A 60,402-nucleotide genomic window follows, 5' to 3' on the forward strand; every position below is an offset into this window, starting at 1 on the left:
TAATATTTATGTTGGTTTCAAAGAATTTTATATGGCTATAAATCATATAAAGAGACTAAAGACGATTCAACACCTAAAATCCATAACTTGAACTTTGTATGCAGGAATAAGAAATAAATTTGCTTTGACTAAGCTGGATTATGTTTGATTAAGTGAAATTATTTTAATACATATTTCATTGCATTTACTCAAACTGTGTTGAAATGTATAAAGAACAAACTAATAAACTTTCTCTTTAAATATTAGTTTTTACTTTATTTTCTTATTTAGCTTTATAAATATGCTTTTTGTGTTGTCTGCATTAAAGAAATTTTAATCATTTTTAAGTCAGTTACATTTTTGTTTCTTTTGTATATGTAATCCATATTGCATTCTAATGACATTAAAATAATGAAAAATATTTTATTTAATATTTTCCTTTACATTAATTTCATTCAGTATTATTTTACTCCTAAAGTTTATAAAAAATTATATATTATTAAGAACAGATAAAAAATGCATTCATGTAAAATGATGAAAAATGTAAAAATAATCTCTCAACAAACCTTTAACTGTTGGGAAAAAATGAGTAATACTACATGCAAACATTTTCGGATCACTCCCTGGGTTCTTTCTCAAGCAAAGATTAGTTACAGGGAGGGATCAGAAAACATTTGCGTGTAGTATTACTCATTTTTTCCCCACCGGTTAAAGGTTTGTTGAGAGATTATTTTACATTGATCCGGTGTGTGAAGATTCTTTATATAAATGTAAAAATGTATTTGGTATTAAAAGGTATTGCACTTGTAACATTTTAACTGCTAACTTTTTTCTTTTTGAACATATTCAGATTCTAAAATTGAAATCTTAAAACCAAAGTATTTAAATCTTATTTTCTTAAATTTTTAATATTTTTTTTTTATTTAATAAAGAAAATGTAAGAATATACTTACTCAAAATTTTTTACCAATTGATATAAACAGAGTAATGCACCCATCCATCCGGACATCTCTGGTGACTGTAAATATATCGATACCTTATCTACAATTCCAGTCCACCGTGCTGGAAAATCATGCTTCACAATAGTATTGACACAAACTGCTAATTGAACCCTATAATAATAAAAGTTTAATATAATATTTTGCATTGAATTACCACATCAAAATCATTTATCTTCAGTATTTTTATGCACAATTTAACTTTGCTGGCAGAAAATAATTCCATTTTTTAATTATATATTATCAAATTCAATTTAAATTAAAAAACTTAATAAATTTTAAATTTATCTTAGCAAAACATCTCATTTAGCTGAATCAACTATCCCATATACCATTAAAATAATAGAGTTAGAGATTTTCAGTTAGTTAATGATTCTAAGAAAGCAACCCTGCTCATTATAAATGCAATGATTTCTTATTTAATTGTAAAAAATACTTTTGTATTTTTTACAATTATTGTTTTTTACAATTATTGTATATTGTTCTGTATTTTATTTATTTATCTATTTCTATACTTAACAGTAACATTTAACAAAATATTTTTTAATTTAAAAACTCAATAATTTTAAAATAAGAATCCCTATAATATAAAATTAAGTTTTTTTCAATAAAAACAAGCAATTGTTTATTGTGACATCACAATGCTGGGCTGCAATTTTTAATCATGTTTTTAATTTACTTAATATAAAATATATGTGTGAGGGTCGTAAAAGCGCGTAGAAATTTCGACTAATTACAAACTTTAACGGAAGAAAGTTTAGAGGATAGAATCAGGTCAAGGGGATGTGTTAGTGACAAAGCCCAGATGAGACGAAAACTTTCTCGAATTGTAAAACAAACGCGACGCGACGATAAATAACAGGGGGGAATGTCGACAGAGAGAGAGGGAGAGCTTTGTCGGGATGCGCGCGAACAAATATCGGGTCGAAGCAAGCGGGAGAAAGGGGGGTCTAAGAACAAAAGGGATATCTGTTAAGTAAGAACGCGGTAGGGGATAGATGGCCACAAGAACATCTGGTGAACCGTTTGGGTTCCAAGATGACAGAGAAAAGGGACATAACGGAGTAAAATACGAGCGCGAACGTTAAAGGACCGTCATCACCTCTCCGACCTTTTCCCGACCCGAATCGGTCTCGGGTTTCGCCTAGAAACAAAGGAATGACCAATCGGAGTAAGGGAGAGGGTGAAAGGGACCAATCAAAAGGGTGAGATTCGGGGAAAATCTTATAAAACCCCCGAGTCTCAAGGACACGATGGCGATTCTCCCCAAAGACGAGTGCCAAGAAGACGCCAGGTCATCCGTACACGACCGTCCAAGCTTCTCCGCATACTCAGAGGAAGGAAGAGTGTATACGAACACCGGACATCGCCCGTTCTCCGTCGGACTCTTCTTCAAGGAAGCCCCGGGGCACTCAACAGCACCTGCCGGCCAACATTCCCAATTTTTGTTATTCATAATATGTAAGTTAACTTCATGTCAAAATAAATGGTTTTCGTGTAAGACACTTGTCATCTCTGTCTCCTACCGCCACCACCCACATACGGTTTGACCCTAGGTTTTCCTGACGAGCAATTAACTTACTGCCCCCAAAATCGGCGAACTTACATATGCTCTCCACCTCATCAGTAGTGTCTTGCCCTTAAAAACATCATACTTTTCCTTTAACAATAGAGTCATGCTGTCATCTAACACATCAAGTGTTAAATTTCATAACTGTTAAAATTAAGTCACATATCTATGTTAACTAAAGTCAGCTGTTAAAAATATGCTAAACTTTTCTGTTGAGCATGGGAGAATACCGAATCTTCCGATGTACAGCTTGATTTTACTTTTCATTTCCATGTTAGACAAGTTCCACTATATATAGGTTAATTTACATTGAATTTTGCAGAAAATTCAAGAAATTGAAGAAATCTTCTGTTAATGACAGGTTTTTGCTATATACAGGTTCCATAATAGACAGGTTTGACTGTAACTAATTATCAAAAGTAGTAATTTTTAATTTAACACTGTGTATGGTAGTTCTGTTGGATCCCTTTCTTACTGTCCCATATGTCTTAGTAGATCCTTGTTTAACCAGTTTTTCCGGTTTTACTTTAGCCTATACTTAATTGTAATGATAACAGAAGAGTTTATTTATGGTTTGGATAAGGGTGTGTTTATGGTTTGGAAACACATTAAATGTATGTAAAAATTTATGAATAAAATACAGGTTGTCCAAGAAAAATCTACATTATTATAAATTTTTATTTAAAAAATACAAAGTAATCTATCAAAATGCAGTTTGTGGTAAAAGAAAGATTAACTCAAAGTTTTTTCAGTACAAAAATTAATACAAAAACTGAATTTGTTTTATGTACTGTATATAGGTATACCTCGTCTTATGTCGGCAATTGGCTCCAAGAGAGGCAACATAAGTCAAATTTACTTGTCACTAGGCTAAACCATAAATTACCATTCCTGGTTCTGTATTTTATTTATTAATGCATTTTTAATAATATATGGTTAATAAGGATCTATTTTAAGCTTACAAACAAACAAATTTTAGTTTTTAATATAGTACAGAAAAAAGTAATCTAAATTTACGAATGCATGTACAGTAAATACAGTACATACTTGTAAATGTATATATTTTAATATAATTTTATGTGCTTTAAACGCTTTTCTAGTGATATTACGACTTCAATATTTGCGGCGGACAGACGTAGTCGAATAAAATGACTTAAACTTGATTTTTATTTTTCTATATACTTTTTTGACAAACGACGTATAATCAGGAAAGACGTAACTTGAAACAGTGTAATTCGAGGTATACCTCCATTGAACAATATTCATATTTTTTTGTGAACTTTATGTTTAGTATATTTTTGGTCACAATATTGAAATCATTAGTTATTTAGATTTGGTACAAGCCTTTATCATTTATTTTTAGACATTTTTCACATACATACAAGCCCATTTAGAAATATTTCATATTTAAATAATATATTATCATCTAAAATATCTTCAGTATTTATGGTTATTGTTCATGATATTGCAGAAATATATAACATTAGTATTTGCAATCTTGCTTCTGAAGAACTAGTAGCACATAAATCAGAATATTCTTTGGAAACAGAATATATTACAGGTAATAAGAAAACATTCTACTTTCCTTATTTTTGTTATCATATACAAGGTCTCAATCATTGTTATCAAGAAGACTAATGTTATCATCATTAACACAATCATCAATATCATATACCAGATGCTGCATCTTATAATCCTCAAACACTTTTCTTCTATATATTCTGTAAATATGTACACAGAAATAATAATTCAGATCCAGATAAGGATGATATCAGCACTTAACAATGGAATACATTAATACATCTCTGTTGATGTTATGCTTAAAACACACAAATGTGCAAAGCTGTAGTTTTGAACTTATTTCAAATTACATTCTTTTCCATTGCTGTTCCAAAGATTCTGGAACACTAGATTTTAAAACAATCTTCTAAAGTTATTTAATAAGGCTATCAATATGAAAAAGAGACGTAAGTAGTCTCAAAAACATTTTATTGGGGTTCAAACAGACTTCTTAATAGTATACATAGACTTCTGGACTTCTTTCTATATAAGTATACACTCATTGACAAAAAAGTTACCACCAAGGGTAAAGCATTGAAATCAAAATTTTATTACTGCAAACATAAGACCTTGGTAATAAGTGATCGTAATATCATAAAGCAACAATTTTCCTATAGAAAAATTAACAATTTAAACAAATCTTTAATATCTCATAAAACCTACTCTTGCATGGATACCTGTGACAATATGATCAGGCATGGAGAACACAGACGCCATATACTATTCTGCAACAGATTTACCCAGATATTGCAATTCCTAGTTCAGATCTCTCATACTCATAGTTCATCAAAATTGGTATCCACAAATGCTTGATAGCCAATAGTCCTCGAGACAAGACAGGACAAGAGAGTATGGCAACCCAGAGGAGACATTCCTGGAAATCTTAGCTGTGTACAGCCAAGCATTTTCTTGCTGGAAAATGGCTGTTTGCAGCTGTCATACAAGGCAATATGAGTATTTCCTGAATGTATTGTTGTGTCATCAAGATTCCTCATATGACTACTATTATAGAAGTGATTGACTGTCATATGGCATGACTTTCCAAGACCAGCAGGTCAGCAGTATAGGCAACATGCTATTCAACAGTAAAGGCAAAATTGAAGTACTCATAAGAGGTCACTTATTAGCTAACAAAAGCAGGATTTATTGATAAAGATGATACACTTCCAGTCTATAGCAGGGCTTCTTAAACTTTTTATTCACGACCCTATTTATGATTGTGATTTTTTTCGCGAACCAAAAAAAAAATATAAAATAAAGAATGATATATACAAATATATACAGAAACACACATACAAATTTGCAAAAACAATAATGGTGTACTGCCACAGTTCACTCTTGTGTTACAATGGAACAGAGACAACTGAATACGCTGAAAAGCGACAACACTACACTAGTTCACGCTATGGTGTTGCTGAATCGTTGTCTCGCTGCACCGGAAGTGACACAAAGCGTGCCATTTTCAATTTAACCTCGAAGTAGCCGAGTCGGGACAAAAACAATTTATGCCAATTCAATAATATTTCCATCCTAAAAGTAGAAGACGACACGCAACATAAATAAAAAAATGAATTTTAATTAGAAAATTTTTTTAAAATGTTTTATTTTTTCCCCATTATCTGTGGAGGGTTCCAGGATGCGCCACCGACCCACAATAGTTATTAATCGTATCTAAAAATTTTATTGTCTACAAAATTTAAAAAACGTTTCGTAACAGAGACGAGACCTCGTGGTTTGCCGTTAACTTAAACAGATCGATTCCAAAAGTGTCATTAGTTTTTCCCGCAACGCGTAGGGGTTCCAAGTTACTATACAGGTAGTTCATNTAATTAGATATTTTATTCGTTATATCGTACAATAATTAAACAAACAACATTATACTAGTCACTAGTCTATTCAATGCAGTACGAATTTGGCGTTAGCGTTGTCCCTTGGCATCGGAATTTTGTAATGAAGAGGGCGATACTAGTGAAGGGTTTTATTGAAGGGGACGATACTACGTTGAAGGGGGTGACGATTCGTTAGAAGTTGAGAAACACTGGTTTAAGCAATTCACGCTTGTCATGGTAACAATGTCATGGTACTACTGCAAATGAAGCTGACAATGTTTAGTGCTAATATCAGGATGTACACTTTAGCAAAATTATTAGCTAAGTGCTTATATATTTGGAAGAAAAATATATCTAAATGAGCAATATAATGGGGTACAATATAACAAGGGCTAATGTATTATTTTGATTTGTTTAATAAACCAGCTTTTGATTACATAAGATCATAGAATATAACTTAAATGATTTACAATTAAATAATTCATCATCAAAATTATAACAATAAGCTCTTACAGTATAAAAACATTTAAGTATTACTTCATTATTATTTGCTTAAAATTGTATCTCTAAATGTACAATTAAATAAAATTTAATTTAAACAACACACACTACAGCTGAAGAAAATTTCAAACAACAAACTCGAGTTTCCACATCATTTGGAAAAAGTATACTAATAGATTAAAATAACAACTATTCTAAATTATAGAGATACTAATTAAAAATAAAACTGGTTGTATTCAAAATTTTCAACCTGAAATTTAATTATTTTGAATACATTACATTTTAATATGCCTTACTTCAATTCTATGATGTACATTTTCCTAAAATTTAATATTTATGAATCAGGATGTAACTTACAATAATAACATTGTACTATCTAAAGATTCACAAACTGTTGACAACATTTATATCAAAAAATTCATAACTGTCAGGTAAACTAATATATTTATCATTATCTGTATAATGAGCAACTTTCATATCTGTTTATCCTGTTATAATTTCAATTATATGCAAAATTTTTTAACAAATTCAATTTGAAAATTTCTTTGAAGGATATCCATTTTATCTAAAGATGAATGATGATGATGATGTTTACTTTGTTCTTAAAAGTCTAATTACTGCATGTATTAAACATTTAAATGTCTTCAAAAAAGTATTTTATAATTAAAGCTAGGATAATTAGGCACTAAAAATCATATAAATACTTATAATTTTCCTTTTAACAAAACATAATGCACTTAAGCTATATCATGGCAATGCACTATTTTTAAAATTAAACTTAAAAAATTTTATAAAATAAATAATGAATAACCTGATAAGTTCAGGAGCAAGAACAACTGCATCCACAATGGCATCACGAATCATAGCACGATCTTGTTCGTGAATACTGAATGGAATTGGTTTTCCCATTTCACTTTCTTTTTCTTGCCAAAACTGTGAAAGCATATTCTTCAAATAAATAACACCTGCTTGTCTGATTGGAAACTCGACATTGTTCATCATAACTACTTGAAGTAAACATGGTGCAAATCCAATTATTTTGTGAACCTGAAATAAATTTTTGATAAATATTTACATTATTTTTTATGTATTAATATTTATTCTTTAGTTAAATAAATTTTTCAATAGTATCATTAGTGTAATGCCAAGAACATTTTAATAAATTAAATCATTATCAAATCTTTACCAGGCATTAGTAGTTATACAAGTTTATCAATATCTCATTCACTTCAAAACATTAAACATAATTACTTTTATGTTTAACGTTGATGGTGATTTGATTTTATCATAATATTAAGAAAAAATATATTTATATATCCTATTTTGTTAAGTTCTTTAAAATCTCTGGTAAGTTCTCTGTTACAAGTCAATTAGTTACTTTATGACTGTATCATGCGACATCACAACACGCAAGATCTCGTTAATTCTTTTCTATCATATCTCTTCAATGATACTTTACATAATGTTATATAAACATTATGTAAAGTATCATTGAACATGCAACAATTAATTAGCCAATGAAACAGCATTGAACATGCAACAATTAATTAGCCAATGTTAATGCTAGTTGTCAATTATAAATATTCAACTTCCAAAGTTTCACACCACCTTTCTTTTTTTTCTAGCACTTTCTTTAATTTAACTAATATTTTCAACCATTTTAAATGGCCACCTTCAAGTTAAAGAAAATAGAACATCAGTTATAAAATAAATCACAACATAAATTTAAAACATTGAGATCTTGTGACATCATAGTTTTGAATAAAATAAATAAATACAGAAATAAACAGAAATAAAATTATATGTTAAAATTAACAAGCATAGTACAAAATAAAAAATAAACATCACACAAAAAATTTATAAAGAGACATTTATAAATTCGTAAAGTCATATGATCTTATTGGAATAAGTAAATTAATGCACTTTCTTTAAGGGATTGTCTAGGAGCGATTGCCAGGCTGTGAATAATAACTTGGCATCCTTGCTATTAATGCACTTCTCTTTAATGGATTTTGTGAAGATTTCTAATGTTTCTAGTGTTCTTAGTTTGCCATTGTCATATATTGGTGTTAAAATCTTAGCTTCTTTCCATTTGACTGTTATACCCAGCTCACTTGCATATTGGGCTAAAATGGTATTAAACTTATTGTTATAAGTATGATACTTGTGCTCCACTATTCTTTTTGTTAACGATCTGTTTGTTGAGCTTATGTATGTTAACTTTCTGTTGGTATTAAACCTATTGTCATCTAGTGATACTGAGTATATTCCAGGTTTTCTGGCTTTGTTGCCTTTATCTTTGGCATTAGTAAGAAGTTTATATTTTGATGGGTATGCTAAATCTGCCTTGACCTTATTGGCTATGATTTTATAAGTTTGGCTCAATCTAGGGTCAAAGTCAACCCACTATGCATTTTCTTTGTTGTTTTAGAGATTTTGTATTTACTGCACCTGTTTCTATGTTGTCCTGTATCTTGTGAGCTAGCCTTTCTATTAACTTAATGCTGTAACTGTGGGCTATGCCAATGTATTTAATGCATTCTATTTCTTGTAGTGCTTCCTTGATGTTAGAGCAGTGAGTAAAAGCTCTTTGAAGCAGAGTCCTGTATGCTGTTATTTTATAAGTATACGGATTGTTAGATGTTGAAGGGATAAACAAAGATTGTAGGTTAGATTCATGATACACCTTTGTAGTTAGAAATGATTGTATAACTACCGTTTCTATTAACTATTTATTTCTGTTTATTTCTGTATTTATTTATTTCAAAATCATGACATCACAAGATCTCAATGTTTTAAAAGTTATATTCTGATTTATTTTATAACTGACGTTCTATTTTGTTTAACTTGAAGGCAGCCATTTAAAATGGCTGAAAACGTTAGTTAAATTAAAGAAAATGCTAGAAAAAAGAAATAAAGGTGTTGTGAAGCTTTGTATAATAAGTTCTAGTTTATTACACATAGAATTCAACTTTCCATAAAATGCTGAATTTCAATAAAGATCACTTTATCACCAACCTAAGCAAAATTTTGAAAAGAGTAATATCTACCTAATTACTTTGATCATGAAAACAGCAACATTTCATAATATTAATTTATCTATCTGTTAATTAAATTTCTATTATAAACAACATCACTAGACCTGATATATTATAAAACTACACACCAACCAAATTTTTCTCCCTGCAGTTCTAAACTATTTAAATTAATTAATTAATTTATAATTATTAATGTTAATACGAGATGGCACCTAACACTTACCTCTAGAGCCAAATTGGTACATAATTCATTTAGTAATTAGCCTAAACTAGCCCGATAGAATTTCAGCATTTGGTTGGTGTCTAAATTTCTATTAACCAATCCAATCTTATTTTAAAAGTAGATTTAATAAATTTGAAAAATATGTAAAATTGTACAAAAAACTACATTTTTAAATACAGTCTTACATCAAAATAAAAAAATTAGAATGTAACAAACACTAAGAAAAATTGACAAGTGAAGATTGGTAATTACCAAGCCACTTTTTAAAGAAATCTATCTCATTTTAAAGAGATTCTCTCTCCAATTAACATACTGAAGGTTGTTTTCTGCAAAATTTAGCTTCTATACAAAACCTGAAAAAAGATTTCATATTACAGTAGAGCATCGATTATCCAAATCAATTGGGGACTGGGGTTGTTCGGAAGATCGATGTTTCGGATAACCGATTATGTACAAAAAAAATATATTAATTTATCCCATCTTGACATTTTTCTCCATTGCGTGTCACTTCGCGTTAAATTTTCGCCAATCTTAAGCCTAACGAAGACTATTGTATCATTAAAAATTATTTTTTTATTTTGTACGAACAAAATAAATATATTGAAAAATATAAAAACAATAAAAAATTATACTTCAGAAGTTAATTTAGTATCAAAAATGTAAAATATTTGAGTAGCCCAAGACATAGCCAAAGATTGCAGCGCCACAGCACTGGCGAAAATCTAAATTTGCCGACTGGAATTCTTTCGGACGATTGACGTTTCAGATGATTGACTTTCGGATAATCGACGCTCTACTGTAATAGAACAATATAATATAAATCTTGATAAGTTTAAGTATGTAAATATCAGTTATATCTAATTTATCTACAGTATTTGAATCTTATCTGAGCAAAAAATTTGTATAACAGTATTTCTCTTAAATATTATATCTATTAATAAGACCTCAATTGANATCTGGAAACAGGGGACCTAATTCTTGCATTCTGTGAAAACGGGTAAGATTGGCTATACATAAGTTTTTATTTCTATTTTTGCATTTTGAAATGTATAATAAAGTTTGTGATTGTTGCAAGGAACATTTTCTACCTAATAATTTTTTAATACTATTAGTTTGTGATACATAATATATTATTTTTTCTGTCATAATGACTAACTTTTTTCTGTACCCCTAAACAACCTATCGCGTACCCCTAGGGGTACGCGTACCACAGGTTGGGAATCGCTGGTGTAAATAATTAAAATTAACCTATCTAGTAAGTTTTAAACTGTACATAACAGCTGTTTTCCATCATTTTTAATTAATTATAATCCATACATCCATATAATATTAAAAAATTTGATTGCAGAAGCAATTTAAGATCAGTAGATGATAATGGTCTTTTTTATTACCTTGTTTACAAAAGGATGACTCCTACCTGTTACAGTATACTGTAATTTGAAAAAGTGTTTGCAGAAAGCTGTTAGTGGTCAGTCATTGACATTGAAGTCAAAAAGGAATGACTATTTTGACATTGGAAAGGTAAAGTTGCCAGATAAAGCATGTACTGGAAATTCATAATAATTCCAGAAAACAAGTCTGTTGTTAAAATAAGATCAAGATGTAAAAAATATGTAGATTTATAGAATTCTTTTTATTCATTTTAATTTGCAGAATTAAAACAAAGTACTTATGTACATTTCTTATCTTGACATTTTTAACTTCAAAATCCACATAGGGTGTTATTTTTGCTGGATGTCAATTCATCAATTTTCTGTAATAAAATTAAGCAGACTAAAAACAGTTATGTGCAGTTTAAAACACCAAATGAACTAAGAATCTGGACAACTTATCCATCACCACTTCTTATTAATATTTGCAATACCTACACATTTAAATAAGGTAAAATCTTTCAGTATTTTTACAGAAATAAGGAATTCTGCAGAAGAAAAAGACCTTCAGTATGTTTATCAGAGAAGTGAGATCTACAAAATGATACACATTTCATTAAAAAGTGTCATTGATAATTCCCGACCTTCTTTTGTAGATACAACATAATTATTTAAATCAATGATTTACTACTGTTTTTGCTTAACAATTTTCCAAAACTGATTTAATCTACCAAATCCTTTACATACTAATACAAAATATGAATAAATTACAGGTATGATAAAAATTAAAAAAGGAAACAATTATATCTTTTTTAGTTAAACACAGAATTATGTTCAAAATTGTGTTTTACTGTAATAAAATTTTAAAATATATCAATTATTATTGTATATTACTATTTTTCTTGGTCGGCATCACAAATTAATCAAACTGAAATTATACTACACCAGGTTAAAGTAAACAATAAACAATAAAAGTAAACAATAAACAAACGTACCAGCAACAGGTTCCCCCCTGGTATGTTTGTTTATTATCTATTTTTATTGTTTTTAAATATAAAAGTAAATTTGTTCACTGACACTTAAATGACCCCCTAGTAATTTAGTGATTCCAAGATGAACTAAATTTTAATCTTAGGATGTTGTTTGTGACCAGGTGGTAAACCTGAACCAAACTATGAATTAAAAAGTTAATACAATATAGTTTGATAAACACAAAATCTAACAACTTTGTGCATAATGAAATATTCTGATTCATCTATAAAATATATTCTCAATAAATGTCAACCATCATGTATCACTGAAAAATAAGAGACTACAAACATTAGATACATTAATAATGTTTCCATTCAAGCATAGTTATTTGACAAAGGAGCAGGACCATCCAAAATTCATCAATGAATAATTGCAGTATATGAGAATGTACTATCACTGACAATAGAGTATGTATCAGAGCAGATATTTTTGATACACACACTTTGTTGGTAGACAATGCTCACATAGACTAAAAAATAGTAACCTGCAATGACATCATCTAAAGAGTGTGTCACAGAGAACAAACTTGACTGTTTAATAAGTATTAGTCAGAATTCTGTTCACAAAATCATTATGAACCAACTTCACTTCATTATAAAAAAGATCTATATGCAATGTCTCAACACCTGAAAATATGGATCAGAAGGCAGACCAATGCCTGTGTTATTGGCACAGTTCATGCACTACAAGTTGGAAAAAGACAAAATTTTTGTTACAATTGTGGTCAGGGTTAAAACACACCGGATAAATTCCTGGATAAAGGAAAGACAGTCAATACAACTGTCTTCCCTTTATCTACAAGTACCAGGAAATGCTATGCTCTCTACAACCATGGTTCTCAATCCGTGGTCTGCAGAACATGGGTGCTCCATGAAGCCACTTCAAGTGTTCCACAAAAAAATCAAATATACAATTAAAAATTGTTACAAAAGAAAAATCAATACAATGTAAAATAATTTTTGTATGGGAATGTAATCAGCAAACGCCAATGTTGTCATCTATTAAACCAAGTGAGCTTGATTTCAAAAAGATTTGCCACCCCTGCTTTAAAGCTGATATATTGTAAGTGTTCCGCAGAAAAAATATCAGAGTTTAGTATTCCTAAACTTCAAAAAGATTAAGAACCACTGCTCTACAACAAAGTCATTTGGACCCAACTGCTTGGAGACTTTCTAAAGACATTCTTTGTGACAATGACCATACCTTAAAATGCCAATATGACTAAAGACACATTCACTAAATTCCATACAGAAACACTCAACCATGCCACTCAGTCCCAACTTCTCAATTTTAAGCTGGTAAGCTTTACAAGGCAGCAGATTTCCATCAAACAACAAATCGAAAGCAGTAGTTAAAAATAATTCTAGAAGAAGCTATTTTGCCTCGTATCAAAATGGAAAAAATGCTTAAATAAAGTGGGCAATTACTTTTGAGATAATTAAGATAACTTAATTCATTATAAAATGGAGACTTTTTAAATTGATCTCCATGTAAGTCATTATGATAGATTGCAAATTTGACCTCAGGTAAATATTTTTAAATATTGTTGTTTCACTTATAAACTTTATATTTTCTATGAAACTAACCATACTTAATAGTTGCCATATAAATATTTAAGTTATATCAATAATTATTTTACTATTAATGTACAGGTCTATATAATTACAAAATCATATTTTCTCAAATAAAATATAGTCTTTCAAATGAATTTTATCATCATCATAGTTAAAATTCATTGATACTGATCATTAAACTCATTAATTAATTAATGTAAAATTAAAATTTACATTAGCTTGAAAAACATATAGTAGTACTAAAAATCTTAATTTTAAATATTGCTATAGACTTATATTAAACTTGCACATATTCAAATTAATAAATTATTATTGTTGAATGTTTTCATATAAAAATGTTTGTATAAAGTTCATTGATAATTAAGCTGGTATATATAAACAGATAATCAGGCATATGTATATGTTCTATTTATAGTCAAATGTTATTTCTATTTATATATTCAAAGCACTACATTAGTAATTATTTACAAATTACAATTAATGAATTATTAACCTTTTTGCAGACAAGTTTAATTCCTGTTGATAAAGCTTGATAGCAGGTTATGTCAAGGTTATCAAAATAGTTATGTAATTTCCAATGTGTATATTTGTGAAAATTATTGTGTTGTTTTATTTTGTTTTATAAATCAAAATACAGCTTGTATAATTAGATAAACTTATAAACACCAAAAAAACCAAAATCTAGCACCAAAAGAATACTTTAATACTTAAAAGTTTCCGACCATCTTAATCGTTCATCTTCAGATTTTAAATATAATAAATTCAATAGGAAAATTTAATTATAACAATTTTAAAAAAATGGAGTTAGTCACATGCATCAAGGACGTATATACATCATTTCAAATAAACCAATGTCTGTTTTTAGGAGTTGGTACAGTTTCCATTAATATATTCTGAAACAAAGGGCTTCATGCAAGTGAGATTATTTTAATAATAATCCATTTTAAAAAAATATATTCTAATTACATTCTCCTATCAAATTTATTGTATTTAAAACTTGAAAATGACCAATTAGGATCTTGATTGCTTGTTGTTCTCTATTATATGTACAGGTATAACTCGACTTATGTCGTTTCGAGTTATGTCATTCCCGATTATACATCGTTTGTCAAAAAAGTATACGGGAAAATAAAAATCAAGTTTAAGTCATTTTATTTGACTTTACGTCTGTCCGCCATAAATATTGAAGTCGTAATATCACTAGAAAAGCGTTTAAGGCACATAAAATCATATTAAAATATATACATTTACAAGTATGTACTGTATTTACAGTACATGCATTTGTAAATTTAGATTACTTTTTCTGTACTATATTAAAAAATAAAATTTATTTGTTTGTAAGCTTAAAATAGATCCTTATTAACCATATATTATTAAAAATGCATTAATAAATAAAATACAGAACCGGGAATGGTAATTTATGGTTTAGCCTAGTGACAAGTAGATTCGGAGACAAGTAAATTTGACTTACGTTTTTCGACTTATGTCGCCTCTCCTGGAACCAATTACTGACGTAAGGTGAGGTATACCTGTATTTTCTTAGCACAATGGTGCCATTGAGAACATATCACACAGGAACACTTTCAGAAAAAAAAGGCTGTTTTATTGGTGTGAACAGATATGCATTTTGGGCTTAATGCCATTCTTAAGTCCTGAGATAGTGACAGTTAAACCAACATGACTTGTAAGAAGATATACACGTAGTTGAAAAAGGAAATGGAACTAAAAGTTCTTTCGGCTCCACACACATACACATTAGGATAATATAACATGTGCTGAAGGGTGTGAAATAATTCTGATGAGATGTACAGAGAACATAGACAAGATATGAGAAGTTAAAAAGAAGTGAGTAATCCTTGTAACATACACTGAAAGTTCACACCAATAAAACAACCTTTTTCCTCTGAAAGTGTTCCTGTGTGATATGTTCTCAATGGTAACATTGTGTTAAGAAAATACAAATTAGGATAATTGAAAACATTTGTTTAAATATTACAGCATTCTTTTCCTGATAGATTTCTGATTTTTTTTGTATGTTTGTTTTATTTTAGCTTTCAGGATAGATTTGTTATCTCTATTTTCAATATATTTTTTTATAATTTTTCAGGTTTTACTTATTAAATTTTATAAATTGTCCAATTAAAATTTTTTATAGAATATTTTAAGAAACTTATTTTGTTTTCTTAAAATATTGGGTATGGTATGTACAGTACAGTACTACATTTACAATATTTTCACTTCATTATAACTTGTTATAACTTGTAATATATTAATTACTACTGTAATTAAAAATTATGCACAAAATGATATGTTAACTTAACTATCATCAGTAATATGTTACTGATTGATGAGAGCTGGACTGGGAATTGACTTTGATTGGTAGATTATGCAAAGAATAGTTTGTGATCTTTTTTATCATTCAGGAAACCTATTTTCTTCTGATTAAACTACTGATAGGTAGAAGCTTATTAACAATAAATAAGAATACTATTATACATTATTTTTCAAATTTTGTCAATTGTTTTTATTTTATTAAGTAATTAAAGGTATAGTATTTAACACACTAATAACCTCTAGGAAAGATTAATTTAGTGAATAGACACAATTTTACAACTTAACAGTGGTTTGTGAGATCATTTCGGATGAAGAATTGGATAAAGTTGCTTGAAAGACAATAAGATCTAAAACCCTTCATGATAATCACTTTAAATGACCCATCAGATGCTAAACATTAACATTCAAAACCAGCATTTTACTTAAATGTTTATTTCAAATGAAAAAAAACATTTGTTGTTTTGTTTATCAGTGTTTAGTATTTGTAGTTAATACCAGTTTTGTGTATTGATTACAGCCTATCAGTTTTTTAGTTTCCAAATGCAAAGCTATTGAAGCTGTTGAATGTACAAAAGACAAAATGAAAGAAATTTTCTTTATCTTGTAACATTCTTGTCTATGTTACCTGTCAATGACAGGAAATACTTACTTCAAGAAACCATATTCATTTACATGAATTGCTTGTTATACCCTTTCCAGGTATACTTATTGAATAATCTGATATACAATAAGTATATCAGAAGATTATTCAATAAGTTATGTTTTATGTTTTATTTTCAGGAGCACAAACAAACACAGACTTGCTGCTACTAACATTTGAGCATGTATTGTAGAATTGATCTTGTAAAAAGCAAATGGATCTGAAGTCAAGTCCTGCAACTCTCAGGCTTTGGCCTTGTGTCTTGCTAATAGTTCATGCAAAGCATAAACTCATTGGGGACTGCAGATGCTTAAATTCAAAAGAGTAATTCATCAGGATTAATGGTGTGTGTGGTATAAATACTGAATCAAAATAACAGCTTGTATCATACAAGGTCTGTTCAAAAAGTATTGGACCTTTTTTTTTCCGCGTAAACCAATGATGCGCGACAGGCCTCTTCCGGTGGAGTTGTAGAGGGGATAGTCATGCACAGCCCTAAATTTTTTCCCGCCTGCAGGAAGCGTCAGTCGTTGGCAATCAGCCTATGAGTGAGGTCATGTAGTGTGCTCTCGTCAGATTTCACTAAGCTGGAAAATGACTGAACAACGTGACCAGCAATATTACATCAAATTTTGCCAAAAACCTTGGCGATACCCAAGCGTAAACCACTCGCAAGATTCAGCAGGCTTTCGGGGACGATCCTCGAGGCCAAAAATAGCGCGGCAGGTCCGCAGCAATATCAAAGGTCATGTTGACAGTTCTTTCGACTCTCGTGGGGTGGTGTGTCGTGAGTACGCACCACAAGGCCAAACCATCGCAAAAGAGTACTTCCAGGAGGTCCTTCGTCGTCTTTCCGATGCTGTGCGACGCAAATGATCGGATCTGTGGTCGATCAAAACTTGGCAGATCCATCATGATAACGCATCCGCCCATTCTGCGCATCTGATTCGGGCTTTTGTCGCCAAACATAACACTCCTGTGGTTCATCACACTCCGTACTCTCCCCACATGGCTCCATATGACCTTTGGCTATTTTCCAAGCTGAAAATGCCGCTAAAAGGAACCTGAATTTAGTCGAGAGAACACATCGTGCAAAATCCAACGGACCGGCTGATGGCCATTCCAAAAGATGCGTTCCAGCAGTGTTTCCAGCAATGGCAGGAACGCTGGGAGAAGTGTATACATTACCAAGGAGACTACTTTGAAGGGGATTAGGGTTTTGTACCTCAAAGTCAATAAATTTATTTTTACCGACCAAAGGTCCGATACTTTTTGAACAGACCTTGTATACTTGAGGAGGGCTTTCACCTGAAGTCTGGTTCAACTGCACAATTTAGGAGGGCTCATACTGAATGATTGGCATGCCAATTTTTATCATTATTTTGTGTGCAAGAAGACCAGTAGTAGTAACCAAATTCAAAAGCACAGAAGAGTAGTAAATTATGTTGTCTTGCTTTGACTTTATTGACTGAAGTGTATACTACGAGGATAGTCCCAGAAGTACCCAACCTAACAAAGACAGAAAAAATTTGGTAAAACATATCTTTATTTTTTCAACATAGTCTCCTTTTAGTTTGATACACTTTTTCCAGCAAAGTACAATAGCTTAGATACCCTGTTCATAGTGAGAACTGTCGAGCTTCTCAAAATAGCCATCAACCGCAGACTCCACCTCTTCATTGTTGACAAATCTTTTATCACCAAGCCATTTTTTTAAGTTTGGAAAGAGAAAATTATCCGAGGGGGCTAAATCTGGTGAATAGGGTGCACGAGGAAGCAATTTGAACCTTAACTCACTGATTTTGGCCATCGCAATAACAGATGTGCAAACTGGTGCATTGTCTTGATGAAACAACACTTTCTTTTTTGCCAAATGTGGCTGTTTTTCTTGATTTTATCACTCAAGCGCTGCAATAAGTTTGCATAATACTTGCTGTTGATTGTTTTTCCTGGGCGAATTCCAAAAAACTGACGCCATGACCTTGCCAGCAGATGGAACTGTTTTCACCCGATTTTCCCCTTTCAGTCCATTGTTTCGACTGTTCTTTCGTCTCAGGTGTGAAGTGATGGACCCATGTTTCATCCATGGTTATAAATCGACGCAAAAACTTGGTTTTGTTGCTGCGAAACATTGCCAAAGACTCGATTGAAACATCCTCACGACGCTGTTTTTGTCCCATTGTGAGCAAATACGACACCCATCTTGCACACAGCTTTCTGATGTCCAAATTTTCAGTTAAAATGTGATGTACAGCACTTTTTGAAATGCCTACCATATTTGCTAGCTCTCGCACTTTGAGTTGACTGTCATCCAATACCATTTTGTGGATTTTTTTCCCACCATTTCTGGCATGGTCACCTCACTTGGTCAACAACTACAATGTTTGTCTTGGCAGCTCGTACGGCCTCATTTAAACTATGCCACGCAATATTTTATTGTTGTAAACGAGGGAGCAGACTCCCCCAGAGTAGAATCTAGCTCAGCTTTAATATTGGATGGACTGAAACCTTTCAAATGAAAGTATTGTATCACATAATTTTGATTAAAATTTGTCATCGTTATCACCTTTTTTATAAATTCCAGCAAATAATTTAATAATATAAAAACGTTTTCGATCGTCTTTAGCGATCTTCATCAGTTGAAAGAACATTAAAAATAGAACAAAAATTAAATTTACGAAAAAATAATAACTGCGCATGCGTAATGATGAGTGCTTAACGGAATAAATACAAAAAGTTAGGGATATAAGACAAAAAGTAAATAAATATGCATGCGCAGTTATTATTTTTTCGTAAATTTAATTTTTGTTCTATTTTTAATGTTCTTTCAACTGATGAAGATCGCTAAAGACGATCGAAAACGTTTTTATATTATTAAATTATTTGCTGGAATTTATAAAAAAGGTGATAATTTTGATTAATTCTTTCTAGTTCCAGTATAAGGTATTATTTTTATGACAAATTTTTTCCATGTTTACAAATTCACTGAGATTGTCACTATTTATGGCTGCCGAAAAAATACTATACAACGTAACGTCTTCAAACTTAAGCTTTATAAGGTTGATACTTTCAAACACAGTCGTTTTTTTTTTCAAACAAGTACCGCCATCTATGTCAGGTCGGGTACTTCTGGGTACCGTCGTATCTCTGGCATGAAACATACTAAGAATCATTGTATTGATGTAGGCAGCTTCTTTCACTGGAGTCAAGATAACCCTCTTTCACAACCACAAAAGTAGGTTTTCTGTTGATGTTTTCAAAATCAGGATATACACACAAAATGAGATCATAAATATTATAAAGCTAGGTACAAAGATCTTCAGAAAGATTAATAATTCTGTCATTATCCACATGAAGCTGTTACCAATTGACAGAAATAGTTTGGAAAATCAACTGCAATTTCCATTGCCTTCAAGATGTACTCTCATATTCTGTGTCAAAGAATGTTTCCTGATGTTAGGCCAAAGGGTCTCCTCAGTGACATTAATTTCATTTACTCTGATCCCTCAGAAACATGAGCAAGGTTTGCCAGAAATCATCAAAAAGAAAAAAATAAATAAATAATAATGATGATTTCTCCAAAGAAACTATTGACATTTTGAATGTCCCACAGGGTTGTGTCAACCACTCTAAATCTTGGAAAGCATAAATCCTTATACCTTGTTCGCACCGAGCATTTCGATCTAGATTGTGACCAAGGTCAGCGACTATGCCGTGGTACAACCTCTATCAATTGTTCAATCTCAACTGAAACGAGGTTCAATCATGATTGACTCGAGAGAGTTCTTGAAACTAGATCCAGTCATAAGAGAGATCCCACAATCCCACGCACGCAAGAAAATACAAGATGGCTGCAGAACATGTGTTGGGCTATCAAAGAGAAATAAAAAAAGACATCCGGAGAGATGTCTTTATTATTAAATATATGGCAAGAAAAAGTATTTATTTCTAATCAAACCATCCATTTTGTTTGTTGGTGTTCGTGACTTACCACATAGTTATGTCAGTTTTATCATCGCATATAATAGCCAGGTTCTTCTCAAGCGGACTGCCTGTGCAAACAACTCAATGTTTGTCTGGCGACAGTTACAATCCAGATTGTAGGTAAATTAAGATTGAAGTGAATCATGGATTGTGTGCGAACGTAGTATTAGTCTATTGGCATTAAGTCATTCTTTATGCTCAGAAGTACTCTCAGAAGTTGCTCTGCTGTTCTCTCTGGAAACTAAGCCTAGCCTGTTCAAAAACTGGTTCTCAGAATCCCTAGACAGTTTTAACTGTATACTTTTTCTTGAAGATCAGTCAAGGTTTCATCATTTCCAAGTAAGCATGCTAAATTCTGTTAAATCAATCTTCTATATAACTAAAACATATACCAATATATCGCCTAAGAAATCACAAACACAACACAAAACCATCCGAAAAATTCACCAAACATAAATGTAGCACCAACCAGCACAGAGAGATCACTTTTTCCAACTTCTCATACATTTTGCTAATTTCTCACTAATTACTTTTCAATATTAATTCTCCAAACATAATACTATACTTCAATACTACAACTTTCTTTCAGATAATCACTTGACAGACAGCTGCCGATTCACATATTGCCATGCCATGTAGCAAACAGAGAGACAATGAGACAGACAGACATAAATCCATTACAGCTTAATTTATATATAATATAGATTTTGAGATACGTGTATTTAACTTTCTCCCAAATTGATAGATTCAAAATATGAAGTTCGACTAAAATATGTCCAGGCATTTTCCCATGATTTGACGATAAACATCCAAACTGACAAATCGACTGTCCGTTTCATTTTTACAAATTTGCATTATTGTAAACAAGAAATCAAAACCAAACCAATCATAAATCTGTATTTAAATAAAAAATATCAACAACTATAAGGAAATAAATTTTTAAAATCTCGACTCTATTCTTTTTACTCGACTCTACTCTTTTTAATCAACTTGCATTCCAACAATGCACAAGTCAGAACAACTCAAAATATCATAGGTCTAGTGAAACCACAATTCACATAAAGATAAATGACAACAAATATTAGTTACAATAAGATATAAACCAACAGCAATTAAAACTTAATACTTTTTAATCAATTTGAATAACATAATAAATATTAAAAAACTCAAAGACAAACTAATCGCGTTATTATATCCAAAATAAAAAAATAAACCAAAAAAAAAACGTCATTCGAATAATTATCAATTTTACAAAATTAAACCTGACATTTAAAAATTAAATATCATTCATTCAATATCACGTCTGTAACCGTTTTAATTAACAAAAACCTATTCATAAAATGAATTATAATGTAGATCCTGGATGGTCTAAGCCTAACACGTTTTACCTCCTATGTGTAGCATGTGCTTCCTCCATTCTTTCACATCCACGATATTCATTACAATGTTACAATTGTATATAGCTTTATTTATATAAATTAATACAATTTCGACAATTTTGAGTATTTCTTATCGCTTTATATGGTTATTTTCTGTAGAAATATTAACTTAAGAAACTTTTTAAATCGTTTATTAAGCCTAACATAAGCCGGCAAGTCGGATGAATTTTCATTAATTACCTGATCTAATTGTTTTTCGGCAACTTCTCTTTGATTAGGATCGATTGTCGCTTTTAAAATTTCCACTAGTTTATTTGTATCCATTTTTGTTTCTAAACTGCGTCGAATGTTACTGCTTGTGGTCATAAAATTGAAGAAAGGTGGCTGTGAAGTATACAACCAGCGTGAACAAGAAAGTTAACTAAGTAGCGCCCTCTTCTTATAATTGACATTTTCTTATTTAAAAAAATTTTTATATATATATAATAAAAATAATTAACTGAATTTTGAATTTTTTTTAAAAATTAAGATTTAAATTATACAGAAATAATCTAAAAAAATAACTTATTTAATGTCAATGTAAATTTTATTGTCAAATGTTATCATTATAATACGGGAAATGATGGTGAGTAATTTTACGGCGAAGTCGATCAATAAGTTGTAGGGAGAACATGGAGAAAATATTTTCGATTAATTGTAATGAATGACGTAACCAAAATATATTCTCCTTGGCAGATTTTAAACCGAATTGATTTTTTAATCCTTCAGTAAAATACTTATATAGTGTAATAGTGTCGTAGATATTCTTTATTTGTATCTCTTTTCGCCGTGTGGGTGATAAGAGGGCCTCTTTTCTATATGCTTGTTTTACCAAGCCCACAATGGAAGGCCGGATAGCCAAGCGGTCAAGATACCAGCGTACTGCTTTGGGGTCCCGAATTCGAATCCGGTCGGGTCCCCTCACCATCTGAGATCGCCCAAGTGTTGCGTTGCCATAACTTAACAAACAGATTTAATTTTATAAATTATAAATAATTTTTTCTATTGTATAAATCCATTTCTTATATTTTTTGACAATAAAATAATTTATTTGACTTTATTTTTTTTAAATTTTCGTCCCCTAAATTCTGTTATGCGCGCTCAATTTCATTAGGGAGCATAGACATTGTTATTTTGTCTCTATTGTATCTCGAAAACGAAATCATGGATCACAATTTTTATTGCATTTTTGGAATCGTCGTTGCAATTAACGGAAAATGAGAATGTTTAATCAAAATTGGTGCATTAAATTCTGAGAATAAACTCAATTCTGTTAAGCTACANAACACGATTATTATTTAAAAAAAAAAATTTTAGGCTTAACATCGCTGAAAATTCAACATGGCATCACAGGCAACAAATAAAAATTTCAACATCAAATAGGTTAAATAATTTAGTACTGCTGGGAGAAAAAATTGGCCTGGAGCAGGACTCTAACCCACAACTCCTGCTTACCATGCAGATGTGTTGCCAGTTACGCTATCTGGACCTCCAGTCGGATCTCCTCCCAGTGGTTCTAAATTATTTAAATTAATTAATTTATTTATAATTATTAACGTTAATACAAGATGGCACCTAATGCTTAACTCTAGAGCCAAATTGGTTACATAATTCATTTAGTAATTAGCCTTAAACTAGCCCGATAGAATTTTGGCATTTGGTTGGTGTTTAGCTATATTATGTATTGGGTCTAGCGATGTTTGTATATATTTATTTTGTTTGTGCAAAATAAAGAAATAATTTCTAATGATACAATAGCCATGATTATTACTTTTAAAAAAATTTCATTAGGCAAAAATTCAATGTGAAGTGACATGCAATGGAGAAAAATTTCAACATGGGATAGGTTAATATATTTTTTAATACATGATCAGTTATCTGAACAGCCCCAGTCCTGAATTGTTTCAGATAATTGATGCTCTACTGTAATATAGTTAAGGCAGATGCACAACGGCAGCAAATTAAAGTGAAATTGAGCATCAATGACAGGTTCAACCAATCATTTATTGTAATTGTCGAGGTTGAAAGCGACAATTGATAGTAACAGTCATTATCATTCAAATTTGCCTTAATTTTGTCAGTCATGTGCATTCACCTTTAGATTTAAGTATGTTATATTTTAATAAAATATTGCCGCATCAATGAACTAATCAGTCAATATCAGAACACATCTTAATATATTGCAGTTCACTGATGCTCTGTTAGATGCATGCTGCCTCATCTATTACAATATCCAACTTATGGTCTCTTTGAATCATATCTTATGTTTTTTCAATGTTGTTAATAATTGATGTTCATAGATGATATGAGTGATTATTATCTTTACACTTTTGTTATGTTTTTAAAATCAATTGTGAATTGTTGAAAATCAAAAACCTGCACATGAGAAATAGAATACTTATATTGAAAGGCGCATTCAATACTTCAAAAGTTTCTATTGTGAATTTCTTAAGTTTCATGAAAAATTGATGTTGAGGTGCACATTTCTTAAACCAGATATTTTCCAATCATGCAGAAAAATACCTTGCATTGCGAAAACACAGTTTATAGTCAAATACTGTATTTTTCACCTCTGGTATTAGTTTCTGAATTAGTCAACCTGATTATTTTTGTATCAAACTGCATATTTAGCTAACTCATAGCTTGCTGAAGATTTTAACTTGAGAATCTGATTATCAAGCTTTAGTTCTTATGTAAAATAAGAAATATAAACCTCATCTCCGAAATTAATTATTTGACTTTATTTTTTTTGTAAAATAAGAAATATAAACCTCATCTCCGAAATAATTTATTTGACTTTATTTTTTTTAAATTTTCGTCCCCTAAATTCTGTTATGCGCGCTCAATTTCATTAGGGAGCATAGACATTGTTATTTTGTCTCTATTGTATCTCGAAAACGAAATCATGGATCACAATTTTTATTGCATTTTTGGAATCGTCGTTGCAATTAACGGAAAATGAGAATGTTTAATCAAAATTGGTGCATTAAATTCTGAGAATAAACTCAATTCCATTAAGCTACATATAAGACGTGCAGAGGCAGGCCCAAATAGCGCCAAAAACGATATAGACATTGGTAGTGACATTATTTGCAGAGACGAAGCATTGTAATGCGTTTCGGCGGGTCATTTAGATAGGGTTTTTCGAGTTTTGAAACGACAGTGATATTGATAATAAGAGATACCTAACTTTAAAAAAATGCAGATTAATTAAAAGTGTTTATTCGGATAGCACAATAAAACTACAGGACTTAATTGACAAAATATCAGAAATTCGTGCAAACCGTTGCAATATTCTTCATGTTTTCTTCTATAATACATCCGCAGCTTCTCGTGACAACAAATCTCAGTAGAATTTGAAATAATCTAATGTTTCCCAACTTTCGCAAAATGAATTTTCTGCAGACGTTTGATGTCATAAATTTTTGTGGCACTTTAGGAAAGCTTTTTTCGGTTTTTCTTCTGGTATTAAGTTAAAGATTTGTTGGTCTTTTTTGTTTACTGTTTAAGGTTCAATGTAAATTTAAATTTAATATCAAAAAATAATTAACCAAACTACAATTTTCGACTTTTTTCTTTAAACTTTAAACACAAAATCTGCATGTCTTTATGCATAACAGGAATCTGTAAAAGGCAGTTTGGATTGAAAACTCGCTGTTATGTATTATTTTCAGTAAAGTTTAAATTAGTTTAAACTTTATTGATACCGGGGTCTCAAAAACATTGCATACCTAAACTTTATTTGTTCTTGGAGAAACTCTATTGAAATAAATTTTTACTATTTTTCTTTTATAGATTTGTAGTCAATGTTGTAGTATGTACTTTTGAAACTTTTTAACCTTCTTAAGCTGGCTCTCAGAGCATAAAACCTTACTAAAGAAGCTTGTTATGAGTTTGGCCAGATTCACAGAGTCACTAGATGGCGAAAGATCCGAGACAAGACACTAATAAAATTTTGAACAGTTTGAAATTAAAACCGGATCCTCCAAGGACTTTAAACTACAAGGATAGCCAGGTCCCGTATATTTGTTAGCATGACCTTGGATCTATGTGACGTCACAGCAAGTCCTCTACTTCAACATGACAGACCTTTCAAATAACAAAATACAGGTAACCCCCGTATAACACGGTAGTTACGTTCCAAAAAATTGCCGTGTTATGCGAATCCGTGCTATACGAAACAAAGAACTAATACGAAAAGAAGGGTTAGGTTCCAAAAATTAAAAAACATGCTAGTATATTTTTATAATTAAGATAAATATCTTCNTTTATATTTATAGGGATCGTTTACAACAAGTTCGGAAATGGCAAAAACAACTTCGTCAAAAATTTGATCAAAAAGGCCAAGCTCCTGTAAAGAATCGTGATGCTTCTGTTGCCGTTAGACCTGATTGGGAAGTTATTGAAGAAATGGATTTTCCTCGTTTAAGTAAATTATCTTTGCCTGGAATTGGTGATGGAAAAGATGTGTAAGTATTAATTATTTTATTAATTATATTTCTAATTTAATTAATACTTTGAAATAATTACTTTTAAATAAATTAATTAATAAATATTTGGTTTCTTTTTAGATATACTTGCGGTGCATTAGAATTTTATGATAAATCATATGATCGTGTTACTTGTAAATTAGAAAAGCAACTTCAACGTATTAATCGCATTTTCCATAAGGTAACAACAACTGATGATCCTATTATTCGCAAAGTAAGTGCTTTTTTTCAGAAACCGATAATTGTATTCAAATCACATAAAACTTATTTTCACTTATATTTGTTGAAATGGCCACATTATTAAAATTAGCATTGACTTACAGTAATTCCTTGCTAAAGCATTCATTCAGATATATCGTGCTTTTTTTCTTCCAAACATAAAAGCATTTTAGCCAATAATTTTTTTAATATTGAAATTTCTACTGGCAAAGAAATATTGCCAATTATTGACCTTGAAACTACTATTGTATGAAACTCATAAAAAAGTATGTTGGCGTGGAGATTAAAAATTGACAAAACAGATGGATATCATCTTTTGAACATCAGTTATACCATTCATTTGGTTTGTCTCCTCTTCTGATATGCATGATATAACAAGGAACTACTGTATATTTAATATAAGATTTTAAAAATGTATTCCCATTTTTAATTTAGGTAAATTGTTTAATTGAATCCACTTTTATAATAATTTGTAAGTGAATGTGTAGCTGGATTTATACGAGATGTGTCGAAAAGTAAAGATACAATGGCTTGTATTCATTCAAAACATTTTTATTCAACAGATTATATTATATTTGAACAGATGTGACTTGCTTGGATTTGGCATTTTATTTGATAATGCTCTACAAGAGTTTTATTAAGAAATACACAGGCAGTCAAAAGATTTTCATAATTGTACAATGCTGTAATGGTAGGACATATTGAAATGCTTACCTAATCACGTTCTGAGTAGGATCCTTCAGTACACACACACACTTGCCCTGTCAATCCTGCCATTTTTGGAAACACCATTGGAAGGCTTCTTTTGGAATATTCAAATGTTTGGTCCTTGTGCTCATTACATTCTTTGAGATGGATGGTGTAATGCACCATAAGTTTGTACTGCCTGGACAGAATGTTACTGTCATATCTACATGCAAGTTTTGCATAGGTGCATGATGCAGTTCAGAGGAAACGGCGTAACAACTGACATAGGGGGTAGCAGTGACCAAACTCCTGAATATTCTAAAAGAAGCCTTCCAGCCATGCTTTCAACAATGGCAGGATTGATGGGGCAAATGTGTGTGTGCTGAAGGGAGCCACTTTAAAGGTGATAAGGTATGTATATATCTTATCATTATAATGCTATACCACAATTCCAGGAACTTTTTGGCTGCCTGTGTATTGTGACAAATCTAACAAGTAAATATTAATTTCACAAATGATGATTTTCATAGTTAATATGATAAGTCAGATATAAATATTGAATTTGAGCATTATTTGACCTATAAACTGTTAATACAAGCAATATTTTCTACATTTTATTCCGATCCCAAGAATAAAATAAAATGAATGATAGAAAAACTTTTGAAAATTAAGTAATGTACTGTATTGTGTAAATTGGATGTATTACATTTTTTGAAGAATTTCCTTATAAAAAAAGCAATGCAATTTGAAATGGTATTTTCTGGAAACTGCAATATTTAATGATTTAGATGTAGGATAAAACATCAATTTCTTATAGTAACTAAACTTTGATACAAATGAGGCTGGTTGGGATGAAAAAATTTATCTTGAACATAGAGATAGATTGATAGAGTAAAGGGTAATTCACTTTTTTAATATAAATATAAAATTTAACTAATTTCTTATTTATGGATATTAATTAATGAACTATAATGAATATAGTATGGGATAAACAGTATCTAGAATTTTTTTTATTGATTTAATTCCATTAATTACATATATTTCAAAAAAATACAAACAACTTTTAAATACTTTAAAGTTTTTTTTTTCTAAAATATAAATTTTCGTCTATAATAACGTATCTTCTATTACCAGGACTTATTATACTGGTACTAAAGAAATATTACAAAGTTTTACAGAAAAACATTTATTTTACTTAATATACCTAAGTATATTAAGTAAAATAAAAAATGTTTTTCTGTACCAGTATAATAAGTCCTGGTAATAGAAGATACGTTATTATAGACGAAAATTTATATTTTAGAAAAAAAAAAGGACATTGAGGCATTCTAATTAAATACTTTGAAGTTTATTTGTAAATTCTATAAAGTAATAACCCATTAACCTCGCATTTTGTGACTGACGATAAATTTGTGTTTGGGACCAATCGTACAGAGATTACATTAGAATACGTCTTAATTATATTTCTTAATTAAAATAAATACTGTAATAAAATTTGCTGAACTGTGCTTTCGTAGAAATGAATATCTTTATTTATTGGAAGAATTTCGTATTTTTAACACATTTCTGGCCAAATCTTTAGTTAATTGTTTTATTGTAATTCTACCTTACAATAGAATTTTGTATTTTAACAGCTTACTAAAACGGAAGGAAACGTCTTCGTAACGGATTCGATTGTGGCTACTCTCATGTGTGCTACTAGGTCCGCTTATTCCTGGGATATCGTAGTTCAGGTAAATATTGTGTAGTTCGACGAATGCACCTGTATTTACAAATACTTGTTAACAATGCGTACATTTTTCTTTCAGCACGTCGGAAATAAATTGTTCTTCGACAAGAGAGACGAATCCGAATTTGGTAAACTTGTAAATTGAAACGTTGCGTAAGCCGCGAATAAATTTTAAAAACGGTTTTGTAAACCTGTTTTTCCCCCTTTTTTTTAAAGACTTATTAACCGTGAACGAAACTGCTGCAGAACCTCCTCACGAAGAAGGAAATAACATTAATTCACCCAGAAGCTTAGCTTTAGAAGCTACTTTCATCAATCACAACTTTTCCCAGCAAGTTCTGAAAATGGTAAGGAAAAGAAATTATTGCGGTTTATTTTCTTAATTTAAAAAATGATCGCTAATACAACCAATTTTTCGAAAGGGAGAAGAAAAGAACGAATTTGAAAATCCGAATCCTTTCATCCAAGAAGACGAGGAAGGGGAAGTGGCGTCTGTAGCTTACAGATACAGAAAGTACGATCTGGGAGATGGCGTCGAATTAATTGTTCGTTGCGAACACGATGCCGTCATGCACGGACCCAATGGCGAATTACAATTCATAAATATTAAAGCTCTTAATGAATGGGATCCCAGAGTACGTTCGTAATCTTGTATTGCGTTATATTCTCCATTCTGGAGAATATAGTGCAAATTATAGTAGAACAGTAGAATGAGTGGGTAAACCGATTTTTTTTTTTAAATCAGTGTTCGGGAGGTATCGATTGGCGGCAGAAATTAGACACGCAGCGAGGTGCCGTTTTGGCCAACGAACTGAAGAACAATTCTTGCAAACTGGCAAAGTGGACAGTTCAGGCTCTTCTGGCCGGTTCTGATCAGATCAAATTCGGGTAATTAAGCTCTATTCTCGAGAATTTGTTGTTAAGTTACGATGTTTAACGAATTGTCACGATTTTTCAAGTTACGTTTCGCGAGTTCACATACGAGATTCGTCCAAGCACGCCATTCTCGGCACTCAGCAATTCAAACCGAAGGAATTTGCCGATCAAATCAATCTCAACATGGATAACGCCTGGGGTGTCCTACGTTGCATCATTGATACCTGCATGAAATTGAAACAGGGAAAATACCTGATATTAAAGGATCCCAATAAGGTTAGTTCGTAATCATTGGCTCGGGTGACGTGACGTAAAATATCCGCACATTCAACTCTGTTTTTTTACAGCCTGTTATTAGATTATACAATATACCGGAAAATACTTTCGAAACCGACGAAGAAGCCGACTCCGAAGAGGAAGAAGTCGGTAAGAAACTTGCATAATTAATTCTCTTAGGGCCGTACGTGATTTGACGCGTTCCCAAAATTTAATCACACCTCACCGTTTATCAGGGGAATGCAATAATAAATGGGATCTATTTTATAAATTTGTTTTTCTTAATTATGCGTTCCGGAGTATTAAGAGGTACTTCCAGAATCAAAACTATGTACAAAAATAACGAAATTCTTTAGATAATGTTGTATTCCCAACACTAGAATGTGTGTAGAGCGGTGATTCCCAAAGTGGGCGGTGAGTAAATCTGGGAGGCGAAATGAAGTAAGTTGGTGGCAGGGTACTGAACCGTAACAGTAGGCAGGATTGGGGTCACTGACAACCTTTCCCTTTCTTTTGTTAAAACGGGTAAGAAGAAACACTGCGTTTAATGGTTTCTAGACGTAGAGAACAACTTAGAGCCTGTACACACTAGGCGTTTTTCAACGCGCGTTTTAAAGAACCAAGAGTTCTATGTAGGCGTACACACTCAAACGCGCGCTTTTGGCCAAGCGCGCGTTTATAGATTTTTGTTAAAACGCGCGTTTTGCGGGCGTCAGCCGAGCGCTTTGAGATATATGTGCTGAAATGGAGACCGATCATTTCGATACTTATCTATTTATTGATGAAATCTAAGAGACCAACCTTCGTCAAAGGATTTTATAGATATTTTAAAAGAATTAAAAAACTTGAATTTATTTTGTCTTAGTTTTGAATACAACGTCGCAAACATTCCATGCGTCAGTCTATCTCGTAATATTGGTGCACCCAAAATTCTCTTTGCCTCTGCCGTCGTCTTTTATAGCGACGATAGAGGAGCCACACACAAGCAATCACTTCCACATCCATTTCTAAACCGAGCCAGTGCGCACGCTCCGCTAAACGCCTAGTGTGTACACAGCCTTACGGTAAAGACTCAAGGTGTGATGTTCATAGAAAAGTTTTTTTAAAAATATTTCCAATCCTTTCTCACACAAGGGAAAACGTGTTAGGAGACGTTGGGATACGGTTGCGGGCGTTGGATATAAGGGGTTTATTGAATCAAGAGGGCGGTGGCTCGAAAAAGTTTGGGAATCACTGGTGTAGAACATAACCAAAGGGCGGGGCCGGATTTACACGTAAGCTGCAACTTAGGTCCTCACGTTTTTTACATGTATCAATAGCGAGGTTGCGGCCGACGTTTTCAACGCGAAAACGTGTACGTCGGACGTTCAGCGCCACCATCTTGTAAGCCTAGAAGTTTGACAAAGGTGTTTGGAACGTCAGTGGAAGCTAGACGTTCCAAACACCTTTGTCAAACTTCTAGGCTTACAAGATGGTGGCGCTGAACGTCCGACGTACACGTTTTCGCGTTGAAAACGTCGGCCGCAACCTCGCTATTGTATCTCGAATGATCTTTTATATGTTGTAGCTTAGTGCCGCTTTAAGTTTTAAGTTGGGCATTACGGAAGAGCGTAACGTTACTAAAATGGGATAAATAGGTTTATCAGAAAAACCAGAGATAATTTCTTAGACGTAATCTATGAATTTAATAATTTAATTCATTAAAAGTAATCTGGTAATTAATTTTTCCTGTTGAAATTTCAGAAGAGAAGAAGACGACTCTCGATTTCACCGACGATAAATAGGGAGAAAATTGTTTTCGTTATTTCGAAACCTAAAAAAAATGCATTGTAAAATTTAAAAATATACGGTGACAGTGATGATTTCAATAAAAAAAAAATAGACGATAATCACGCTTGTTTTTTGAGACAACCCGTTAACGGTCGGAAATAATTTCGAATTTTTCTCGTTGGTCGTCACTTCACTACGATCTTCGGAAAATAAATTCCGAAATCGACAAATTAATTCGATTTTAAAGAATAGACGCGTTTTAATTATCGTACGAAACACCGCGCAAAAGTTTTGAATCATTCCAACTTGCGGCAACGTTAAGAACAAAAGTTACTCAACAATGACGACACGCTAATAAGCGGCGCAATAAGTACCAGAGCGTAATATTTTACAGCGGAGTCGGAGAAAAATCGCAAAGTTCGACGGATTGCGGATTTAGAAGACGAGCGGGAAAGACCAAGTACGTGTAATTTTCCCGGGGTAAACGAGGCGTTTATTTTAAATCGGCGGAAGGGTCGAAATTCCGACAGAGGGCGACTTTCGGAAAGGGCGGGAAGTCGGGAGGGGCGTCGAGAAAGTTGGCAATGGGCCACCTCGGCTGGTGGCTGGACCGGGATCAGAAGAACCCATCAGAGACGAAGAGACGGTCGCTCGACGATGACGCTCGAGTTCGACACGAAGAAGGCTCTGTAACGACATTCTCTTCTTGTTTCACATTCGACTTATTTTCCGTTGTAACGACTAAATCGGTGAGTGACGTCGAGTTTCCTTCCATTTAACGCTTAATGTTTACCTTCTACCTTCCCCCACCCTACGGTAAAATCGCGACGTAAGTTTTCCGACGTTGGCAATCACGCGATCTTCCCGCGTAAATTTATAAATAAATAAAATCGCCACTCTTTATATAATAAATATAACAAAATAAGATGGCAGCTTCGGACCACGTGACGTCGACGATTCTCCGAGTCACGTGGTTCGATTAGCGGCCAACGGAGACGACCCGGCCGTTTATTTGACTCGGAAAAATGTGGAATTAGGACGGCGTAACCTTTTTAATTTACTCGTTAAATCGGTAATCACTCCATAAATACCGATGCGCTAAATGCGTAAATTCGTAATAAAAGAGGAGAAAATCCGCCATTTTTTAGTCGGAGTATCGGAGGGAGAGAGAGGAAGGCGTCGGACCAACCTACTAAAATTAGACGGGTGACGACATACGCTTTTGCAGAGTCAGCGCAACTTCTGTTGGTAAACTTCGAAAGAAACGTCTCCTATTTTAACGCTTCGTCTGGCCCATCGACAAAAAATAATTAAAAAAAAAAGCATTTTAGTCTCTGGACACGGATCATTCGACTCAAAATAAAATAAAATGGTAGACGGGAAGAAAGGGGGACTCGAGATATTTTTCGGCCACGCGTGCGATTAAACTAGTTAATTCGCAGGGAATTGAAGGCGTCTTTTCCGACTCTTCGTATTTACGTAACGAGAAATGAGTCACCAAATTTATTTTCGTCCCACTTCGTCCTACCCGATATCCGCCGTTTCTAGTTACGCGCCGACGCGAAAATTACCAACCTCCGATGTTTTTGTTTGGTAAAACGAAAAGAATGCGGGGAATTCGTTGTGTCGGAATGTCGGAAAGCCTTCCCGTTTTTATTTCCGGTTTCGGCCGCCATTTTTGATTTATTTATTTTTATATGCGCGTCCGAGGCGATTTGAACCGAGATCGTCGACCTTGCCATTGTTTTCTCGTTCCTTTTTTATTTTTTTCGACCGCGCCGTACCGTCTTCCGGGTATTTTATCTCTTCCTCTATTTGTCTGCCGCCCGTTTAATAATACGTCAGCGATGGGACGACAAATTTTGCCTTTCGATATTAAAAAATCGAAGGCCACGTAATTAGTTGGAATGCGTTATTCGGATGTTCTTTTTCGTTTCGTTTTATTCGTAGAGAAAGAAAGAATCTTGGTACACGGCCTTCGTACACGACGCCGACGTTCGATTTTATTTGGTGGTTCCTCGTCCGTCTAGAAATGAATCAAGAAGCCAGATCTCCCGGTCTGAACATGGAACACGGATTCGTCAAAAAAATCGAACACAATCAGCACCTCCGACAGCAACAGGTAAATTCCCCCGTTACGTTCTCCGTTTCCGTATCCGTCCGGGTGATTTTGGATTCGCCCGGGGCGAGACTCTCGTCGTACCGGTTACGTTTCCTTAATCTCCTCCTCCGGGTACGAGCGTAACGATTGCCCGGCGTGTTATTGATCCTGTCCGATTATCCGTGCAGTTCAAAGACGATTCGGTGAAGAGACAAGAAGCCGCCAAGCTAGTCAGACGCGTCGGTTTCCAAAATAAAACTCCGAAACCCAGCATGGAACTGTACCGACCTCCAAGTACGTACCTTTTCTATTTCCTCTCTAAGTTCTATTAATCTCTGGACGTTCCCGTTACGTCGACGTCGAACCTGTTATATATATTACTATCGTATTCAATCGCGATTTCGTTGCCCGAAATTTATTATTCTACTTTCTTGTGTTACGTAAACGAAGTTAGTCTTTGACGCTAGTTACTGTAATTGACACGTCGTCGACGAATCTGGAACGACGTTCCGATTAGTCGTTATCGGGGAACCTGTTTATGGATCGAAGCTTCTTTCCAATCTCCTTATTTGTTATGACGAATTATCTAAACTATAAATACTTCGAAAGCAAATTTTAAGTTTGTCTCGAATTAAAGTCCAAAATCCTCCGAAAAGTAAATAAAATGCAGTCTAACGGTTTCTGCTTCTGACGGTCGCGTTACGCCGCACCTAAAACCAAAAAACGTTACGGTTAGATGCCTAGGGCTCCGATTCCGACCGGTGGAGGCGGTCGGAGCTGTAGATTTCCCCGAACGGACCCGAAATGTCGGGCGACCGGAGAAAGCGACGGCGGCGGTCTGTTTTCGTGGCGGCGGTTGAAATTTTTCGCGTTCGATTGTGCCCGTTGCCCGGTCGTTCTTTGGTTCCGCCGGCCGTACCGCCGCGTCTTCTCGGAGTGCCCCGGGTTCCGGGTTTGAGTTATCCCCGTGGCGGTGCGGATCCTTTTCCGGACGAGTCCGTGCCGCGGTTACTCGCTGTTTAGGTACGCACGGACCGGCACGCCCGAGACCGGACCGGGACGTCCGGCCTTAGGCCTGCCGGTCCGTGTGTTTGGCCGTTCTCGTTTACGGAGTATACCGGGAGATGGGCCGTGGTCTGTCGGCGTCCCGATCTCGAGACCCGTCGAGTCGTGACTCGCAAATGTTTTGTTTTTTGAAATCGGCCTCTAAAAAAATTGTTTAGTTGCCATTACCCTAGAGCAGTGGTTCTCTCTGTTGTGGTTTGCTGATGTGCCATTAAATTTCAAAAACTAATTTTAAAATGCTAATTATTTTTTACTTTTTTAATATTATTTGTATTGCTTGTTTTTGTGTATATAAAAAAAAATCTTTAGCATCACTTTTCATAAGAGCGTCTTCAATGTGATACTGGTCTGTTGGTTTACTACCAAAAATCGAGTGTTGCTACTAGCTCAAAATTGTTGACTACTGCTTTAGAATATTGTCTAGTATATTATTACTAAAAGAATACAGTGATGGTTATGTGCTGTAGTAATCCTTATACGGTATTGTCTAAGGTGTTGATATTTATCCAGTCTTCAAAGTTATTTCTTCAGTTTGAAAGTAACCTCTTAATAGTGTCCTGCAATCAACAGTTCTGGTGTATATTCAACTCTCCACTCTGTCAAATTGGGTTAATGCATACCATACATTATTAGTCGAAAAATGTTTTTTGTGCTTTTGACGAAAATAAGTTTTGTCCCACTATTTTAAATAGGTCATTTAAAATTTGCAAAATTTAATGTGCAAATTGACTGGAGGAATGGATTTATTGTGTTTAAAATTAATATTTGGAATAATTTCTCTAACTTTTGTTAAATCATTATTTATGAAAAATGATTTTTGGCTTTAATTTTGGACAGTGATAGTATTTATTAAACATTGCAAACAGTTTGAGATAGTGTTGATATTAGTAAAAATATGATTTTTTTTTTAACATTAAAATTTATACAAAATGAATTCTTTATTATAAAAAATAAACAATCAAAATAATTTTTAAAACTTTTTGTTACTGACAAATAAAAAGTAGAACAGAATGTTGAAATATATTTAATACTTATATATAAAAAGTAAAACAAAAACCAGTGAATTATTATTTGAATCACAACTTCTATGTTATAGGCATTTGGTGGCCAAACTGCAGCTCTTCCAGACTCTTATTGTGACTTTTATATAATTATATTGATACATATAATGTTGCGTATGTGTGTAGCGTGTCTCAAGTTTATAAAAATAAGTTTTATAACTATACAGGAGCCATAATTATGGGTATAGATGAGCCATATAGCCTGTGAGCTGCAGTTTGGCCACAATGGTTCTAGGCAACGAATTCAAATTTCTGCTGTTTATATATCAATTTGTCTGTGATCTATTGCTTAAAAATCTTACATATTTCTGAGAATTTGTTAAAGCGAGATGTTTAAACTTTTCCAATATCTTATCTTGATTCTACTTTACATTTTGTATCCTTGCATAAAAATGAGCTAGTTTTATTGCAAATATATGTTTGATTTCAACTTAGTCTATTGAAGCTGATATCAAAAGTACCTACAGAAATACTTAAATAGCAGAGACTTTGATTAATTCTGTTAGATTTTAGAAATTTTACTTTGTGTTTGTTTATATTTTTAATTTTAGCAAATGTGGACAATTTATGATTTTATTATATTTCAGTTTTAAATTTTATACATTCTCTATATACAGAGTCTTCCAAAAAGAATGCTACCATTTTAAATTATTGTAATTGTGTTAATTATTGTCTGAGAACATTGCAATATACATTGAAAAACTATCCAAGTTTCAAATTTCTCCATTACAGTTTCTCAATGTGTGCACCTCTTGTCACATCTAACCAATACTCAAATTCTTCCCATGCTCTCTATAGCAAATCTGTTGTCACTCCTCTCACAGCAGTCGCAATTCTATAGCTCTTGCAGATACTCGTGTTGCACAATGATAATCGATTCCAGCTTTGCAAACTACAGAACCTGCAGAAATACTTAATTGCAGAGACTACCTCTGTTGTAAGTTGCCATTTTTGTTTGAGATGGTAGACAATAGATGTTTGAATGCAGATGGAAGAAATGCCCATGACAGTTACTCTAGCAATTGGTATAAATTGCATACTTCATAGATAATAATTAGCATAATTACAGTAATTTAAAATAGTAGCCTTTATTTTAGAAGATCCTGTGTGTATATATACAAGGTCTTCCAGAAAGTTTGCAAACTTTACAAATAGAAGTTGTATTTATCAAGAAGTTAGTCAGTTTTGTTGTCTTTGAAGTGCAGTAGAGCATCAATTATCCGACTCAATTGGGGACTCAGGTTGGTCGGATAACCGAAAAGAATGAAAAAAATACATTATTAGTATAGTATATTAGTATATTGCTATTAACCAACTTTACGTTGAATTTTCATCGATGTTAAGCCTAACAAATTCTTTTAAAAAAAAAATAATCTATCATTAAAATGTTGTATCGTTAAAAATTATTTTTAAATTATTTTATTGCTCACAAAACAAACAACCACTCGTAATTAGAAAATTAAGTCAAGTTTAAATGTTGGCCTCCCTTCAATGGTCGAGCCAGTATTGCCAGCTAAAACACGCAAAAATTTAACAAAAATAATATTAAAGTAGCCAAGATATAGCCAAATATTGTAGTGCCACATCACTAGCAGACATTTGAAATTTGCGGACTAGAACAGTCGGGTAACCGATGTGACGGTTAATCGGGGGTCGGATAATCGATGCTCTACTGTAGTCCCCTCCTGAGTCTATGTACCAAATCCAGCATTTTTGCCATAAAAGAATGCTTCCTGAAATGCTTCTTTTGGGATGATACACATGCTGCTAGTAAATTTTCCTTAAATGCATCAATGGATTCAAAAGTGGATTTTGAGAGTGGATTTCAATTTGGGAAAGAAAACTAAGTACGCTAGGGCTTAGTCCAGTGAATTGATGACTCTGAGTGCCAAAGTCTCTCTGTTTGGGCAGAGCATCCATAAATCTCCCAGGCCTTTTTTAGGCAATGGAGATTTTGGTTTTTCCTCTGTCCTCAAATGGATATTAAAATTTAAAGGTTGAGAAAAAAGTAGCATAAAGTTCTTGGCCAAAAATTCTGTTATCAGCACTGATGTGTAGGCAGGTGCATTTCATGATGCTGTTCTCTCCAAACAGTTAGTCTTTTCTTCCTTGCTGCTTCACGAAGATGTTTCATTACCTCCAGACAGTATTTATGGTGAATGACACTTTCAGAATAGAACAAAACAGTTAGCAAGACCTTCACATTTGACTGAACTTATCACACGGTGAAAATTTTCCCACTCACTCTGATGACTGAAGTTTTGTTTCCACATCATACCCATTGATTCATGTCTCATCCCAGTGATGATGATTTTCATGAAATTTTCATTGGACTTCTTGTCTCAGAAGCTGTTCACTCACACTCACTCACTCAAAGAAAATTGCAAAACACAATCAACTCATGTTTACACAAAGGGACATAACACAACAACAAATGAAGATAGAACAAACTGCTTTTGGTAGAAAGTATATAAAACTTGCTGCTAGAAAGTTGTGTAACCTGCATTCAGATTCAATTATTGGTTAGTGCATAATTTAAAAAGTTTGAAAGCTTTCTGGACAGACCTCATATATTGCAACATTCTGTTTTGCTCTGTTCTACTTTATAAATTTGAATTTGGTTGTCAAAAAGATTTCTTTTTAATAAAATAATTTATTACTCTTTTGAGGATATTTCTTTGATAACAAGAAAAATTCAATAATTTTTTTTTCAAATTATTTTGCCCTAATTAAAGGGCAAATTCATAAAATATGTCAAAAATGATAATGTACAAATGCCTATGGATATCAAATGATTTCTTTGGTGATTATTTATTCACTTTTTTGATTTGTTTTTGGTCAAATTTGTTGATCAAAAAATCATCTGCAATAAGTTCGATAGTTTTGAGAAACAACTGTTATGGTGCCCCTGTTTCTAGGCTTGCAGTGGGCAATTCACAAAATTTCATTTTTCATAGGTGTCCGGATGTCTGAAGATTTTAATACATTTAATCTCAAACAGTATTCCATAGCGGGAAATAATGGCAATAATCTTGTCAGTGACTGTCATGCCGTTGGTATGGTTTCAGCCAGTACAGAAATGACGCACAAAAGCGGTGGAAACCACAGGGTTCACTTTCAGACGTCTCACAGTCCCAAGTCTGTGGATCTGAAAATGATGTTGCAGAGATCGAAGAGTTTTGGAGGAACAGACCTGATGGAAGTAGCTGCCGTGGGATTTGAACGAGATAGTTTTCCATTAGAATATCATGGAATTATAAAGAGAGCACTACACGGTAGGTCATGTTTTACAATGGGGAATATGGAGTTCACAAAGAACTTAATTGAGTAAAAATTTTTTCAGATCCAAATTCTCTGCCATCGCGACAACTGATGGAAGTCGTGAGAGTAATATGCAGCAAGGCAGTGGAGAGTCTGCAGAATGCCCAACCGGCAGCTCAGATGTGCTTTACTATTATTGAGGTATGTGTACCATGTAAATTAAAATAATAAATGTAATGACTAATCAAATTTGCAATTCAATAATTCCTTTTCAATATATTAATAGTTTTCATAAAGGAGTATTGAAGGTAAATACTTTTAACATTAGTTAGTTCATTATTTTTGTAGATTTCATATTTATTAGAAAGAACAAAAATATTTTTAAAAATGTATTCATAAAGTTTCAGTTTTTGTTTTTAATGAAAAATGTTTGATTTAAATTTATTATTATTTTTATGTTTTCATTATGGAAATGTTTAGTATACTAATAATTATATAAGCAAAGTGAATTCCAAAAAATAGAAACTACACGGTCATTCTTTTGCCAGAGTGCTTTATTTTTCTACACTGCTACTCTTTACAAAATGCATTTTGGTCTCTCTAAGCCTCTCACCCCTTTTATACAATCATTTTACCCTTTCTCACAATAATTTGTTCATTTGGGTACGAATCAATTTGTAGATGTCAGAACTGCAAAGTGTAATTACTAAACCTAATTACTATGGAAGAAAATTCACTTTTAGTACGGTGCTTAAACTTTTTCCATTAACAATCGACAATTTTACTTGACCTCCTGTATATAGGTATATGAAATAGTATACAAATAAAATCATAAAATAATTCTTTGGTATGTGTATTTTACCATTTATTGCCATTTATTAAAGACAAAAACAAATTGTTATACTAATTAGATGGATGTGTTTGTTTTATTTTTATATAAAGAATCAAATCTTGATTGAATATTTGATATTTCAAGATGTTCAATGTTTTTCAAAGTTGACTGACATTTTGATATTATAATCATCAATGCTGTTAATGCCACTTTGCACAAATATGCGATAAAATTTTAGTTCAAATTTCTTGCAGCTTCCTACATTCGATTACACAATCCCAAATGGTATCGTGATGTATGTACAGTTTAAGAAGTCTTCCTATAGTACATCAGTTACCAGTGTAGTTCAAGAAAGGAATTAGAAATATTATTTCAGTTTTGTTGCTAATGATTTTAAAATATTTTTGGAATTTTCAAGCATTTAAGAAAATTTAACAATTTTTATAATTGTATGGATTCAAACTCTAAAAATTCTAATATGATAGTTATTTCTTTTTGTGAACTTTTTTATTTAATTCTGTAATCAATATTGATTGAATTGTAATTATTCTAGATACATGTATTGTAAATTAATTAAATTTAATTATTGATAGTTAGAATAAGTGTTAATACTTTGTATAAATATGTTACTTGCATTATCATAACTACTATTATATAATCTGTTTAATTAGTATTTTGTAGTACCACATAGTATAAATATAGTCTGTTGGAAAAAATTAATGCTCTTTAAAGATGACACTCAACAGTAATCAAATTCTGTATATGGAATGGTAGTGAAAAATAAATTTTATTATTATCACAGTACAAGAATACATTATTAAAAACACTTTCATGACAAATGTTAAAAATCAAAAATGATAAATGCAGTTTGGCAATTGATGCAAACTGACCAGTGTCAGAGACTGCTTTACAATTTAATAATAGGCAACATTTATATTCAAGTCAAAGTTCAAAACAAATACTGGATAATTGCTTAATTTAACTTAATTAAATTTAATTTGTTATTTCAATTTCACATTTTAATGCTGAATTGAATGGACATTTAATTTTAAAAGTATGAATCAAGTGAATCAGCTAATAACCTGACTCACTTGTGTGTCTCTTGATGTCTCCTCGACAACCAAGCACTTTTGAGGCTAGAGTTGAAAGAGCTTGAGAAAAATTATTATTATACTTCAATAATGCAGATTTTTTATTTTTTATATTTTTAATAGAACTTGTGAGTAAGTAATTCCTCATTATTTCTTTTATTCTTTTTTATAATTCAAAGATGACTATATTTCTATACATAGTGATTGTTCAATATACAAGTATTTTGATTTTATTCAAAAATAAAATAACGTAGCTGTACATGATCATTGTTAGATGACAATAAGAAACTGAGAGGTTCTATAATTTCCATCTATAGTCAAATTTATTTGATTTGTTTAGAGTCTGTCAGACATGCAGGAGATTGTTCTAATAACAATTTTATGAAAATATTAATATATCAGAATGGCAGACTATAAATTCCATAAACCAAGTAACTATTGCCAGACTACATTTGGATAATTAATGATTAAACAAAATGATTAGGCTGTCGTTTTATCTTAAATTTCATAATTAGAAATAAATTTAGATTAAAGTAAATAATTTAAAAGTTTCTGGAAGAAAAAAGCAGCCTGTTGTGCAGCCAGACCTTGTATCTTCTGCACACCATACTGATGTGTTACCATACAGTTATTCTACTTAAATCTCCGTCAAATTTTTAACTATACGGGTTAAGTTTTTTGCACAAGAACAGTCCATGTTATTTGCAATCGACTAAAAATTATGCCACAATTGAATAGTTAGTCATAGCCTACCTGATGTAACAATTTATCTGCAATTGTACAGAATTTGTGCCCTACTTTCGAATGGGAGATCACGTAATAAATCTGAAAACTAGAATTAATGAATGAGTGATGAAAATCACAGATGTCCAAGTTCTACTTTTAAATTGGATCTTTATGATGAATCCAAAAACTAGAATCATTGAATGACTGGTAAGAAATACTACTCCAATGTAGCAAGTTTGTTAATTATACAGGTTAATTATCAAATGCTCTATTGAATTATTAGGGTTATTTGAATATGAGTGTACTGTACATAGCTAAAATCTGTTTGCTTTATGATTTGAAGTTTGAAGTTAGGCTTGTCTTTGACTTGAAACTAATTCGAATTGTAATGCTGTAAGGTAACTTCAGACACAAACTTCTGAAGAAGATATTGATTAAAATTAATTCTCAAATTTTTTTGGAATAAAATCATAAGTTGATATTGTGCTAAATGTGATTCCTGTTTTAGATATTCAAATAAATACTTAAAACAGTCAAAAATAACAAAATTAATTCTATAATAAATACAAGGAATAGAGATGATGATAGCCTAAAAATATGGAGTCTATCATATTATCTTCATTTTTTTGTCATATAATCACATAATGCTGGACAGATTTTCATATCAATTTTTACCAAGCAGATAACTGTTGGAATGACAATTAATATACCTAATAAAAAGCTTAGGGGTTAAGGAAGACAGTTTAATTATTTTGAATTATACTAAGATATAAAATTTAAATAACAATAAAAGTTTAAAAGGGGTAATTTTGTTAAAATTTTCAAAAAAGAATGTTTAACCCGGCGTGAATGAGGTGAGAAATTGTTACACCAGCTATGAGGTGGGTAGGAGATACCCAAAACTTTGATGCCAAATTTTTTATACTATAATTGTGTATAAAGTATTTTTTTACTTGGGATAATAAGAATAGTATCTATTCAACAAGATGAATAAATACTATAAATAAAATATTATGTTTAAGATTGAAAAGCATTTTTTTTTAATTGAAATAACAAAGTGTCTATATTTTCTTTGAAAAAGTACAAGTTTTGGTAGTTTAACATTTTTTCGTATAAAATTCTAACAAAATTACAACTTCTTTGGTTAATCAACATAACTATAGTATCTTTCAATTATAAAAATAGAAAAAAAAAAACTAAAAGGTCTTATGAGATCAATTTGCACAGCACCAACATTACACCTACAAATCAGCACAATCTCCACGCATAAAAATCGCATGCTTCATGCATTTTGGCTTCTCACACTTCGAACAGCAATGTTTTGTTTTCTTATCTGTTTTTTAGTACACTCACCACACCTGACATATTTATTAGCCATTTTTATGGAAACACATAATGAAGGTTCTCTCAGTAATCACTTTTCGAGTTTCCCTTGGAAGATGTATTTTTTTTTGTCCAATGCGAAGACTATCATTTGAGAAATCTAGAAATAAATCTAAAAATACTATAAATAACTATAACTCGTAAACTTACTGTCAACTCAAAAATGTAACACCGTCGGGTGTGAAACCCCAGCCACCTTTGCTCATGTGTATCTCCCGATGACACTGGCGGAACACTAAACTCAACACTGCGCCTCGCCCCCCCCACTCCTTTACCTCCAGCTACTGTGACAATGGGATTTGCATGGCAACAATAACATTAAATAATCTGCGTTTAAAATCTTCTCGGGTATGACATACCCGACCTCACTCACGCCAGGTTAAGTTTAAAAATATATAGATGGTGCCTTGTGTGTGGTACCATCTCTATTATGAGATTTTGTAAAAATAATTTTTATATTATTAATTATTATAAAACCTTATATATAAACTTACCATTATCCCCCAAAAGGGTAGGAGTGCACTTTTTAAAAAAATTGCAATTGCCAGTACAAGTAAAATTTTCATTGAGTTTCTTCACTTAAAATATGACACATGACTCACTCTATTGTCACACTTCCTTGACCTTTAACCATAAAAATTTAATAGCATCAATGCCCCATAAACTAATGAGGAATAAAAATCTGATCAATTTCCCTATGTTATATTCTATAACAGCCAGGAAAGTAAAAATAACATAAGGAAATAGGCCTAGCATAAAATTTAAATTAAAAAAAACCTTAAAATCAAGTTAATTTCAATTCTTTAATCAATAACTATGGTTAGTGAACAAGTATGAAAAAGTAATTGATTTTGGAACAGCTATTCCTATAAATTATTCTTCTATTGCATTTTGGATTTCATAATTTCCTACCTGGGTAATGTAATGAACAAATTTCTAGTATAACTAAACACACTGAGTGGAATTTCAAAATACATAATTCTACAATGAAAATAAAAACAAAAATGCACAAAATGAATGTAATGGTGTAAGTGTTACTTTTAATTACTTAATTTTAATTACTTCAAATACCAAATGGGCAGTTGGATTCCCTTATTGGATATTTAAGACCAAATAATTACTAAGCAATTTGGCAGGCAGCTGCCAGGCCACCATCACTTGGACTAATTTTCAACTTACAGACCTACAGATTCCTACTGTCACTATTTGTTTTTCCTTAATCTCAAGAATGGAGTTAGTTGAAAATTCATACAAGTCCGGAAAGCTTTACAGACTGGCAACCCCAACAAACTTCTGGTCTAAACTGAAAGTCAGATGATTTTTTAAAATTAAAATATGATCAAAAATTGCAGTCTGGCATCGTGACGACATTACAATAAATAATCACACATTAATAGCTCAACGAAGGAATCTGACCGTTCATTTGTTATTTGAAATAGTTACTGGGTTAGTTGTATTTATTATATATAATTTTTTGTTTTTTCTGTGCTATAAGCCTACTGCACGCTATAAAAAGTCATTTTGTATGTAATAGGTTGCCAATTACTTATCTTAGTATATAAACACTAAAATTTCATAAACTTAGTAAATCCCATTCTTTTTTGACATTTGTTTGTAGACCATTTAAATTTCTTTTCAAATGATTATTGACTTAACAATCATTTTAGAAATAAAGTTCTATAATATTTTTATAAACTATCACTTTCCAATTCAAAATTTAAATGATATTTAACCAATAAAGTTTTCAATAAGTAGTGCATAAACTTTGTTTTGATGCATCTCTCAATACAAATAGATATTCCAATCATTAGAAAATGCTGTCTGATTATCTTAGTAAAGTATTCAGTTTTCCAAAGTTACAATTTCAGTTTGTCATTCAGCAATTTATTTTCTTTGAAATTTTGCTAGTAAAATTTGCATCTGATTAATGAATTTATATTGAATTTTGTAAAGTTATTTTCTTTTAAATCAATTTCCCAATTTTGAAATTTTAGTTAGATTTATTTAATCTGGAAATGATTAAAATAAAATTCAAAATTTGTTTCATTGGAGTGCACAGAATTTAAATTAACCACTGCTTCTTGAGTAGTTTCAGACTTGATAGAATGAAGCAAAGCAATCTACCAAGAGAGAACTTTCTATGGGAAACAAAGAATTAGTTCCTAGTTCTTATTTAGATGAAGAAAATTCGAAAAATACCAGCCATCCTGCCCCTTCTGTGAAAATTATATTAACTCACCTAGCAGGGACAGAAAAGTTGTTTTTCCAGTGTCAATGGTTTTGTGTTAATGTAAGTGAATAGCTACTAACTACTTATGTTATGAAGTTTGATTTGGGTTATTCTGTCAATGCGCTTTACTGCCTGAAAGTGCTCCAGAAGCGGTGGTTAATTTCAAAAGTTCAAGTGTAAAAAAATAGCTATAAAAATTCTTAACAATAAATTGCAAAATAGTTCAAGCAATTTAACCAAATTAGGTTGTCTTAAGAGGCATAATTTAATTAAGTAAAATTTTTATTTTGAATACAGTACAATTTGTTTTTCTTTATGCTTTTTTTTTTATTATTAGTAAGACCATTGAGTTTGGCCAGGCCCACAATGGGTAGCCAGGTGCGGGGGACATGTCCCGACATATCTGGACAGACTGCCCCCGAAAAATTCCCGGGGATTCTTTTTTTTATCTATCTGGATTCAATCTTGCATCCTCATAGCAGTAAGCTATCACGTTAACTGCTCAGCCATCCCGCTGTCATGATTATACACCAAAGGTTTGTACTAGTGATTAAACTGACAGTAGTCGTAATGATAAAAAAGGGTTACTTGACACACAACGCGTCTCCGGTTACCATTAATTTTCACTTATATCCCAGAGGTTGCGTTAAAAAACGAATGACATCGGGATTCTCCGAAGAAAAATTCATGTCAACACTACATGATTCCCTAAATTTAAATTTGCTTGGGTCCCTACGAAGCTATAACGCGCCACTGTTTTTTTTTTTAACTCCACCCTGTGGGCACTAAGAGGGCCTCTTTTTTGCAAGCCCATTATGGGTTTAGCCAGGCCCACAATGGGGCTGCCGGGTGGTGAGGGCTTCGGGGGGTGGTCCGTTCGTATATGTCGGGCCCGACATATACGAACGGACCACCCCTCGAAAAATTCCTGGGGATTTAAACGCGCCACTGGTTATAACACCTTAACAAGTACATGGGGGAGACAATTTTCGAATAAAAAAATTAGTTTTTTGTGGCCTCAGGTAGCGAAGTGCCACGAATGTCAACACTTTCAGAGAACAAGATTAATGTAAATCTTATTGTAAACGATTGCTTTCAATAAAATGCTTCATTAGAAATTCACTTATTTTATCGAATACAATTATTTACAAATAAATTCAGAAATTAATATTCGAGTGTATTGGCCATTCTTTCAGTTATTTTTCTGCTAACAATGGTTCTTAGAGGCAGTGGGAACGTGTCAAACAGTTCCTGTCAGCATTTACGAAGTATTTCGCTCCTCTGTTTTGTTTAGTTTTCTTGTCGTCCATTATTTTTTCGTTTTATGTAGGGAGATAAGAGGCGTCAAATGTATGCCTTGCTCGGGCGGCACGAACTCTAGCGCCACGGCTGGCGCTAGAGTTCGTGCCGCCCGAGCAAGGCATAAATACACATCATAAATACACAGCTATATTATTGCGAGATTCTATATCGAATTGAAATCATTCTTTCGTTTACGTCGGAAATAAGTCTTGCAGAGAACTGACAAATTCAATCGTGGTTTTACCTTTTACTATGTGTAAAAGGGGGCCTTCGAAGAAGGAGACGGAAGACAACTTTGTTTTTAAGAGCAATATATAACTTATCTAACTTCATAATTTTACACGCTCATTTGAATTATTTCTTTTCCCTTCTATTAACAAAAACTTTGATCCCTTTGTCCCCGAAATATATTCTGGTCCATATAATTCAAATAATTCGCGATCTTGATTCGTACGAATTCCTTCGTGTTGCGGGGAGGCCATCTTTACATTACATATAACAAAATAATACACACATAGTGTTTCCTTTTTTTCTGAATAGTCTAATACGTATTTCTTATTTTCATCATTACTCCACCTAGGCCGAGGCGGTTAAAGCTGCAGCTTACCCTGAGGGACCCGGGATCGAATCTGAGCGAGCAACACCACGAATGCTAAAATGATTCAAAATTGCCAGTGCCTATTGTCTATCTGCGCTAAAAATATTAAAAGATAACCCGGTAACTCTAGATTCTATACAAAGGTAACTCTAGATTCTATTCAGACAATGACAAACTCGATTACTTGGTGTTACTCGAAATTAAAATTTTAATCCAAATATTTGTTAATATTTTCACGTAAAACAACAACTATAATATCAGAGAACAATATTTAGAAAAAACTATGTTTATATTATAATTATTAAAAAAGAAAGGCCACGAATGTAGAAGGGCGGATTTACGGGGGGGTGCGTAGGGCTCAGCTGCATCTCTTATAGGGTTTTGCCGAGTAAAATCGGGTACCTCAGGTGTTAAAAAATTTTGTAAGGAATATTGTTTCTTTACAACCCCTTGTAAAGATTTCTAGATCCGTTATTGTATAGTTAAGAGGTAACTTGTCGGATCATACAGCTTGAAGAAATTTCAGTAAATTGTGTAACTTGCAAAATGAATTTTTAATTTCTTTGTAAAGGGAGAGACGTAATTCTCTCATCAGTCAATACATTTAGTTTTAGTGTAATGAGCCATTCTAGGAAATCAGTTCGAGTGAAATACACTTTTTTAATCATTTTCATCGGTGTTTAACGAATGTATTGCAGAAGGAGAAAGGCAACACATTCCTGGAGAGCCTCCTGAACTCTTGTCGAGAGTGGTATAACGAGAAAGACAAACTTCTAAGAAATTCGATTTCCGGAACGAACATTCTCGTTTCCGGCAACGGAGCGGGATCGAAACGATGGACCGCGTACGTTTCTTTTCTAATGGAACTATATCTACGCCTGAAAAGTCACCATCGCACGGTCACCCTGGCCAACAACGCCGAAAGTACCGGTTCCAACACGACGGCTCAGACCCCTGCCGCAGCCAATCAGACTCTGACTCTCTCCGTGCTCATCTTCGAATGCTGCCAGATCATTTTGAAACCGCCTTCCCTCAACAACGTGGCCGAGGTAAGTTAATTGTTCCTTCTAATTTCGCGCTTTATTCTCCGGAAGTTAAGACCTCCGACGGAAATTTTCAGATCGAATGCCTTCGCTCGTTGTTATCCACCATAGGACGACAACTGGAAAGCGATTCCCTGCAGCGCATGCAACAGATAATCGCTCTGATGAGAGATGCATTTATCGATCCGTCCATATCCACCCAAATCCGCAAGACGCTTCTGGAATTAGTGGAGCTCCACGCCAGCCAATGGCAGCTGGACCTGCCGCAGACTATGTATTACTTCCCCTACACTACCCTGGATCGAAACTAAACAGTGCCAATTCGCGAGTGTGAAACTAAAATGCACAATCGTCACTTGTCTTTCCGATTATTTCTCTCCTTCCGTTGGGCTAATTAGTCATTTTCTCTTCTAAATTCTCGCCATACCAAACACAGTGCAATACAAAGAAAATGGAGTCACCAGAGCAATATGGAGATAGTCTAGTCCGTGCATTGTAATATTTATCGATTTTATTATTTATTTTACGTTACGTCAGAGCGCATATCTCTGGCAGATGGTTTATAGTACAATTCGTCGACTCGAAGAAAGGTTACATACGTGTTTAAGTGTTATTTCTCAAAAGATAGACGATAATTCCATAATATAGATAAATTGTTTTTACTTATTTTGTTAATATTTTGTGCCATCAATTATTTGATGAGTTTTCCTTTTGTTTGTTAAAACAAATTGTAAAATATATTATTATCGAAGTCATCTTCAATTTTAGAATTGTTGAATTTGACAGTCGCTGGTGTTTTTATTCTATACGTGAAATTTTTACGCTATTTTTTTAACAAATTAATATCGTTCGAATGTCGACTGCACGATTCTCTCCCCCTTCGCCTTTACCGTTGCACCTACAGCAAAATCCAGTGACTCGAATGACGAAACGGAAGGTGATGGAAAAGTCTGGATGCCGCGCGGAGACTTTCCTAGCCAATTTGATACCCAATTAGAAGTGATTAAACGACGGTAGCTCGTCGTCGCCGATTGCTTGGTTTGTTGGATATTCCGGTCGTCGAGCGAAGGCCTAGCTTTGTACATAGCACTTTCCCTTAACGTTTTTATCGCCATTCGTTTCCTATTTGAAATTTTGCTCTGTGTAGCCTTGCCTAACTTATGGATATTACCGGGTGAAGAAAAAATGAGATTTTTGTGTATTTAAACGTTATAATACGGACGAAAAAAGGAATGTCGCCGTTCGTTGAATGTTTCCTATCGTTAACCGCAAGTTGTGATATTAACAAGTCGGTAATTCATCCACGCCAACCGAATTCATGTTCGTAAAGTCACGAAAGATTAAAAGACGATTGACCAAAACCGCTTGTCTCTCTTTTTTTATTACCAAGATATACACCAGGTATTGTTGCCAAAACACAACCGGTTTTCTAAAACTCGCTTACCTAACGGTTACTACAAAATACAAAATGAAAGAATACAAGCCTTAAATATATATAAATGACTATTAAAACGTAAGGCAACGAAGATAGAGGTGAAGCCTTTAAAAAGTTTCCAGTCCAAAGCCACGACTGACCAGCAGTCTTCCAATTCTCCCGCCTTTCCTGCCTGAAAATCCGACCTTTCGTAAAGGGGACTCGTGTCGAAGCGTATTGTTGGAAGACTGGAGAAAAGACAAATGAAAATCGGTTTTACGTATACTTACGATTTGGTCTGCCGGTTTGTTTCTTTAAATGCAATTCGAGTAACTGAGAATATACGTTTATAGATTTTTTTCTTCATAAAATTACTTTTTTCTCTTCTTTTTTAAAATATAGACTTGCGATTAGAGTGCAAATAGATGTGTGTACATGTATATAAAATAGAAGTGCGCGTAGGAACGACTTGCGGTATGTTAGTGTTTTTCTTCTCTACTCGACTCGTGTGGCGTTTCTCTTAAAGGTGAACTCAAGCTATAGAAAGGCACCAAGCGAATCTAAAGGGGATGTTCGGACCTCCGTCCGAGTAAATAGCGACTACACCAAATAGAAAAGAAAGAATTCCCCGGTTTGACGTCGTTTTTTGATATTTTTGTGTCAACAACAAGGACGACGCGTCGCCGGATTTTGATGGGCGAGACTCGTTTCGAAACAGCTGTATATTATTTATACACGTCAACACGATTAAATTATTAATTCCTACCGAGAGGACAACATTCAAATAACGATAACAACAACAAGAATAACGATGATAAACCGGGTTGGACGACAACGCCAACGACGAAAATCTCGTCGTCGTCACTAACGGCTAAATATCTATTTAAATGTTAAAATTAGAAACGAGGATCGAAAACAGTCCTGTCGACAGACATCCGCCTTTCGGCTTATAACCTTCGACCCTCCGATTTTCGTCGTCTCGGGTCGGCGTCTAAAAGTTTTTTTTGTTTTCCTTTCGGAAATGGCACTCTTAACTGCAACATCCGGTCGACGCCCTCTGACTTTCCTGACGCACGTATTCGGCCACGTTGAATCTAGCCTCATCCGGCTCTTTGGTTTGGTTGTACAACAACTCCCTGTTTAAGAAAAAAAAACATTAAGTCAGTTTCCCACCGACTCCTCTTATTCCACTTAAGAGCTTTCTCGCGCCACCTGTCTGATCCCGATACACGCCAGAATCTTGCTAATCCGGTCCTTTCTTGCAGAGCGCCGGATCGTCAAGTGCTTTTAGACCTAAAGACATTGAAATGACCTGTGACCTGTTATTCTTGGGTAATGTTTCTTTTCGGAACAGTACTGTTTTGTTGTGAAATTATGTTCAGTGTCATAAACGCGTCTATAATTGCTGTATCAATTTAATGTTATAAGTGTAGCTCATTGTTCTAATGGAACTCCACGTGCGGGGATGAATCGTCCTCTATTCACGTAATTAAGTAAATAGAACGACCAATTAGTATTCAAAAATTAGGTGTCTTCTGTTTACTAAGCATTTATGTAAATCTGTCAACCCCGCTGGTCTGAAGTATGTAACGTCACACTTTTTACTTTCCCCGCTTTATTATATATAACAAAGTGGGGGTTATATTTTGACCGATCGCCAAAGATTTTTACCTAAATTTTTGTTCAAGAAACCTTGAAATGCAAAAAAATTCAGATTTTTCCTGTATGTATGGATGTTTTTGGGGCGTGAATTTTGTTCACCCACTTTAAAGCTTAACTCCTGTGTTTTTTGTCGGAAATTAAAATAATAATTAAATTAAATATAATTAAAGTCTGTGTCTCCATTTAAATTAGGGTGGTTCGACCCTCCGAGTACGTTCGTAACAAACCTCCCTGCATAATCTCAGAAATTTCCGACAAAAAACACAGGAGTTAAGCTTTAAAGTGGGTGAACAAAATTCACGCCCCACAAACATCCATACATACAGGAAAAATTGAATTTTTTGCATTCCAAGAGAAACCACCAGACGAAAAAGACGTGTAGAGCGTGAATCTGCTAGCGTTATTCCTCTCTCTCTCCCCCGCGGCGGGAATTTCGAAAAATCCATTCTTACCCCCGTATTCACCAACACGAGTTAGAGTTCGGGTTAACTCTCGAGTTACTGGTAAATTGGTATTCACCAACTCCGAATCTCGAGTCAAACACAATAACCCTAACTCTAACTCTACTCTAGGTTTGACGCCTGCGCAAAGCGGTCTATTTCAGAGAAAAATGGCGACATTCGACGAAGACGAAGCCGAGATGCTAGAAAATCTGAAATATTTAGATTATATAGATCGTATGGAACGAAGAAGTCGGCGGATTATTTCTCCAAGAAAAAATGACCTCGAACAATTGGACGATTACGACTTTCTATGTCGATATCGTTTGCCAAAAGAGAGCGTAAGAAACCTATTAGAACGAATTGGTTTCCTCCTCCTGTTTTAAATAATTCGGCTTTTTTTTTGTGCCTGTTCTTTCACGGCTTTCTTTTTTAAATTCTTATAACAGTCCAATAACTGTTTGGTTTTTCTAAGGGTGACACCCGGGATACCATTGAATTCCTTTGTTAGTTCTTCCCATGTGCCTCTCTTCTGTTTGGAAGAAATCGCATTTGTTTTCTTGTTTTCAATGATCGATTTATATTTTTCGACTAATTCAAGTAGAATTTCCTTCTCAAAATTAGAAAAATTACGACGTGCACTGCTTTCCATTTCACTTTCCGCCATTTTCTACACGTGTTTCTATTCTATTCTATTCGTCTCCTCCTGGTTCATACACGTGTTTGCTTTCAACCAATCAAAACTCTGCTTACGAAAGAAGACTTGTTTAATCTCGAACGCAGGATTGTTTTAAAATATTAACTCTAGAGTAGCGAAACTCTAGAGTTAAATTTTTATCTGAATACGAAAGAAGAGTAACTCATAATCTGACTTCGAGTTACATCTAAACTCGAGTTCGTCAACTCTCTGTTTAACTCGTGTTGGTGAATACGGGGGTTAGTGTACTGTACATTCTCGTGACGTACCCTATGTACCAAATTTCAACTTTCGACTCCTAACCGTTTGGGCTCTGCACTTATAATCGAGATGGGTTGATAATGATAATAAGATGTTGCCTGAAAGTTAAGCAACTCGTTACTGGATTTACTTTCCCACTTTTGTTATATAACAAGAGAAAGTATTGGAATCGTGTCAAATTTGATCCTCCGAGTTTCTTGCAAATCTCCACGTTTCGAGACCCACTGAATCTAAAAAGTAAAAATTTCGTGGAGGGTGTGTGTTGGCATCTATTTCCTTTAATATCTCAGGATGAGATGAAGATTAAAAAACAAAATTTGGCATCGTAGTTCGTATAAAAGGGCCATTGATGCTATTAAATTTTGGTTATGAAAGGTCGAGGGGACGGGGAGACAGTGGTTACGTGTCACATCTCGCGTGGGTCGGACTTAACGATTTTAATTATTATTCGTATTTACAGTTTTTATAAAACTCGTCTCTACCCTCAAAAGTAAGTCTGCCATTTTATAATAATTAAAAATATATGAGATTTTGTTGTAAAAATTTTCTAACAGATGGCGCCACAAACAGTTTTATTTATTATGATTAATAATATAAAAGCTTTTTTAAATAAAATTGAAAAGCCGGGAAAATTACGCAACTCCAAATTTTAACTCAAAATCACCATCCTCCCGAGTAAGGGTTAACAATCTATTAGCGTTCTTCGACTTTGTGAATGCCAATTTCTTGCAAACTCCAGATTTAGTTTTTGCTTTAATCTGATTACAAAACATACAGCTGTGAAATGTTTAATTATTACATCAACGTTAACCATCAAATAAGTACTGTACATAGAATATGAAAGATCCAAAACTTCTGGCTAAGACAGTGAATTTCTGATTTTGTACTATAAAATGAGAAGTCAAAACTAGCATCCGTAATCATTTATTTTTTCGACGAAACATTTGAAACTAAAAGTTCTTGACCTGTATTGTTTGTCAAGGCGGGGAAGGCCTTTCTGGGGACCCGGTATCGAATCCAGGAGAGCAATTTTCAATTCTCCAGGAATCTCTGAAAGGTGGTCTGTTCCAGGTACATTGGGCCCATAGCTCACTATTCGGCCGCCCCCATTGTGGGTCTGATCAAATGCACGTTGGGTATGGAAAAGAGACTCTTCGCTTCCACTAATCTCTCCAATTTCTCTCTATTACTACAGTACTAGATGAAATATTATGCGAGTTTGGGACCAATCCAGAAATCTGGGGACAAAAGTGGCCCAGATTTCTGGACACAAGCTGAATATATACTTAAAGTAAACAATGAAAAATAAAGAACGAAATTGCATTTCATACATTATACTCCACGGTCATACTGAAACTTGGCACTGCGCGACGCGTACGCCACGGAAATCAAAAATTGCCCCGCATTTGAACTATGGTCTGCCAAATTCAAAAATATTTTGTCTGGTATTGTAACATTTAAGAAAATTGACAAGAAATTCCATCTTAATTTACAATTAAAACAAACGTTCACTTTCAAACAGTAAATTATTGTACTAGAAAACTAAGATATACTAAAACCCGCACGTCTTGACACAACTGTCCGTTCTTACAGGGACTGACAAAATGGATGCCGCCGTGCTTGTACAGACCAACAAAACATTGTATTGTAAGTTTTTTTATGAAGTTATTTACACCAACCGTCAAAGACACGAATCGTCCACCTTCCTTGCCGAGAAACTTTTGCCTATCGGTATCTATAATTCGTTCCTGGTCACACGCCACTAGTGTGATCGGTCGCTGGTCAAGCGCTGTTCCCCCTTAGTATTAGAAAAATTTCTCTTTTAGTTACGGGCAAGAAGCGTAAATCGGAAGTTGTGCTATACCAATTCTAAATTTTTCCCCGGGTTTTTTGCCAATAGATGGCGATATGTGTATATCAGCAAATCGAATGTAAATACAGATTAATTGATTTATAGAAATGCAATCGATAATTTGAGGTGGAATGTACGACATTACCTAAGAAGTATTTGAAGGTTTCGTAGCAATTGATCGAACGGTCTAGGAGTGTATAGCAAACAAACAAACATCCTCGTTTATATATGTAGATTTCAAAAATGAGAGCTATAATTACTGGATATAACGTATGCCAACAGGTAGAAGACGACAAAGAAAGAGATGTTTTCTTAGATTTTAGAGGAGAGACTAATGCTCATCCTTTTATATACGAACATACTCAAGAACGAGCTCAGTGCGGCCACGACTAAGAACGAAGTACTAAAGTGATAAAAAAGGCAATACCTTTCTGAAATCAAGAGAAATGCATGATTTTCTGTACGAAAGAGGAAGATTCTCAACGGTAGACTTCATCAAAGAAGTAAAATCTGCATTACGCCACTATCAATGCACACAGACATACATCGAAAAGTTTGGTCTGGCCTTCGATTATATCAAATTAAATAAAACGTTATATATTGTACATTTAATTGAATTATTTGGTTATTTTATACTATATTGTATTTATTTATTAATAATTTTTTTGTATTCGTAGCATTCATTTTTGAGATTTAACAATAATGATGCATTACTTTCTGTCAATTTGGAAAGGTTCTAGAACGTTACCAGTAACTTATATAATTAGATTTACTTTACTTGGATTTTTTCCTGAAGCAATCCCTGAAGGAACCGTTTCAGGAAAAATATCGAAATCATCGGCTAGTCAGCGCCCGAGTGGATAAAACCTGACATTTTCATGGAAAGAAAATAGTTGTTACAGACGAATGAAGATAATTTTTTATGTATAATTATCATGTCTTCTAAATAAATTTAGTACCGGTAATATTAAAAACACCGAAATTTATATATAATATACACACATTTAAATGCTTAAACACACACATTTAGATCTCTTCGAATAGATTTTCGATTACATTATTACGATTTAGTATTCGATGGCTAAAAATAGATAAAAATATCGCGAAAATTATATTTATATTCAGATATTGGAAGAATTCATCTACATATATCTATATCTATATATATATATATAAAAATGGACATGTATGTCCCTATATTTCACTTTTTCGCCAAAACTACACATCGCAAGTGAATGGTGTTTGTATGTGGTAGTAGCCCCAAGTCTCTATTCGTGCATAGGGGTGGTTGCGTCTCGATAGCTATAAGGGTGCGGGAGATATGAGGCTGAAAGTGGTTGAAAGTGGCTTTCTATTTCGAATGTTTTGTTCGAATTAAATTCGAACATAAAATTCGAATATTGGTTCGATTATAGAACGATTGTAAACATTCCAGAAACGTTGAAAATAGTTCGTTTGACTAAACGTAAAAATTCTCTAATTAGTCTAGAAACGGGGACCTAATTCTTACATTCTGTGAAAACGGGTAAGATTAGCTATAATGTAATTATCTTAATCTTCACTATCGTTACTTTTTGCCCAGCGAAGCGGGTCCTTGCAGCTAGATTACTTAGAAAAACAGTCTTTTATATAAATAAAAAAACTATATTACATACAAATAAAAATCCAGCGAAGCGGGTCCTTGCAGCTATTGCAACTATGTCCTATTCTCGCGACAGTTATATCACGACAAATTTACGACATATCGTATCCGCAATTCACGAAGTTTACCGTAACTGGATTTACTATTTACGAAAAAATATCGGTGATCTGATTTCGAAAGTATACAGTTTCCTCCAATGGGTATAAAATTCGGCAACTTTCAAATGGCGCCAATTGTCTGACGTGACTTTCGGTGATAAAATGAGAAGAGAAAAACAAGGCGTCATTTTACTTTTTCCAAAATACAGGAGTTGATAGATGAAGTCGATAAAAGAAGCAATACGAATAGAAGGGAGGTTAGATCAACTTATTTCTGGCAGAAAAGGTGATTATTAGAGATTACGTCTAATTTGCAAAGAAGTGAATAATGTTAATAATATACAAGTAGAAGCGCGGATGAAATTCCACCAAAATGGAGAGATTACAAAAGCGTTTCAAACAAAAAAAGGTTTATAATCAATTACTGGATATAGAAATTTTACTATTCTGTTTATAATTTTAACACGATTAAGAGAATAGCCTTTCCAAACGAGATTTCGGCTCCTCGATTAAACTAAAAATAGTTTCCCTCGACATTTGATAGTATAGATTAATTCCGTTAACAAAATGTTTTCGATTGACAGAGGAAATAACGATAAATTTTCGATAAATTACGTAATTCGTCGATGGAGAAAACTAAATACTCATCGGCCAGCTCGAATTGTCTCGACTTACAAGTTTTATGAATACCAGATTTTGTCGCTTCGCAAATTGTGCTATAACGCTTTCGTGAATCCGGGCCCCGATTCCAAATGGCGCAATGTCAATCACGATAATTCTGCCTACATCTTCAATTTTCGTGTCTACAATCTTCCTAGAGTTTCGTATTTGCTTCGCTCGAGGTCAATTTTTAATGACGACTTTAATGTAAATGTTTGTCAACATTTACATTAATTAAAGTGATTGTCCAAACCCAGGCATATAGATAGGGAAGGATTGAAATTCGCAGGGTGCCGAAGCCTTCGAATTTCGGTAAAGCCTGCCGTCAGTAGTAAAACAACGACGAAAGGTCGAGGCAACGATTAAAATTTGAGGAATGATCCATCCGGAAGAAGAATCTGGCTACGGGCCTGTCCGAACCAATTAGACTTTGTTTGAATCTAAAGTAATTTCCTAATATATTCAAATTTCTTTCCTGCGAAGAATTTCTGAATTTCCCGGAAAATTTCACTTTCGTCCGAGTCTCGGGAAAAACAGCTCGAGACAATACAACTTGAAACAATTTTACTAAAGTGTCGGAATTTTTAAATTTCAGTAAAAGGAATATTGTATTATAGACGATTATTAAAATTTTCAACGACTGCAATAAAAAATATCGCATCGATTTACTTTAAATACTGGTAAACGCGCGCAATCACGCTGCAAATATATGTAGGCTATATAACTTATATGACACATTCCTTTTACGTTGCAATGTTAAATATAACGAAAATAAATACAGTTAACTGGATGCGGCACCATTATCATCGTCTGGAATATCTCGAGCAACTACAAACACGAAACTAACTATATATTTATTAAATACGTATCCTAAAATCCTGCACACGTCAATAGCGGTTTCGGTAATTTTGAATAATTGCGCATGCGCACGAGATAGCACGCATTCTTTCTGGTATGTTGTTGATTACGTAGAAAAATTTTACGTAAACAACAGTCCATTTTAAAAATGAAATGAACCGAACGGATGAGATGCAATACACAGATTTCATACTGAAAATTGCGAAAATGGGGAAACCGTATACAGTCGAGCATTTCTATGCAATGGGAGTTCCACGATATGCAAGGTATAGTAACATCATTGAAGAACCGGTAGTCGTCGAAAGAGAGGGAAAAAACGCAAATTGGTTTCGCTTCCTTTCAGATGTCCACCGGATTCTGAAAGAAAGTCAAATGATTCTCAAGAAGCGAAAGTCTGCTCGCTACTAAACATAAAATCATCTGCGGAAGCTGCGTGATGGAGTCCCAAAAGCGTCAAACAATTTTGATATGATTATGAACTAGGAGTGTTACACTTTTAACGGAAATGAATGCGTTGGTAACAATCACTATTTTACTACAGAAGTGCTGTACGCGTACGTGGATTCCGAGTCAAATTCAAACGACACTCCAAGTTTTCGCCAAAGCTCGATCCCGGTTTGCTTGGCAATCGGTATAAAGGGATATTACGGGCCTTATTGCCCCGTCAAGACTCTCCATCATAGAACTGTATTACGACGAATGCATTCAGAAGAGACCCTTTTTAAAGAAATACTACTCCGACATAATTGTCTGGAGGTATAGTTGTCAAGTCGGACCATTAAGGAATTCAATACATCTTTCGTGAAAGATCCACAATTGACTCCGATTTTGGTATCAACCGAAGCAAAAAGTTTATGAAAATGGTTAGGAAGCGAAGGACGGGTCCGCAAAGGAGTTGGAGGACCAGTTGGAGATCGAGGCCAAACTTCACCACTAAACAACTTTGAAATTTGTGCAGTTTTTTAGGATACACGCACATATATGAAGATGTAAATCCTCATTAAACCTTGGAAGCCAGAGAAGAATAATAACGGCACTTTCAGTTAGCTGAAGTGTAACGTTAGACTCGTTGAGATCAGCGGAATATCACACGTAGACGAAACGAGGATTTTCAACGTTTATATCTTTGCAGTAATATATATAACGAGAAATTCCTGTACAGTATTAATCTTAACGATTACGCGCACACATTATATACATTTAGTACGTGTTTGTGCGTAAATCGTTAAGATTAATACAGGAATTCCTCGTTAGTTCCAAATTCGAGGGACGAAATAATCGCCACTTCGAATTATCTCAGATTTACATAATTCTGTACAATATGCCAGGTAACTGATGTAATTTATTAAGCGCACAGAATACGGCCGCGTATTCCGTTTTCTAATATATAATAATAATATAAACAAACTGTAGGTAAACAGCGCGTGTCTAGTGAGAACCTAAAAAAAGCAGAATTCCTGGAAATGCAGTCCAATTGTTAGTCAATTGTTCTCTTATGTGATGTACTAGCAGACGCCACGCGTTGTTGTTGCTCAAAATGTATCTATTATAAATGTATAACACTTCCCCCGTGGGAGAAAATTTTTCGAAAATTTTTTTCTTAGTGTACATTCTCTTGACGTACCCTATTAAAACGCAAAAACCCGCATCTAAAATAGTATAATAGAAGCCAAGTTTTTCACAGTAAGCCTTAATCCTACTCTAATTTCCTCCAGGTAACCCCATACTGTACTATATACCCCCACCCGCCAATACAAACGGGTGACTGTTGTACTCTCATGTTTTGTCGGACGAAATTGTAAAGCGCGAACCTCCTACTGCATGTAACCTTATATTTTTGTAATTTTGTATTATTGTATTATTGTTCGCTTAAAAAAACAAACCGGAGTAAGCGCTCACGCGACCCTCTCCTCTTTTCCTAACTTTTCCCCATCCTCTCCCGTACTTCCTCCTCTCCCTCTCACCTCTACTCTTCACCAAGGCAATACCTTTTGGTACGCTTTACTATTCAATCACTGTATCACTGTC

The 60,402-nt window shown here is 33.3% G+C and overlaps 3 protein-coding genes across 4 annotated transcripts; 2 read left to right on the plus strand and 1 right to left on the minus strand.

The window, feature by feature from the left end:
• Positions 1–913: 913 nt before the first annotated feature.
• On the minus strand, positions 914–22,441 carry LOC111620091 (importin-8-like). The gene is made up of 3 exons (XM_023361934.1): positions 22,252–22,441; positions 7,249–7,484; positions 914–1,091 (listed from the first exon to the last, which is right to left on the minus strand). Exons 1-3 carry the CDS (start codon positions 22,375–22,377, stop codon positions 929–931), a joined length of 525 nt encoding a protein of 174 aa, XP_023217702.1. The 5' UTR covers positions 22,378–22,441; the 3' UTR covers positions 914–928.
• Positions 22,442–26,334: 3,893 nt separating this feature from the next.
• Positions 26,335–32,205, plus strand: LOC111620093 (eukaryotic translation initiation factor 3 subunit D-like). Its single transcript, XM_023361937.1, has 10 exons — positions 26,335–26,519; positions 26,622–26,754; positions 29,081–29,179; positions 29,255–29,303; positions 29,392–29,522; positions 29,598–29,810; positions 29,921–30,063; positions 30,135–30,327; positions 30,399–30,477; positions 32,071–32,205. The coding sequence occupies exons 1-10, from the start codon at positions 26,461–26,463 to the stop codon at positions 32,109–32,111; spliced, it is 1,140 nt and encodes a 379-aa protein (XP_023217705.1). The 5' UTR covers positions 26,335–26,460; the 3' UTR covers positions 32,112–32,205.
• A 446-nt stretch (positions 32,206–32,651) lies between these two features.
• LOC111620092 (MIF4G domain-containing protein-like) lies at positions 32,652–50,151 on the plus strand. Of its 2 annotated transcripts, none has more exons than XM_023361935.1 (7): positions 32,652–32,846; positions 34,048–34,219; positions 34,387–34,492; positions 39,282–39,599; positions 39,668–39,786; positions 48,446–48,796; positions 48,868–50,151. In XM_023361935.1, the coding sequence occupies exons 2-7, from the start codon at positions 34,130–34,132 to the stop codon at positions 49,099–49,101; spliced, it is 1,218 nt and encodes a 405-aa protein (XP_023217703.1). In that variant the 5' UTR covers positions 32,652–32,846; positions 34,048–34,129; the 3' UTR covers positions 49,102–50,151. The 2 variants fall into 2 exon arrangements, with proteins under 2 accessions (XP_023217703.1, XP_023217704.1); XM_023361936.1 differs by having other exon boundaries at positions 32,653–32,846; positions 39,393–39,599.
• Positions 50,152–60,402: the final 10,251 nt, after the last annotated feature.

The sequence above is a fragment of the Centruroides sculpturatus genome, unplaced genomic scaffold, assembly GCF_000671375.1.
Source record: "Centruroides sculpturatus isolate CEXI.00-Female unplaced genomic scaffold, Cexi_2.0 scaffold131, whole genome shotgun sequence".
NCBI classification, from domain to species: Eukaryota; Metazoa; Arthropoda; class Arachnida; order Scorpiones; family Buthidae; genus Centruroides; species Centruroides sculpturatus.

Excerpts from the sequence above, each read along its gene's own strand:
- LOC111620091 (XM_023361934.1), bottom strand. The coding sequence starts at position 22,377 with ATGACCACAAGCAGTAACATTCGACGCAGTTTAGAAACAAAAATGGAT. Across the intron at positions 7,485-22,251 it reads CCGAAAAACAATTAGATCAG|GTTCACAAAATAATTGGATT; the intron begins GTAATTAATGAA and ends AATTTATTTCAG. Across the intron at positions 1,092-7,248 it reads CTTGCTCCTGAACTTATCAG|GGTTCAATTAGCAGTTTGTG; the intron begins GTTATTCATTAT and ends TTATTATTATAG.
- LOC111620093 (XM_023361937.1), top strand. The coding sequence starts at position 26,461 with ATGGATTTTCCTCGTTTAAGTAAATTATCTTTGCCTGGAATTGGTGAT. Across the intron at positions 29,304-29,391 it reads GAGAGACGAATCCGAATTTG|ACTTATTAACCGTGAACGAA; the intron begins GTAAACTTGTAA and ends TTTTTTTTAAAG. Across the intron at positions 30,478-32,070 it reads CTCCGAAGAGGAAGAAGTCG|AAGAGAAGAAGACGACTCTC; the intron begins GTAAGAAACTTG and ends TTGAAATTTCAG.
- LOC111620092 (XM_023361935.1), top strand. The coding sequence starts at position 34,130 with ATGAATCAAGAAGCCAGATCTCCCGGTCTGAACATGGAACACGGATTC. Across the intron at positions 39,600-39,667 it reads TATAAAGAGAGCACTACACG|ATCCAAATTCTCTGCCATCG; the intron begins GTAGGTCATGTT and ends AAATTTTTTCAG. Across the intron at positions 48,797-48,867 it reads CCCTCAACAACGTGGCCGAG|ATCGAATGCCTTCGCTCGTT; the intron begins GTAAGTTAATTG and ends GGAAATTTTCAG.